We start from the raw sequence: 72,089 nt of genomic DNA on the forward strand, positions 1-72,089 counted from the left end.
GCCCGAATCCTGGTGAAGATGAAAGGTATTTATGTCTTTCCTAAAATACGTCCTTCAATAGGTTGTGTTGTTATTAAGTTACAAAATTGTAATATAGAAGACTGGGTAAATAATAAAAAATATCGATTTCATTTCTATTGGTAGGTATTGTTGTTGTTTTTTTAATTTTCTGCCACACCTGTATTTTGTTGTACTTCTACACGCACGGAACAGCCAAATGTCTTTAAAATACATTTCTTCGATGTTTTACTTTTTGTTTAACAACTGTTTTTATACCTGACTTTATATTAGAATTATTTCAATTTTTTTTACTTAAAAATAATAATTTTTTGCGCTATAATCCCCAGTAGATGGCTTTTTTGTAGTTCGTTTCATTGAAAATTAGGTTTTCATATCCTCTTCATACTAACTAATTGTTGCTCATTGCAGCAGCAATAGTTATTTTACCAACTGTTTGTTTGGAGTTAAGCACAAAACAATACAATGGTCTATCTGTGGTTTTCCCACCATGGGTATCGAAACCCGGATTCTAAAGTTGTACCACTTGGCAGGTTTAATTACGATTAAATTTTGCTTCGATGGTTTGTTTATTTTCGATATAATAACAATAGATGGTGTGGAAGCTCATTTCCATATTATGGTTGTTGTTCTTTTGTTGCTTACTTTTCGTCCATTCGGTAGTCAAATGTTAGGTCGTAATATTTTATTTTATTACTGGATAATGTTGGATAAAATGAATTTTTCAGACAAAAATAATTTTTTGCTAAATAATGTTGTAATATCGACTAGAAAGTATTTCGAAGAACGTTCTGTTGTACAGTACTATCTTGCTTTAAATATTTATTAGACACAAAAATACTAAAAACACAACTTTATATGCTAATTCCAACAAACACGCAAATATTTTTTAATTTCATTTATTATTTGCCAACTTAAAAATCCAACCTTATAATACAAGTATTAACCTATAAACCTTAATTCAACACCTTCCAATGCCCTGTTTTTATTACTAACACCTCCTTTTAACTTTGTAGTGAACACGCACAATGAGAAACCACATTTCCGGGTTGGGCGAGGCCTAGTGGTAAGCATGCCGGACTGTAAACGAAAAGTCCAGGGTTCGAAGCGTAATGCTGCTAAACACACTTTGTAATTTCATTTATGGGCACGTTACAAATATGGTACTCAATCTCGTTACTCGGTTCAAAGAGCTAATCTAAACCCTTGTGGTAGTGGATGCTGGCTGGATGTCTTTCATCTTGTTACGATGCTATTCAAGGTGCAAGTTCCAAAACACAGTCTTCATAAATCTCTGACTCCCACATTGGTAATATCTATCAAACTGACCAGCTAATCATTATAAGGCTTATAAATGTGTTTCAGACTAAGGAACAATGCACATAAACAAAATAATGTAATTTTCTAACAATTAAACATATACACTCTAATAAAAAAAATATTTGAAAAGCTTACAACATATTTTACCTTATAAAGCGACAGTAATAAACAATTAAATACAAATTAATATTAGAAATAAACTATCTTATAACACCAAAATGTTGTTTACATTTAATTAGACACTCAACGTTGAGCTCTAGTTAAATGAAGATAACAATTTGATATTATAAGGTCGTTTATTTCTCGTAATAATATGTTTGGTTTGAATTTCGCTGAAAGCTACACGAGGGCTATCTGCGCTAATTGTCCCTAATTTAGCAGTTAAGACTAGAGAGAAGGCAGCTAGTCATTACCACCCACCGCCAACTGTTGGGCTACTCTTTTCTTGTTTTTGTTTTTCGCACAAAGCTACTCGAGGACTATCTGTGCTAGCCGTCCCTAATTTAGCAGTGTAAGACTAGAGGGAAGGCAACCAGTCATCACCACCCACCGCCAACTCTTGGGCTACTCTTTTACCAACGAATAGTGGGATTAACCGTCACATTATAACGCCCCCACGGATGAAAGGGCGAGCATGTTTGGTGTGATGGGGATTCGAACCCGCGGATTACGAGTCGAATGACTTAACCATCTGGCCATGCCGGGCTATTAATGTGTTTTCTGTGCACCAATATGTACCACAGAAATTACGTTAACAGTTAAATACAAATATTGATAGACTCAGAACGTAGACGGCTTGGGAACATTTATTTACTTATTATAATAACTACTTCTTAATACTACAAACAATAAAGTTGTCTTTAGAGATTGTAATGCAAACCGTACTTTGAATAAATGACACTAAAGAAGTCAAATATTGATAGTTCAATTAATTTTTAAAACTTACGAACATACTATACTTTTAATTAACTTTTCTACACTGGTTTCGAAACAAAAGAGATTTATAAAACTTAAAAATGCTCGGTCTGTATTGAAACTTTAAATATTTTATATAATAAGTCTAAGTGTCTACATTAAAATAAAGACACTTCACATGTTCTATGACTCTTTACAGCTTCTATTCCAGAGTACATATGTCGCATATACTAGAACTGAAGAACTCGTGGTTGAAAGAGGTAAAAATCACCTTCTTAATAAAGCTGTCAGAGAGAAAGTTAAAAAACTTTGTTTTTCAAGCTGTAACTTCAATTAATCTCAAATCAACGTGAAACTGATATAGCCTACACTGCAAGAATAAATAATTTGTTTTATCTTTAAATAAAAGTGAAACAGAAGTTTGAAGTCGGTAGGTAGGTAGATAGATGGACTTCATGGTTTTCTGTCTAAAATTTTAATACGTTATTATGGATATGTTACAAGACAAGCCTTAAAAAAACAATAATTTTTAGCTGCAGTCTAGACAACATATTTCCACTGTATTTTTACATGTTAAACCTTTAAGCACAACATTATAAGATACAAAACAATATCACAGGCATGTTACTATTTATATTTCGGATTTCAGGTCTGCTTATATAAACAAATATAAAATAATGTAAATGTTAAGTGTTGACGTGATATAACAATATCATGCACGCGGGCTCTTAAAGAATTGACTCTCACATGTATATTTTCACAAAGTCACTTCTGAAACTTCTCTAAAGAAGATCACATTTGCAACACCAGATTTTTAGGCCACTCGAAAAGATGTAATTTTTTTTAACTCAAAGCTACAAATGAGTTATGCGAGAAGTTGAACCCCGGATTTTAACGTTGTAAGTTCGTAAGATCTACCACTGAAAGACGAAAAGATGTAGTCTGAGAGAGCAAAGGTTTTCGCCATGTACGTACTTTTTGATTTGGCCGGTATACCCTTTTAGAAAATTAATATTCAATCACCAAAACAGCACAACAACAACTGTTAAAAGTTAAAATAGGTTAATATGTTTAAAGAATAAATATGTCTTGCTTATTGCGTAAGTTCATATTTAACAAAAACCTAGTATAAAAGTTCTACATTTATAACCAACTACTATAAATCAAAAATATAAGATCATTTTCATACGACGCAAGCAAATAAAACCAGCAAAAACAAAAACAAAAAACAAAACCATAGAAACATTCAACGATAATGATAAGTTTCCAGTTTTTATTCATAATGGCAAGTATTCGAAAACCAGTTTAAACCCAAATTTGCGTTCAGTGGTACAATAACAGCTGTCATTAACAGCCACACTGGTCCACTGCCAACACTGTCTTTAGAGCGCCATCTTTTGTTGAGAACGAATGAGTAGAGAACTGTACAGGCACACATCGGGGGGCGCTTTTTCTCAGGGACATCAAACATCTCTTTGAGTCGCTAGGATCTCTGTGAATATAAAACAATTTAACTTCTGTTTATTTGCGTCCTTCCCTTTTAAAAAGTAAAGGAAAAATGTTTTGAAGCTTTAAGACTAAATATTTAATTTCCTTTGTCAACTTTGTTTGGGACAAAAAAACTAGACGTTAAGTTCTAATAATACAATAAACATATCTACATAGTGAGCTATCTATGCTGCATCCACCATAGGTATTAAAATCCGACTTTTGATGTTATAAGCCTGCAGAATAACCAATGAATCACTGAGGGACTGTCTTTTGAATAATTTAGAATAATAAATAATTAGCATTATCTGTTATTCAGCCACTATATAAATATAGTTTCACTGTGATAAACAAAATACAACTAAAAACGCCATACGTACTCTAATAGTGCAAATTAATCCAGTGAAGATATTGTTATAACTCAATTCGCATTCTCTCTCCTCGAACTTATATCATACTTATAACACAAGATACTAGAATATAAAACATTTATTTAAACGATAAAATGGCATTTAATTGCATTTATCTCTATTCAGAACATAAAAAATTCGTTAATAGTTTTAATATATTCGCGACCTTTTTTGTGTTGATGAGCTTCTGTTTAGAAAAACACTACACTAAGCAATTTCTACGCATTATTTCCATCTTCGAAAGAAGCGTAAACCATTTCCACTTTAGAAAAATGAATTTCCGTTTATTTTAAATCTCCATTGCCAACTCTAGCATGTTGAATACCATAAAATCGACTCTTACATGTCGACCTTTGTAATTAATTGTTGTTCTAATTGATACCATTATCTAAAGAAAGTGTTATGATAATTGTTTGATGTGTACATAAACGTACAATATAATACTCACGTACGCGCACAAAGATAAACGATTTTAATCCATGTAAATTCACAAAATGTTTTACGTGCGTTAGAACATGACAGTCTTTTATCATGGAAAAAAATTCGCGGTTCGTATTATTTCTATTTTGTCGATACAAAACTAATAACAAGCCGTTGATTAAGAGACCGACTCTTTTACTGTTGAAACAAGTGTAGTTACGATAACCATTAGTATAAATCGTGACAGCTTATGTGATTGGTTATTAAGTTTCTCTGTGTAAAACAGAACTGAACTTAAGATACGCGCCCGGCATGGCCAAGCGTGTTAAGGCGTGCGACTCGTAATCTGAGGGTTGCGAGTTCGCATCTCCGTCGCACCCAGGGCCTGGCATGGCCTAGCGCGTTAAGGCGTGCGCTTCGTAATCTGAGGGTCGCGGGTTCGCGCCCGAGTCGCGCCAAACATGCTCGCCCTCCCAGCCGTGGGGGCGTTATAAAGTGACGGTCAATCCCACTATTCGTTGGTAAAAGAGTAGCCCAAGAGTTGGCGGTGGGGGGTGATGACTAGCTGCCTTCCCTCTAGTCTTACACTGCTAAATTAGGGACGGCTAGCACAGATAGCCCTCGAGTAGCTTTGTGCGAAATTCAACAACAAAAAACAAACTTAAGATACGTATGTTCAACTTACAACAGAGACTTGAAGAGCCATTCATCGCTGCATTATTTATCTTTTTTGTGTGAGTGTGTGTGCCTAATTTTATTCTTTTAAAGAGTTTGTGCAGTTGCTTTGTTACCGCTATACGTAGAAATTATAAGGACTTTTACCTAGATTTGAATTTCAGAATTAAAAATAACTTTTCTTTAGTCTTTACTCGCTGTATTTGCTGCATTCACGATAATCATCGTTTAACTCCGTATAGTTTGAAAGTAATAATTCATAAAAGATTCTAAACACGTTAGGTGGGTTTTAAAGAACTTCTTGAAAATAATACAAATGACGCGACTGGTCCTCTGGTAGAACTATCGATTTCGGAGTTACCAAGTTGTGCTTGAACAAACACGATGCTATAAACTATTTCTGGCACTTTAAGTTGAGAGTGCGTTATAAGAATGACAGTAAATCCCTCATCCTAGATGGTGTGTGGTAAGGTGCTGTTGCCTGGCTTCCTTTCCACTTGGCTTTCAAAATCAGAGACGGGGAAAAAAACAACAATTTTCATGTCAGTGGAAAGTGTTTAATATTTTATTAAAATAACTTTTAATGAGATACAAATAAAGTACCATACAAACGAATTAGGTTTGTCTTCGGAAACTATTTATGTCTTTCTGTGGAATAAACTAAGCATTACTTGCATAAACTTCAACTGAACTTTTGCACATTCTCGGTGCTTGTGTTTTGCTTTTCGAATTGACGACTGCTAGTATTACTGTTCAAATAACACTCATTTTGATCAAGTTAGCTGTGTTGTAAGAACAGTAACTAATTAGTGCACATTCGGTATTTTATTCCATTAGAAAGATTCCTGTTCAAGTACTAGTTAAACCTTCTATCTTCTAGTACGAAACATTTCTCGTTCATAAAAAGACGTTTTATTTTACGATGGATATATACAAAACAGTTATATATATATATATATATATATAACAAAATTAAATAATATTCTGCTCTTTATTCTAAAAAAAGTTTTAGCTAGGAGTGTCGCAACACATAAAATTACAAATGATTTGTTTGTTTATTTGTTTGTAAAGCTGCACGAGAGCTGTCTCTGGTAGCAGTCTCTAATTTAGCAATGTAAAACTAGACAGAAGGCAACTATTTATTACCACCCACTGTTAACTCTTGGGTTATTTTTTTATCAAGGAATAATGAGATTGACTATCACATTATAATTCCCCATACAGCTGAACGGGCGAACATTACAAATGAAGAAAACAATAATATTAACACTAAGCAACTATCAATTACAAAGCAAATCGTAAATACCTTATTTCCATAAAATATTTTAATCACATTCAAATCGTAGCTTGTAAAGTATTAAATAATTATTTTTATGTACAAATAAGGTATGATTTCAAATTGATTCTAAAAGTTCACAATACTTTTTTTATTCCTAAATAACTAAATTAAGAATGATCTTCAAATGTAAAAACATAAAGCAAAATAATGAATTCAAAATTGCTTTTCTATTTTACGGAAGTTTCTTCTGAGACTACTTAGATTAACCAAAGTCAAAAAGTCATTTCTCACATAGATTAAAATACACAATTTGCTACTACTCCAGTATAGCCAGGCAGTTAGGACGCTCAACTCATAATATAAGTGTTGCGAGTTCGAATCCACATCGCATCAAACATTCTCGCCCTTTCAGCTGTTGGGGGGCATTATAATGTGATGGTCAATCGCATTATTTGTTGGTAAAAGAGTAACCCAGGGGTGGGCGGAGATAACTAGCTGCCTTCCCTCTAGTCTTACACTGCTAAATTAGGAACTGCTAGGGCAGATAGCTCCCATTAAGCTTTGCGCAAAATTTAAAAGACAACAACTACTGGCTACTTAAAGATGGGGTCCAACAGTTTCTGATGCTGAAGGCATCAATAGCATTTCTTTTCTTACGTAATTCCGGAAACTTGATATTTACATTCTACAGAACAGTAGAGAGTTAAAGAAGATATTTTGTCCTTAAAATTTATTCAAAGCGTATAAAAATTATAACTTTAAAAGTTATAATAGCAGGCCAAAATTAAAATCGGTATCTTTACCAAGGTAACGTGCCGATATCCTTGCTTCCATTATTCAATATTCTTCGATCTCGTTTGATGGATATTTGCTGAATATTATTCATTACTGTTAAATTTCTGCATATGTTGAGTGACTGATTATTTGGAATTAAGCACAAAGCTACTCAATGGGCTATCTTTGCTCTGCCCATCAATGGTATCGAAACCCGATTTTTAGCAGTGTGAGTCCGTAGACATACCGCTGTCCACTGTGAGGCTTACTGCATGTGTCTTTCGTCTTTAAGTGGTACAGCGATATGTCTGCAAACCTAAACCGCTATAAACCGGCTTTCGTGGTGGGCAGAGTGAAACTTCATACCGATTTTATTCTACGATATATTACGTCATTTCTACTGTTTTCAATGTTTTTTATACGATAATGAGTTGACCTGCGTGTGTTTTCTTTTAGCAAAGGCACAGCGGGCTATTTGATTAGCCCATCGAGGGGAATCGAACCCCTGCTTTAAGCGTTGTAAATCCGTATACTTACCGCTGTACTAGCGAAGGGCGAGTTGATCTTATTATTTTTTTTAGGATATGTGGGAGTTTTTCTATTACTTCATAATTGCATTATCGTGAGGGGGTCTTTTCATGACCTTCTTGATATCCGTTTCGGTCATGAAAATGTAAGTCCTCTGATCATTTTTCTATAAAGTTCACAAACATTTACTTGCATATTCTCAAAAGAAAAGGTTAATCACATATAATGAGGAAAATTAGACAATTCGAATATGTTGGAAAAGGATTTTTTTTATTTTATCTTTCATCAAATGCCAACGTAATTGTACGAGATACGTTTTTGAATTAACTTATAGACACGTGAGTGGATGAGTAAGAGAGATTTCCACCATAAATTAGATTAATATCCAGCCCCTCGAAGTTACGATTCTATGTGAGCTGATGATAAACTTAACCAGCCAATTAAAATAAAGTTTTATGTTAAAATTATTACCAGTATCACAAACAATCATATTGCAAATATATGTTTTAACAGAAAAGACAATACAATTAAATATAATAAATTAAGCGAAACTTTTTGAAGCGATTCTGTGTAAGAATGTTAAATATAAAAAATGTATGCCCTCTATAAACACTTTCAACAGACTTAAAGAGTTCATTGGTCTTCAAACTGTTAATTTTGTGTTTGGAAGCATAGAAAGAGAGAAGGAGAGAGAGAGAGTTTGTTTGTTTTTTAGGTCACTTGCATCCACTTTAAGCAGGGGAATTCCTTATCTGTAGATGCCACTATAAGTCTTATGGTGTGTCAGAAAAATATATTACATCTGATGTTACATTATCATAATCAAGTTGCTCATACAAAGCAGACATTGTAGAGATTCAAATGACACAACAGAGCGCATTAAAAGGTATTATTATCACACATTGTGACTGAATCTCAGTCAGTATTTCCTTACAATTGCTCCCAGCTACTACAGCTGTAAGTCTCCGGATTTACAACGCCAAATACAAGGGTTCGATTCCAGATGGGATCAGCAGATAGCCCGATGTGGCTTTGCTATAAGAAAACATACACACACTCCTAACAATTAAAAAACGAAACTCGTTAGTTATTGAACAGAGAGAGAGAGATGAATTTTCGTTTAAAAATAATTAAAAATTGATTTGTGATGGCTTCCAGATAATAGAAACGGGGTTACCTTAAAACGCACTGGAACTGATCTTCAAAATCTTCACAACCTCCTACACATCTACCAACATCAATATCCTGGACGAGAGATAAAATTAATCAGCTTAGATAAGTTACCAGTAAAATTAGTTTTAACAAAATTATCGAAGAAATGATTTACGAAAGCTAATTCTGAATTGGAAAAACGTACAAGAAAATAAATTACATAAAAAAAACAGATCTGATTCAAGAAGTTTCTGCGTTAAATTATACCTCAAATCTTCAGAAAACTGGCATACACACAAAAAAAGAGATTTGGGATTGTGAATATATTTTTAAACAATCAAAGTTAAATAAATTAAAGAAGCAACAATTAAAACTAAATGAATATAAGAAATACATATCACAATTCACTTTCATTAAATCGAACAAATAACATAAATGCAGTGCAGAAACCAAAAGATGTAACTAACTAGTGGTCTCATTTAACAAGACACACATCGTGTAGTGCCGACACTAGAAAGTTCACCAGTTTATTTTTCAAATTACTATTGGCATTTAATAACATGCCTCATAACTGCTAACACTAAAAGACATTTTTCGTATCTAATTCGCGTTGACATCCCGTGTGGTGTTAACATTATTAGGTGTATCTGAGCATTCGTCAAACAACTATTAACATTTCGTAACACACATGTTTAGTGTATCTGTTTATATGTCTAATAACTGTTGACATTTAATAACAGAAGTAATTTAGGGTTGAATCTATAAGGTGCTCTGATTACTGTTGAATTTTAATAGTATACATCATACAGTGAAGATATTAGAGAGGGTTGTATGTACCTAATTAACGTTGACATTTGATGACATCACGTATAACTATTATAAAGTTTATCTGTTTCCATATTCAAATTAACATTTTTTACTTTAAATTAATCATGAAACTAAAGACTATTCTCTGAAAACAAAATGTGAACTTAAAGTATTAAGCAATGTTACGAACATCCACTCTTCACTAGCTAATTTAAAATAAATATACAATGAAAGTGATAGTGTGTATTTTAGAATACGTAGGTTTTTACATGCTATAGTTTTCAAAAGCAAATGCAAAGCCTTATATAATTATTGCCGACATATAGAACATTTTCAAACCTTCCAGTACTGTTTTATTAACAATAAAATATTTTGATTAAAAAAAGATGTGTTTAGATTTTAACTTCATAATAGTGAACAGTTTTTGTAGTCTAATAATTAAATCGTTTATTTGTTGGCCAAATATTAGTTAGTAAATGGTTATTTAATAATCCTAAGGTGTATCATATTGGTTAGACGCCAAGTTAGTTTTCCAAGTATTTTTCCTTTATTTACCTATATATGATTTTGGGATGAAATGAATGAAAAATCTAGAAAAATATATTTTTAAGATAGATAAATCAGAACAATTCGAAAATGATGATCCCGGGGAATCGTAGTTCGACTGAATATCACCTACAATTATCGTTTGTGGTTTTATTTCTATATTACCTGTTTTGCGTTTTTCCATTTCTTTATTTAATTTTAAATTATTAGGCCAACAGTCGCGAATTCTTTTGCGTTTACTCTTTCATTTATCACTGATTTTGTTGAAAAATATCTTTACCTTCGAAACATCTTTAATCTGACAATCGTTTATAAAAACAGCTTGTTTCTGCCAACTAAGCATTATTACTATGATTTATTAGATTATTTTCTTTTAAATATATATAAAAGAAAAACATTCAAATTTTTATCAAAAACAAAACACCTGTCTGGAAGTAATCCAAACACTTTACTTGGAGTCAGCCATAAAACTTGGCTTCAAGGCAAACTCCAAATTTCTTGAATCGTTTCGAATTATTAATGACTTGTTGATATCAGGCTTTTAATCATTAAGCTGCCAAGGAAAATTTATGAATAGTAACCAAATTGTTCAAGTTACTTGAAGAAAACCTCTGAATTCATTAAAACGGATTAAGCGTCATTATTTAACATTTAAAGCACATTTCACGACACGTAATGTTCTCCTTCTTCCTAATAAAAATGTCTCACATTCTTGTACACTAAGCGTAATTTCACGCCCACATTATACTTGTCAACAAAAATGACTAATTAGCAAAATTCTTGTCACACAATGTTTTCAAACATTTCGTTAGTTCAAAAGTGTTTTATTAGGAGTCTACAATGAACAGTCGGGTGGTATTGTATCATTTTTCCAACAGCCAATTCATGGTTCGTCACTTTAGCTGATGACATCAAGTTAAGTAGTGCTAATAACCTGAACAATAAATGACTTACGACAAACCATCATCAAGTAGAACTCGTTTACGAAATATGTAAAAACAAATGGCTAGCTATCGAATCACTCGCTCCTCCCTCTAAAGAAGTAAAATTCCTTGACACAACCCAACTGATAACTGTACTAATACACGTCAATATATTCAGAGTAATAGGTCTCACCCTGATTCGCTCTTCAGTAACGTTTGAAGTTTTATTCCAGATCCATTCGTAAAAAGACTCCATGAAAGCCATCCTAAAACAGGATGTGGAACATTGACACTCCTCAATGACTTCCACACACTTCGCCCCTAAGATGAAAAGCATAAGTTTCTAAGACGAATTTGTAAAATTCAGGTTTTCCTAATAGTAACTTCATGTATCACACTTTGTAATTTATCTACGTATTTCCCTCTTATGAGTTCATTGACTGTTTTCCGTACTTACTAAACGATATAAATTTTTCATAATAGGTTGAAATACATAAAATTCTGTTAAACTATAGAATAAAGAAAAGGACACAAAACTTAGAGTGTTTAATCTACTACCTCAAGTAACAAGAGGTGCTATCTTTATTGAACTTAACTGTCACACTTTACTATCAGCTAGGAACATATTTTCTCATACCATTTGGTCCTTCTACGCTGACAGAACGGTTTCTCAGAGGGAAACAACGATGGTCTGAAATTGTGTAAAAAATAATATGATGATAATGTGTTTTAGATCATATTCAAAATCTCGAAGTTGTGTCAATTAACAACTAATTAATATCTAAACTTAACGCTCCCCTGTGGCTCAGTGGTATGTCTGCGAACTTACAACACCAAAAACCGGGTTTCGATACCCGTGGTGGGCAGAGCACAGATAGCCCATTGTGTAGCTTTGCGCTTACTTCAAAACAACAACAACAATCTAAACTTAACCTATCGGCAGTTTTTAACATCTCTGAAAAACATCAAAAACGTTTTATGATTGATTTAAAATTTTCTCTTTCGGTATCTGTTTTTATGATGGACTTTCACGCAAAGCTACTCGTGGGCTATCTGCTCTAGCCGTCTCTAATTTAGCAATGTAAGACTAGAGGAAAGGCAGCTAGTCATCCCCACCTACCGCCAACTTTTGGGCTACTCTTTTACCAGCGAATAGTGGGATTGACCGTCAATTTATAACGCCCCCACGGCTGAAAGAGCGAACATGTTTGGTGCAACTGGGATTCGAACCTGCGACCCTCGGATTACAAGTCGAACGTCTTGACAGGCTTGGCAATGCCGGGCCCTTTTGTTACCAGTTTATATTAACAAGAGTGCACAAAGAGACGAAGACTTTGCAATAATTCATTGAAAAAATAATTAATTAAAGTACACTGTTTAAATGTTTTTATGTTTATATATAGCACATTGCTGTAGTACGATTAATCTTTGCTCTTACAATACGAAATATTTGACTACTGTAATGGGAATAGAAAATTCCACGTATTCGAAGACACCATGCGACACTTTCGTGCACATCAACTCCTTTTCATCATGATGTACTAAAATTTAAAAGTGAACAATTAAGCGGCTTATGATACGTTTTAGTTCAACAGTAAATTCCATATTCTATCTGTTACCATATTCACAAAACCGAAAGGAACTTAATCACTGAGTTCAAACAAGGTTTTTGTAACCGAGGGTAATGAGTTCGAATCCCCGTCACACCAAACGTGCTCGCCCTTTCAGCCGTGGGTACGTTATAATGTGACGATCAATCCCACCATTTGTTGATAAAAGAGTAGCCAAAGAGTTGGCAATGGGAGGTGATGACAAGCTGCCTTCCCTTTAGTCTTACACTGCGCGAATTTGAAAAACAAACAAACAAACAATCAAAGAAGATTTAGTACAGAAAACTTTTCATAATATGCAATTGTTCGACATATAATAGAAATGTAAATGGAAAAATGTAGTCTTTTTGCTTTCGTGTTTTTAAGATTATTATATAATTTAATTAGACTCAGTACTTCCTTATCTACATTTTTATGATTATCTGTGAACTCCTCTGGACACCTAGTAGTGGCCGTGGAAAGGCATATTAATAAGTTCTATTCTCAAACATGAATCAGAATATTATTTTATATATATACAGATCCCTCTAGTGGCAAATGAGGACAACCAAAGCTCAGTCTCTTAAAATGTGCCATCTCTTAGCCTCATACACTGAACACAGTATTTTGTGTTTAACTCTTTCTTAGTGCTTAAGACTATTCAGGCACTAGAAATCAGTGAAGGGACCTTCTTCCTTAGAAATGCAGTAACACTTTAAATATTAATTAACTTAAGGGTGCTTCTATATAATTAGTCAATTTAAAAATGTTTTGTTCTATGTACCTCCATCAAAAGAGCTGTTTTATAATTATTTTATTCACTGTAGTTAATATCAAATGTGAATGTTTTGCCCAGATCGGGACTTCCCCCTTTTCATAAAGACAAATCTGTAAACGTGTTCCGTAGGACACCACTTTCAAATGTCGAGGCTGATTAACTTGAGGAAACTGCAAGCCGGTTGCGACGGGCGACAAGATTAATGACCATTAAGGGTATCGATGGCAGTTATTAATAAAGGCCAAGTAACTTCCGCTTGCTCCCTTGATGTCCTTTCATTAACCTCTGATGCTGTCGAGGTTCGTTTTGAAGATCCTACGATGCCTAGGTCAGACACTCAATAGCTTCATCACGTGTAGGCATGGGCAGGTGGTTAGGCCGCTCGACTTGCAATCAGAGACTGCAGGTTTGAATCTCCATCACAGCAAACATGTTCACCCTTTTAGCTATGGGGCGCTATAAAGTGACGATCAATCCCATTATTCGTTGGTAAAAAGAGAAGCCCATGAGTTGGCGGTAGGTGATGATTACTAGCTGCCTTACCTGTAGTCTTACGCTGCTAAATTAGGGACAGCTAACGCAACTAGCCCTCGCGTAGCTTTGCGCAAAATTCAAAAACAAGCAATCCTTTTATCAAGTACCCTCGTGGTACAGCGATATGTCCCCGGACTTACAACACTAAAACACTGGTTTTGATACCCGTGGTGAGCAGAGCACAGATTGTCGATTTAGTAGCTTTGTGCTAAATTACAAATTAACAAATCTTCTTATAAAAATTAGAAGCACAATTATTTATTAATGTTTCTTATCATTTAAATGAAAACTATAATTAATTATCAACGTTTACGCTTGTGTAAACTAAAAAAAAATTGAAATTATTTTTCAGTCTTTAGCTTAGTGTAAAATAATGGTTGTAACTATTCTTCAGTGTCGATTGAAAGTAAAATATGGACTATAAGATTCATCACTATTTGATCTCTCTTAAATCGAAAAGTAGAATTATTATTCACTGTTTTCTTTCACAAATTAAAAACAATTTTTCGCCACTATTCATACAAGTTTAAAATATAATTATTCATCGTTCATTGCTATCACATACGCCACCCCATTGGCATAGCGATATGTCTGCAGGCTTACAACGCTAGAATCCGAGTTTCAATACCCATGGCGAGCAAATCACAACAGATAGTCCATTGTGTTGCTTTGTGCTTAACTTCAAAGAAACCATATCAAAACTTATGTGTGAAAAATATAATTAATTTGTATGTGAAAAATATAATTAATTTGTATGTGAAAAATATAATTATTTTTCATGCTTAACCTATTATAAATGACGAACATGATAATTAATAAATAGTTGCTCTATCATAAATGGTGGTGAAGACTAGCTTCATTCACTCTAGTCTTACACTGCTAAATTACGGACGACTAGCGCAGATAGCCTTCATGTGGCTTCGCTCGAAACTCAAAACAAACAATTATGTGCAGCCTCACTTCACTGCATGCGCCCTCTTGTGGACTGTAAGAAATAAGACAATCACAGATGGGAGTGCGATGCAGCTTGTTTATTTGAAGTTGAGTACAAAGTTACATTATGGGCTATCTGTGCTCTGCCCACTACGGATATCGTAACCTCATTTCTAGTGTTCCAAGTCCGGAAACATATCATTGTGCCACTGGAGGAAAGCGATATAGCAGCAACAACATCAGCCAACATCATCAAAATATCGTTTCTTCTCTTGTTACACTGGTCCAGAAACGGAGTTCACCCAAAAACTCATTTTAATAACTTCTTTTAGTACTCATACAATAATGATTTGTATGTTTAAAAATGCTAACTTTAACATTTAAGTTATTACAAACAATTATGTAGTTTACTACATGTTTAAAAAATTAAAGCAATCGGTGGCTACGCATTCTACTAATAGTAATACTATATTAGTCTTACATCAGTGATAAAGAAATTTCTCTAAAGTAACTGATACGAATAAATTGTATCAGTTTAATCAGACAAATACAAAAGTAGCGTTTCTAACTTAATATGTACCTAACAGACCAATTAATCAAATAAATATTTTAATATACCTTCACTTGTGACACGTTTAGACAGATATCTTCAAAGAGAATTCACAGACTATACCACTAAGTCGATAGACACCCCAGAGGATGCAAACCTTATATCTCCATGAGACCACCTGCAAATAGCTCCAATGTATAATTCCAGGTATAAATCTGTTAAGGCCAGGAAAGGAGCCAAGAAATTAACCGTAATTTTTTAACACAGCATACTTGGACAATTGAGGATAATCAAAGTCAGAGAAAGAAATCACAAGCTCAGGGTCCTCTGCGATACCTGTGCCCACGGTGAATAGGGTGATAATGAAGTTTCAAGTATATAAAATAATAGTTTTTTAACGTGCTTTGAGGATAAGAGTGGAGAAAAACATACATCAAACAGCCGCATACAGGGGAAAGAATGCTCCAATACCACGAGAAGTTATCTTCAAAACCTGGGCTACAATGATAAAGTAACTAAAAAGAAACCAATTCTCACTCCAGACAGCATAATGTGTCGATATCAGTGAGTATAACAAATGTTATCACACCCTCCTATTTTATGAAACACTATAGATTTGGCCCGGCATGGTCAGGTGGTTAAGGCATTCGACTAGTAATCTGAGGATTGCGGGTTCAAATCCTCATCACACTAAACATGCTCGCTCTTTCAACCGTGGGGGCATTATAATGTGACGGTCAATCCCACTATTCGTTGGTAAAATAGTAGCCCAAGAGTTAGTGGTCTTACACTGCTAAATTAGGGACGGACGGCTAGCGTAGATAACCCTCGTGTAGCTTTGCGAGAAAATTCAAACCAAGCCACTACGTTTTTTTTACTTACGAGTCCAGATGCTCCAAATTTTCAGTTTGGCGATTATCCTCCTTGAATCTTTGTTTGTTTGTTTGTTTGTTTGAATTTCGCACAAAGCTACTCGAGGGCAATCTGTGCTAGCCGTCTCTAATTTAGCAGTGTAAGACTAGAGGGAAAGCAACTAGTCATCACCACCCAACGCCAACTCTTGGGCTACTTTTTTACCAACGAATAGTGGGATTGACCGTCACATTATAACGCCCCCACGGCTGAAAGGGCGAGCATGTTTGGCGCGACGGGGATGCAAACCCGCGACCCTCAGATTACGAGTCGCACGCCTTAACACGCTTGGCCAAGCCGGGCCTTTCTTGAATCTTTACTTAAACTATCTGCAACTGTGGCAAATACGACAAAATATAACAGGATCTCTGTTATGGTGTGGTGTGGACAAGTGAATGATCGCAACTAGAACGGCCACTCCTGTTCGATACATCATAATTCACAAACAGTGACCAGATTACCGACTAAAGTAGTGTTTAGTTTAAGATGGGGATCCTACTGGCTACAAAACAATGGTCAAGACATTAACATTCTCCTTAAGCTAGGCTACCATTCCATATGAACTCTATGGTACATGCGTTATTCATCCCTGATCACAAGATTTGAATTCTAGAGTACCTGTTATCCATCTTTGATCATCCGATATGAACTATGCAGTACCTGTTATCCATCTTTGATCATCCAATATGAGCTATACTGTACCTGTTATCCATCTTTGATTGATTACTACAAAAGTGTTCCAAACAATAAATTTCTAAGAACACCCTCATCCAAGTGGGATACAATCATAGAGTTCCAAATTATAGACCTTGTATATGTAATGTGTAATCTTAGGTGTTGTTGGATTATTTAACCTAACGGCATTATTTCTGCAGTAGCTATCGATTTGCTTGTAGGTAAGCTGTGTATGTATTTTTTCGTTCCACCCAGTGTGTCATAGATGGAAGGAGTACAGATTGTTCATTATGTAGCTCTTCCCTAATAAAGCACCATCAACCATTCTTTTATTTAAAAAATACGTTATAAAACAGTCGTAAAAAGGAAATAATTAGATAGTCGACGTTTCTTCTATAAAACGTTTATTTAACAAAATGTTGATGACTTAATGATCTTTTTCATTACAACGATTTTTCAACGAATAGATAAATACATAAAGTTAAAGCTAATACCAACGACTCGAACGACGCCCGGTTAGACAAGACTCGCACAGTGCCTTCAAGTACCGTGAGGTCTGTAAAAAAACTTTAGCGGATGTGTGTAGTGAGAACGGTATATTAAATTAGCTCAGTTGATTACGAGTTAATTTTTAGTTACAATCAACACATGTAACTTGCTTTAGAAAGAAGTTATTTGTATTATTTAAATTTTGTCATACTATAGCTACGTTTATTTGCTAATGTGTTGCTTATGTATAAGTAAAGATCTTAAAGGAGGGATATGACTGTTTTATGGACTTATAGCTAGTGAAAGGTTTACACATATTTCATAGGCCTAGATTAGTGGGAGATACATGTGTATTTTATAAACCTAAAGCTAGTTGAAGATTTACATGTAATCTATAGACTTAGAATTCAAATAAAAACCTAATACTGTCGTTTACTAAAATATTGTATGCATACTGTGATATGCATTCTATTGTCATGTGAGTGAAATTATGTGTTTAAGCCTAAATATATATATACATGTATATATATATATATTGAGCCAGAGTAAAACTTTTATCAAGGATTAAACACTTTAAAATATAGTATACTAATTTGAAACTACGCATATTTAATCATAAGTGTAACGAGATGATATATTCGAGCTTTATTTTTATCATGTGCTCAGGTTAGCCATGTAATGACTAGCATTTTCTTACCACAAAAATAAACTGTTCATCAGCTTCTTCTTATCCAAACCGATTGGACTAACACAAAAAATATACTTGTTACAGGGTAATAAGTAAAATATCTAAATAGACCGAACTGTTACACCAAAATAAACATTCTATTTGAAAAAACTAAAGGGGTATAGAACCAACCAGCTGAAGTTAGATCTAAGATCGTTGCATTTTTTGTTGTTTTACAGCTATTGAATAACAATAAACGAACTGGTTCTCTTTTAATAAGGGAACATGAACAAGGAACCAATTTATTTTTCAACTTCTAAAGAAAGGACAAAAGAAGTAATTTATTTTTCGTATGGCATTTCTTTGTAATTTCAGGCTACCGTAATCTCAAATATTGAATCCGCTTATGCGCAAATAAGTTTTGTGTTTAAGTACTGGAGACGCCCATTGGAATATGGCACGTTATAGTTTTATTTTTTTGAAAAGGTATAGTCAGTGTTTAATGTTAATTTGCTCAACGGCTGTTAAAAACACGTTTAATGCTATGAAGTACGTTTCTGATTAACTACAAGAGAAATGTCTCTAACTTTGGTAGACCACCCTATTGAAATAAAAGAACGCCCCACCAGAATCATGTTTTAACTTATCAAGGTACTTTAAAAGAAATATTGTGTATGTTTTTGTCAGTAACAGAATATGACTTTTAGAAAAAGAAGCAAATTGGTTCCTCTTTCATATTTGGTTTATGACTTTATTTTGTCATAAGTTTGGGTCCTGATATTTCATTATATCAAGCTGCTAATTTACCATTTCTAAATGATATCCAATCAGTCTACATAGATGTTATTGTTTAAATCATTAAAAATGTCAGAAAAAGTGCCTACAGATTTTGGAATAGAACGAAATTGAGAGTGAGATATGTCAAACAGAATCAATGATATAGATAATGATATGCAAGGAAATGGCTTGGATATTGAAAATGATGATACTGGAGATGCATCATCTGCATATTCATTTCAGAAAGAAATAAAACAGAGATTTCATATAAAGTTCCTTTTGAGTAGTGGGCAAGCTACTCAATAAAAGTTCCTAAAATAATGGACTGAAGAGAAGCATATAACTGGACTAGTATATGTGTATATCAAATTGTTGCAGAGAATCCAATGTTATCTTTATGATTCAAGAACAAAACACATTTAACAGGAAGATGCACGAAAAAGAAAACATTGCTCTTTCTTCACTGGAAAAGCACTCTGCATGCTTCTACAGGGTGTTCGAAAAAATCACTGTGCAGTTTTGTAATCATATGTTATTATATTTCAGATTTTGATCTCAATATGGTTTTAACAACTGAAGAACGTGTATGGCTCGTCGAACACGTATTCCGAGAAGGTGGTAGATACACAGATGTGGTGCAACAATGATTTGCTGAAAAATTCCCAGATACACCTGTTCCACATCGCAATGTACTTCGTAACCTTGTTGATAAGTTTCGGGAAACAGGATCAGTGGATGATGCCAAACGCTGTGGAAGGCCAGCAAAGCTATCGGAGGAAAACCTGTTGGATATTTCTGACAGTGTGATGCAGAGTCCATCAAAATCATTACAAAAGTTAGCTCAGCAGCATGATATTGGTCTTGGAACTGCTCATAAGGCCGTCAGAAACAAACTAAAGCTCTTCCCATACAAAATAATGGCGGTACAAGAACAGGAAACAACTGATAATGAAAAACGAATACGCTTTTGCAGATGGTTTAACCGATTTATCGAATAGAATACAGCTAATGTGTTGGATGTGACCTTTTTCACCGACGAAGCATGGTTCCATTTCTCGGGTTACGTTAATTCACAAAATGCAAGATTGTGGTCATCCGATAATCCTCACAATTTGCACGAAACACCCCTACATGATTTCAAGGTTGGTGTGTGGGTTGTGATTTCCAAACGTCGAATTGTTGGCCCTATTTTCTTTATGAACACAATAAACAGCGAGCGCTATTGTACGGAGATTCTTCACATCTTCATCGGTCAGATGACAAGTGATGAAATCAATTACTCATGGTTTCAACAGGATGGTGCTACTGCCCACACATCTCACAGATCTATGCAGTTATTGAAGGAATGTTTTGGAGATCACATTATTTCCAAAGACGCGTGGCCCCCACGCTCATCAAATCGTAATCCACCAGACTTTTATCTATGGGGAGCAGTAAAATCTGCAGTGTATCGAGATAGTCCACGCCGGATGACTTGAAAGCAGCGACAACAGCATTCATTCAGTCTATTTCAAGCCAGCAACTGATAGCGGTGTTTAGAAACAAAATAATAAGGATCCAAGCCTGTATTGATGCCAACTGGGGTCACTTTCAACATTGTTTATAATTGTCATTCATATTTACCTCCTGTATTCTATATTGAAACATGTCTGTTAATAAATATATAAGTGCACAGTGACTTTCCGAACACCCTGTAGAATATGTATATCATATTTTGAAAATAAAAAATGATCATAACTATGAAGGCCAGGATGTCAAGGGTGACATTTTATATTGTTAAGCATGAGATAGCGCTTACCAAAGGCAGACCATTTAGAAGGATAGATCGTAGATTGATAGCTGCTGAAATCAGTCAGATTTATCTATTAAATACTTATTAGTAGCCTCTAGCTGAAGTACCTGGGCTTTCGTAATAGGCAGGTTAAAACTTCAAGGTTTGGAACAAAGAATGCAGAAAATTTCCTCAGCAACATTTAGTAAAATTATACAAAGACATCATTCGGATGCTGATTCTTGTGAATAAGAGGTACATTCAGTACCTGTCTACGTGAATACCATCAGAAGATGGCCCCAGCAACAAAGAAACCACTACCATCCATACATACGATGCAAAACAACTCTGACAACTTACCAATGCAAGAAGACAAATTAGATTCAAGGGGCAGCAAATAAAACCCGTGTGGTAATAATAGCATCTGATTTGACTTACGTTTTGTGACAAGAAGGGCAACATTACTGTGACACTGTAGGAGAGCATTTGTCATTGGGAAGAATAGAGCACTTCTAAATGTTCAAAAGGTTTGTTTCTGTTTTGATGTGCAATAAACGACTGGTTTTGTTACCTTAATATTTTGAAGTATAGGCAATCAGAAATAATTTGTAATACTTGTATAATTGCAACAATATGGTTCTAAGACATTTCGTAGCCGCAATTTCACAGCCGTAATTTCGCACCCGACTCTTGCCAGCCAACAATTTAGCAGCCGAGCTCGTTGGCAGCGGACAATTTCGCACCCAGGAAAATTGGCAGCTGGTGATTACCCAGCCAAGCAATACATAGTTAAATTATAGTGTTGTTCATGATGTCACTAATGTTAACTTAACAACAAAATAACATCCAATTGAAAATCGACGTCACTATTAAACCTCTAAAAAAAACATATAAAATATCTGCGTTTACTGTTAGAACTTCAAAACATAGTCTTCTCGTTAAACTTTCATTGATTTATTTGAAAACAGTATCAAACAGCCGATTAGTAATATCATGAACAACACAGTAACTTACGTAACATCAAACAGAGGAAAGCCGAAGGCATGCAACAAAGGATACGTTTATTTATTCGATAAGGGTAGCGAGAAGGACAATCAGGTAATTTCTACATCTGTGAAAATTACAGAACTTTGTACTGCCCATTGCGGATTCATGTCCGAGACGATACAGTTACAGAAGGAAGAAGGCAAAGTACGAGACTGTAAATCAAAAAGTCCATCGTATAGTTAACGAATATCAAGAAAGGGATCTTATTCAATTCCATCGAGGAATTAGCTATTGCTTTAAACTGTGAATAGATGTGGCAGCATGGCTGTATGATTTTGACTGTGAATAAATGTGGCTACATGGCTGTTTGACATATGAGTCTTTTTTCTTAAACTGTAATGTTGATGAAAATACTTGGCTTGGTAATCATTCGCTGCCAAATTTCCTGGGTGCGAAATTGTCCACTGCACTTATCCTTATTGTTTCATTTGTTAGCCGAGAGAGAGAACAAGAACCCACAAATTTCTCTGATTCCGTACGTACAAAAGTAGCTTTATTTCTGTTATTCATTATATTTGTATAGATTTGTGGATATATTTGCTGTGAAGGCGTTTTTAAAAACAAAGCAAATTCAGTCAGTAATTCTGCTTGTTTGACTGACTTGAAAAAGATTATAATTTATTTTCCCTAGTGTCTTTAATTGATGTATTCCAGACAATAAAAACTTTCTACACTACAATAACTTTAGCTGTATTTCCATTTAAATGTATTTGTTCATGTCGAGCAGCATATCAAATTGTTATTTTAAAGATATGTCATACCAGTACAGTCTTTATACAATATAACTAATTTTTTTGGCTACTTTTTCAATGAAGGCTACATCATGTGATGCAGTATGGTGGATTGACAACTATAGAAATTAAAGCTGCAAAACAAAAGAACAATGATGGAAAACTTGAACGTGCTGTTTTAGTATTTCATGCAGAGAAATGAATAACAATAACATTAATATTAATTAATAAATATTAATTATATTTAATATTACTTTGTTATTTTGTTTAATGCTATCTTCAAGCGTAATTTGTAAAGTTACGTAATTTCTTTGATATAATATACTATTGACTAGCAACAACTTTATCCTATTTCTAAATTTGTAAGATTTTAGTTGTTAATGTTATTATTTCAATATTTTATGATTCTATAATGTCAACTCGAAGAAAATTTCAATTAGTAAGTTGACATACGTTTATATTTGGCTTTAGAAAAAAATACAGTGGAGTAAAGGTTTTGAGAAACCGATACAATATGTGCAACAAAATGTTGAATATCAGTTCTTTATTTTTTATCAGTTGTATGTATCTATATATTTCAACTTTTGATAATGAGTAAAGCCAAGGCTGCAGATTAATGACACTGAAACAAACCGAAAGATCATATTTGGTAGTTCCAAATGACTTCGAGTTTAGCCAAGATTAGTGAACAATAACATGTGCGATGTTAAATAAATGATCTATTTTATTTTTCCTTCAGTCTTTTTAAAGTCTCAGTTGCTGGTGTTTAATGCTCTAAGTTAAAATAGCTTTAATCCTCTGGATGATATGCATTGAGAATAATAATGCACATAAAACTGTCAATATTTTACCTCGCCATACCAAACATGCTCGCCCTTTCAGCTGTGGAGGCATTAACGCGACGGTCAATCCAAATATTCGTTGATAAAATAGTAGCCCAACAGTTGGCGGTGGGTGGTGATGACTAGCTACCTTCCCTCTAGTCTTAACTGCTAAATTAGGGACAATTAGCGCAGATAGCTCTCGTGTAGCTTTGCGCGAAATTCAAAACAAACCAAACCAATATTTTACAGAATATTCTGAAAATAATTAGCACAGAAAATGCAATGTTTTCAAATGTTTATCAATAGTATCAAAAACGTAACAGATTTTGCACATGCAATAGCTGATATCTGAGAATTGAAAATAGAAAAATTAAAAATTAGCGATAGTATTTTTACATCACTCAGAAGCTAAAAAATAAAAGTGAACCATTTCGTTTTTCATTTTTCAGAAGCTGATAAACAAAGTGATTCCTGATTCATGTCCCTTTATTCAAAAATTTAAAAACTAAAAATGAACAAGTTACATTTTTCGGTATTCAAAGTAAAGCCGAAAATAAACTGGTTCGTTTTTCGTTGTCCGTCCGAGATACAGACGTTTTTCACATATGTGCTATACCTGTGAAACTATACCAATGGGGTAACTATCCAATATCAAGAAAACTTTTCTGTCTGTTTGCGAACGTATCTCCTCCTAAACTGTTACAGAACAAGCTTAGCATGGTGACTTAGTTGCGTAAAAGCAAAACAAATTTATATTTAACTTGAATAATGACAAGTATTTTATAAAACATCCCTTATAACGTTAATACAGTGGCTATTATAAATAGATGAGTTTGAACAAAACTCACACCATAACAAAATTCTACAAGTCAAAGATTGTAAACAAAGTTTTCAGCATTTTGGTTTGCTTACCATGATAACCAAAATACGTAGTAATAAAATATTCAGTTACAATGCGGGGTATAAAGATTTTGCTGTTTAAGTTTCTTACTGTTTCCCGATTCACCATTCAACTGCCGGCTAAGATAATGGCTGGAATAACCGTTCAAGCCTGAATTGTAGAAGTATTTCATAATCTAAATACTTTTTTATAATAGTTCTTATTCCTTGACAAAAAATATGGTTTTATGTAGAAACAAAAATTCAAGATTATTATTAAATTTAATGCATTAAACGTACCATATTCAGACAATAGAAATCTTAACCACGTCTACCGTGAAAAGGGGTGCTTTGAACAGAAAGTGACGCAACTGCAGATTTTGCTCGCTTTTAATCTATACAATTTTAGCACCATGTAGAACAAGTAACTTGGAATTTTAGTCGCATAACATTTAAGAGTGCATATTGCTCAGGTTTTGAATCTAGAAATAGATAAGGATCATCTTATAAATCTATAATTCAACATAGTGCATCTGATTCACTTTCTGAGACATAGGTGTTTCAGGTTTTGAGTTCCGCAATACCTCATATATCACATGACACAGAGTCTAACTATGTAATACAAGACGATGCATATCATTCAAGCTTTAAGACCTGCAAGGCCACACAAAGTTTAAAACTCAGATTATATGTTCAAGGAACAGCACATGATTTAAATTCTAAGCCCTAAAATATTGTCGCAAAATATAATGGAGGTTCCAAGACCCTGAAGCACCACACATAAAGAATACCACTGGGGTTCAAAGGCAAGGCAGTGCCACACATAAAGCCATACCATTGAGGTTGCAAGTGTTGAAATACTTCACGTAATATGTGACTTAGTTTCTAAGTCTAGCAATAGCAAGTAACACTAAACATAACGTACGACATAGATTCCAAGTCTAACAACAGCCAGTAGTACTACACACAAAATATTACTTAAAGTCTAGCAATAACCAGTAACACTACACATAAAATATGACTTAGATTCTAATTTAAGCGTCTTGTTCTTAAACAGTGTTTATAGACCGTGCCCTCATGACTTAGAACAGTACAAGTATTCGTGAAACATTGACACAAATTAAAGGAAAACATGATTTCTTATAGAGATAACGATATTTTACATATACCTCTCGACTAGATAAAAAGGAGTTTGTATGTTATTACATCTGAGATAAAAAATACAAGATTAAGATATAACAATGTGAGTATCGTTTCTCAGAAAAATAAAGATTAACGTAAGTGACTATACAGAGATGAACACAGTTTTTACTTCGACATACAGGTTCCAAATATTCTGACATTGGAATAGTTATCAAACTCAATGTTTATGTCAATATCATGTTTTACTGTGAATTATAGCTACAACGTCAGAATGGGCTAAATCTAGTGTGCATTTGAACATGATATTTTTCTACGGGTTTCAGATATAGCGACATTCAAACAGAAAAGACGAAAACTCAAGGTTAATTTCAGTATTTTTTAAGATTACCACTATCGCGACATTTGGATGGAGTGAACGAATTTGAACTTTTATTGAAAATGAATTTTAGCTGGCTTTTTACTCTTGTACCAGTAGGAATATTTCACAAAAAAAGACATTAGCTAATATTCTTAAAATAAAGGAAAATCAACAAGAACGCCACCTTCAGAGTAATGGGGAAAGCTATAAAGATGCTGAAATCCACCACATAAGTATGATTTCCGAACGGGTAGGAGCAGGTTTGGCCGGTGGTAAACGTACACCAACTATAAATCGTAGAATTTATGGTTTGTGAGCCGATACCACAAAAATGCGCTAAGCACTTTGAGGCCACGGGTGCGCTGTAATTGTGAAGGTCAGATTACACCATTTAGTTAGATAAGAGCAGCCCAACAATTGGCGGTGATTGCTATTAAAGGGCCGTTTCTCTGAGCTTGTGTGTGTTTTTCCTATAACAAAGCCACATTGGGCTATCTGTTCAGCCCACCGAGGGGAATCGAACCCCTGAATTTAGCGTTGAAAATCCGGAGATATACCGCTGTACTAGCGGAGGGCTTCTCTGAGCTATCAGTTCAAAATGAGAATCAGTGATACGCAGATCGTCCCTGTGTAACTTTGTGCGAAAATCTCAAACAAAAAATCTATATAGTAAGGGTACTATGCTCTGTCTTTCAATAGCCTCCCATTTAACGTGTCTGAATTGCTTCAAACCACAGATTAAGAGGTGGTGGTGATAAGATAATATATTTTTGTTTTAATCGCACCTAGGCTTACGTTAGTGAAAATTGTAGTTACCTATAGATTGAAATCCACATTGTAAAACAACTAAACAGGCCCGGCATGGCCAAGCGTGTTAAGGCGTTCGACTCGTAACCCGAGGGTCGCGGGTTCGAATCCCGGTCGCACCAAACATGCTCGCCCTTTCAGCCGTGGAAGCGTTATAATGTGACGGTCATCCCACTATTCGTTGGTAAAAGAGTAGCTCAAGAGTTGGCAGTGGGTGGTGATGACTAGCTGCCTTCCCTCTAGTCTTACACTGCTAAATTAGGGACGGCTAGCACAGATAGCCATCGAGTAGCTTTGCGCGAAATTCAAAAACAAAACAACTAAACATAATAAGAGAGAAATTCTCGCATAATAAAGGAGGTGAATCTTTACGTGCGTTACACCTGAATATTGATGATTGAGCAATCACGTGAGAAACGTCCTGAACATTCACGTATATTGGCCCTGAAAATAAAGGAGCAGTAAACTGAAAGGGTAGGGTTTTCACGTATGTTGTTAGTCCTGAATGTTGATGCTTTTAGAAAAGGTGCAGTAAACCAGATCAGTCTTCATGTCTGTTAGGCACAGAGGTTAATGTCTATAGTTACATTATTACTTTTACTATTTAACTGATAATACCACCTCAACTGCTTTAATTAAGCTTCTTATATGCAAACTTTGTCTTTGTGATGGCAATAGAACAGTAATTACTTCTGTTATTCTTTATACTACTTTTGGCAGAGACTGTGAATATTTTGTAGCATGCAATGAAGTGATGATATCGAAGAACTAAATTCATTGAAATGCACAAACTTTCCCACCACAAAGGAAGAATATTCTAAAGTTTTGATATCATGAGAATCTAGAAACACCTGTTAGTGATAGTTACAAAGACTTAATCAACAAGAACCGAAACAATAAATGAAAACGAACAAATGCATAACTGGTTAATATTTGCAATGATACTTTTAATAACAATTAAATCATCATTGTTTTTTTAATCACGAGACTTTTTGAAACACCTATACTTTACGGTACTTATTACGTCTGTTTTTGTTATAGCGCAAAGCTACACGATGGTCTGTGTGTGCTGCGGAGATCGAATCCCGAATTTCGGTGTTATAATTCTTCTAGCTAAGCCACAGGAGGCAACATATGCCGATTAATGAGCTCTAGAAAGGTGTTGAGAAGACATTCATATGAGCGCCCTACAACCAGTGAGGTCAGTTTGCTGTGGTATGTCGGCAAACGTAACACTTACTTTAGTAAGAAGGACGTGACCTAAAATTAACTAATTAATTAACACACTACATATGTACTTAAAATTAAAGTATATAAAGGCTTAATTGGTGAAAATTGTATTTATCCATGGATTGAAATTCTCATGGGAAGATAACCAGAAGTTTGAGAAGAAACTTTCGTGTAATAAATGGGATGGATCTCTATGTATGTTGGACCCAAATATTGATGTTTAAAAAGAAAACTGTAGTAAAAGGGTCGTTGAATTCCTCACTCAATTTAGTGCATATTGATTCATGTAGTGTGCACTGTGATGCTGTTACTTAGTACTGTGCACCATGATGCTGTTACTTAGTGCTGTGCACTGTGATGCTGTTACTTAGTGCTGTGCACTGTAATGCTGTTACTTAGTGCTGTGCACTGTGATGCTGTTACTTACATAAAAAGTATTAATGGTATATTCTATTCATTCTAATCATTTCACACTCACATTTAACAATCTTAATATATTTATACTTATTTTTATTTTATGATATACATATATATATTTATAAAGAATAAATATAGTGTTTAACCTTTGAAACACACATAAACCATACTTGAAGTTTTACAATGGGCATAACCACCAAAAATACGCAAGAGTCGCCACTGACTTGTAACTGAATGAATGACTAACTCTTGCTTCGACTGATTTATTGAAGTTAAGAACAAGGCTACACAATGGGCTAACTACTATGGGTATTGAAACCTATTTTATAATGTTGTAAGTCCGCGGACATACCGCTGTGTTAGTACGTGGAGAGGGGGGGGGCTTGCTTCGAGGTTTAGTAAATATTAGTCATCATTTTTGTGCCCTATATTGGAGCGAATGCGACCCAGTTTGGTTACTAAACCAGATCACAACGTTACATCAATTTCAATGTCAGAAAACCAGTTGTTTGGCTCTACGATTTTTGAATAACGTTTTTTTCTGAAAAACAGTTAAACAAACAACAGCATAAGAAATCAATTACTAGTCCAAGATAAAACACTTTTGTATTCATTGTTGTCACATCAAAATATCTCTATTTTTTACAGCGAAAGTGAAGTGATGAAAAATAAAAATAATTTGGGATATTTAATCAGGAAAAAATAATAAAATAAAAATTGGCACAAATATGTGTTTGTAGGGCCTACCCTTGTTAACAAGAGAGTTCTGACACATAATTAACCGAAGGATGACGCTGAAATTGAATTCGTCGCCTACTGGCGTTACCTTTTGATGTAAAGCACTCTCTGTCTGCCAAGTGTCTTTATCAAAGTAAAGCGTATATTTCGTGCTCTTGTATTATTGGTGTCGCTGTGAGATATTCACTAATGAACTTGCCTTTCTAATTACCTTCGTTTCAAATAAGCGGATAAATGAAGTGGAGAATAAGTGACGTCATACGCATCGCTTTCATTCTTAAGAAATGACGTTTCGGGAAACTTTAATTTAAACCTAACATAGTTTTTCTCGAAAATTTTAATAATATTGAGTTTTAAACCATAGCGAATTAATTAATATTAAAGATATTAACACTGCGTAGCAGATAGTTTTGAGTGCTACACTGAACGAATTAAATCATATCAAGATGTTACAGAATGGCAAAAAACAAACAAACAGAAAAAAACGGAAACTCAGTTGAATTAGGTAAAGCAGAAGAGTCGAATGCGATGTTATTTAGCCAATGTTGCTTTAGACATAAAAAATATTTCCTCGTACCGTGAATAAATCCTGCTGTCTTCATTAGATACAGTCATCAGCTTTAAATACATCTGTCTTCAGTTCAACGGTGCTTTCATAAACATATATATTTTAAACACGAATTTTGTTGCATTACAATTATATTTATAGAAACATATGAAACTCTATTCGTATGCCTACGTTGGAAAAACAAGATAAACTTCCTATCACCGTTTATGCGGAATAAACATAATGTTTAACATGAGAAAGCACTCAACTTAAACTTTAAAGTTAACAAGTGTGAATTTAAAGCTAGAAGCGATGAAGAAGTTTAGTAATTTAAGAAAAAGTAAGCCTAAAAATAAAACTGAATATTTGCCTTTCGTAGGTAGAATTTCCACGAGACGTTCAAGGAATAAGCATTTATTTATTTACTGTTGTTTAGTAGTTTACAACAAAATAAAATATTGTGTAATTCTAAAAGTAAAAAAATAGTTGTTTGTTTTTCGAAGATTTAATTTTTTTCATTTAAAACTTTTGAAATAATCACATTTGTAAGTTCTTTTCCGTATGGTGAACCTATGTGGTCAGTGATACGTTTATAGGTATACAACAATAAATACGAGCTTCGATTCCCCGTCTACACAGTATAAACTAACAATACAATTATTATCTAAGTGTGTTCTCTTCACATTGTAATTCTCTCTCTGGTCCGGCATGGCCAGGTGGGTTAAGGCGTTCGACTCGTAATCTGAGGGTCGCCAGTTCGAATCCCGGTCGCACCAAACATGCTCGCCCTTTCAGCCATGGGTGCGTTGTATTGTTACGGTCAATCCCACTATTCGTTGGTAAAAGAGTAGCCCAAGAGTTGGTGGTGGGTGGTGATGAATAGTTGCCTTCCCTCTAGTCTTACACTGCTAAATTAGGGACGGCTAACGCAGATAACCCTTGAGTAGCTTTGCGAGAAATTTAAAAAACAAACAAACAATTCTCTCTCCTCCATCTTTGAGTACGAATTACGGACGATTGTGTGTGCTCATCATTTCATTTTCATTTCAAACAAACTCTTTTCCAAGACTAATTTTTTACAGATTCCTTCCTTTCTTAACCCTAGTGGATCAGTAGTATGTCTGCAGACTTATACTGTTAGGTTTCAGTACCCGTCTTGGGCAGAGCACAGATAGTCTTTTGTGCAGCTTTGTGCTTAATAACAAACAAACAAACCTTTTCTTAAGGTGAAACAGCACCAAATTCCCAAAATATGTAAAAAACAATCAGATAAAGAAACTTGTGTTCATGTTAATACAAAACATACTTTCTTAAAATGATCGAAACAATAGCGTCTCTGTGAGATTTTCTCTTTAATAACATTTTGACAGCTGTTCATAAAACCCATTGGGAGGGCCAATAATAAATCCGTTAGTCAATAAGAAACACAAATTCTAATTAGGGCATCAAGTCCAAATCCCTTTCCTAAAGTAAGTGGAAGTGGTTCACCTGATTAAAGGACGAAAATTTTCCATATAAACATTGGTTTAAACGACATCGTGGTGAAGGAATCATTATCAAAACATTATAAACAGCTGAAACAAAAAAAAACAGTTAAAATCTCAGATAAACACATAAAATTCCAGTTTAAAAAGAAAATCTGGATTCTGATAACCACGTGCAATGATTTTCAGAATATGAGTTAACACACCTTTGCAGAAGTTATTGTCTGTTTCTTGCCAAAATTAAAAAAAATCTAATAAATGGTGATGCAATTATAATATAATAAAAACCAACAACAGTTAGATTAGCGGTAATAAATACTTGGTTTTTGTCTATTTTAAGTTTCGCCCAAAACTTGTTTGTTTGAAATTTTGCTCGAAGCTACACAAGGGCTATCTGCCCTAGCCGTCCCTAATTTAGCACTGTAAGGCTAAAGGGAAAGCAGCTAGTCATCATCACCCACCGCCAACCCTTGGGCTGCTCTTTTACCAAAGAACAGTGGGATTTACCGTAACATTATAACGCCCCCACGGTTGAAAAAGCGAGCATGTTTGGTGTGATGGGAATTCGAACCTGCGACCCTCAGATTCTTGATTTATTGTAACTTAATTATGCTTTTCGTAGGTTATTTTTCAATAAAGAACTGAAGAGTCTTACAAAGAAAATACTCTAAGGAAACTTCCTCTCCATAATGTATCTCTCTATACCACATTTGTAAATTATTTTGACTTAATTAAAAAAAGGACACAAACAAACTGAAGTTAATACCAACAAAAAAATAAGATTAATATGGTAATTTCTTCTCATCAAAATACGTCTGTTTCTCGAATTCTTTGTTTCATAAATAAAGAAACTAGAAATCTAGATGCAATAGTTTCCGTTCTAAACATGTTCTGTGCTAAGAGATTTACATGTTAAGTAACGAGCATTTTCTGTACTAAAATATTTTCGTGTTATATAATGACCATCTCTATACAAATAGAGCATCTGTATCATCTTGTTCGTATTAAAGAAACAATTCTCTAAAAATTAAATAAGGATGTGGACAGAAGCATACATTTAACATCACGTAAACCCATATTGATTTTAATGTGCATTTATAATGAGCTCATCCGCCGATGTGCATGCATTGTGTAAGACAGATCAATATATAATATAGCTAGCCTCCAACATCATTGTTTGGTTTTCAAGAAGGTACCATACATTAATTAGGCCTCTTGAGAGGAGAACGTGACTGATACAAAACACGTTGAAATATCAAACTACGTGGAATTTTGATTTTTTTTCAGACAATATATGAACATTTCTACAACATAAAAATGAAAACAAAGCCCCCGAGATGATAATATAATTCAGATTTGCCGGAATGATTCATCGTAAGTTAGTGAATTGTAGAAAATACATGATAAATATAAGATCGGATATTGTTTTAGCAAAAAAAAATTATAATTAGTGATTTGTATCTCAATACGGCTGGTATGGGTATTAAAACATTTATTAAAATAAAGTAGAGAACAACGTTTTGACCTTCTTAGTTCATCTTTATTTTAATAAAAGTTTTAACACCAATACCAGCCGTATTGAGATACATCTTTACTTCAAGTGGGCTTCTCATCATCACTAATTAGTAATTCGTTAGGCTTGTTTAATGAATAATACTAAAAAAAATAGTAAGAATAAAAGTACATTTCGTGGTTGTGTAAGAATGTAGTTTAAAATATAGGCCTAACGAAAATACGTTTTATGAAAAAAATATTTTATATCAAAATTATATTATATAATCGAAGTTATGTTATATCGAAATCCATGTTCAAATGAAATTACAAAACGTACTATTTTGTTGAGTTATTGTTTCCATATCACAAATTAAATTAAATATATTTAGGGCTATCTGTAAGTTATGAAGTAAAATCTTGGATATAAAATATTATCAGAACGAAGTTGAGACTTACTTGATGTTTTAATAAAGCTGTAAGAATGTGTAAGATATAATAAAACTAGTTTGAAGTTATTTAATAAGCTATATTGTGACTATACCTATCAATAATTTTTGGCTGTTACACTGTTAAAGACAATAAAGCAGAGAAACTATTAATGAAAAATTCAGATGATAAGATCGTAAAAACGTATCAAAATGATAAAAGTTTAATGATATTTCTTTTATAAGAAGAATATCTATATGCTAGTTCACTTGTAGTAAAGGCCACGAATGATATACCTAGCACTTACATAATTGTTTCAAAGCGAATACCAGATCATTCGACATTGCAATGACCCAGGCATTATCTTAATGTTAGAGGACTGCGTTACAACCATTTACGAGGAAATAATTTCATAGTAGAGCCTCTAATATTCCTTGAAAATGAGAAAATCATACAACAGACTCCTGGAAACTACGACTCTGGCCAATCTGGAGTAACATCCTCATCTGCAAATAAAGGTTATAATTGACAAATAAAGTCTTTGGACCTAAATCCATTTTGATGAAACTGGTCAAACCTCATGGTACAATTGACAATATAATAGAAAACCACGAGGCTGACCAAGGCTCACAAACCAAGTTTAAAAACTTCCATCCATACTTCAGAATCAATAACTGTTTCCTTGAACAAGACTGCCAAAGAAAATAGAAACAAAGTAATTTCATTAGACCACATACTAGCAGTTCTTGTATATGTTTTATCCATTTAAACATGGTCTTGGAATCCGACGCTCACGTACAATAAAGGGTCTATAGAAATTTTGTCAAAATGTGTGGTTAAAGACTGACCTTGCTATTCTTTGTTACAGATGAAAATTACGGCGTCAGGCAGCAGTGTGAAAATTTAAACAACAGAAAATCGGTGATGGAGGAAGCAGATACAGGAACAATAAGGAAAAACTATGTTTTTTATACATTGGGAATAACCCCCTCAGGATTTAAAAATTAGTCGTTGATAAACCAAATATTATTCTTGTAAAATGTAGATATTGAAGGATATTTTATTGTTCGTTTGTTTTTTGATTTCACGCAAAGCTACACAAGGACTAGTTGTCCCTAATTTAGCAGTGTAAGACTAGAGGGAAAGCAGCTAGTCATCACCATTAATCGCTAATTCTGTGGCTACTCTTTTACCAACTAATAGTGGGATTGACTGTCACATTATAAAATGAAAGGACGAGGATGTTTGGTGTGAAGGGGATTAGAACCCGCGCCCCTCAGATTACGAATCGAACGCCTTAACCACCAGCCATGCCGGGCCTAGAAATGTTATTACACTTTATATTTTTAATATTATCTTATATTCTTCATATATATATATTTTATTTCACTTTCCAAATTTAAGCGTAAAATATCTAGCAAAAGAAGCGCCTTTTCTATTAAGTATAGCTTCAAAATGTTTTGTAGATTTTCTTTATTATCAAAACGTTCGAAGATGCATTGAGAATTACAGTTTAACACCTTGGGATATTCTGTTTATACTTGTTTCTGATTATGCATTTAAATAAGTTTCCGTTTATAAAACCTTTCCTAGGTTAGCGTTAAAGTATTATATGCTAACATTTTACCTATATTATATTTATTATTTATGGTCCTCTAAACACTTAAATATGTGTTATATCTCGTTAAAACCAAGATCTTAGAAGAAATCAATTAATATTGTCAAATATGTTTAATAATGTAGTTTACCATGTTAAAGCCAAACATATGTGGTTAGTGACAGACAATTCTTAGCTCAAGAAGTTATATCATTGGTTTACTCACTTTACAGACTAGCTTCATGTGGGTCTGAGCCTAAATTTATCTTTTAGTTTTTTGAAAGACGGAATACCTAAGAGGCAAAAATTATATCACAGAAGAATAATCAAACAATGTCGAACTTAATTTTACTTTTTACTAAATAATTCAAAGAAAATTTTAATTCTAATTTCAAAATATATATATAATATATGACATTTTAACCTGTTATTTGGAAATAATGTATAAATTTAAAACACATGTTTTAGCATAACAGCCGAAGGTGAGTTTTCTGACATTAATATAAACTGCCCTCTGGTGTTATTCGATTTACTTCTATTTTTACCTCTGTTAATTTTATTTACCGACACATTTCGCATGGAGTATTTCAATGGACAATCTGCTGCCTGACACCACAATTTTCGTCTGTAACAAGCTAAATGATCTGACACTACACAAGACAAAACAAGCGCAGCTAGGATAACTATTGTAAAGAACCATGTATAATAAATAATGAATATATAAACTTGCTCCTGTAAATATTTCCGTGTATCTTAACTAGGAAGAGGTATTATCATGAGCTGGTAATGACATGCGACAACGTGAAAGATAAACTGAACAAAGTTGATATTTTTTTTTAGCCAACTGACTAATCCAAGGAAAATTATCTTTATTGGGGGGGAAGACAAATAGGTAAATAACAAAACCTATACAAATATAGACAGATTTACAAAAGTTGAACGAACTAAATGTACCTCCCTACGTTTATAAAATTTATATTGCAAGACAATCTCATTCATTAACTTCTGAAAGAAACCGACGACAATATAAATACGCTTATGCGCTTGAGGTCATATATTTTCCTACCACAAAAGATGACACTTCACCTTTTAAGTTATATGTACGAATACAAAGATTCCTTATGTTATTGTTGTATTGCGAAAAAATCAAGTTATGCCTGGAAGCTTATAAAAATAACGGAGCTTAAAGTTTCCATCATTCGATAAATTTTTGAACAATTACTTTTATTGCTATCTGTTTTCTATAGGGGAAGCCCCGTTTACAAATTAACGAAGCTCGACAGGGGTGGGTCTCCTTTTGTTTTGATTAATCACTAGACGATTTCAAACCCTTTCATATAAACAAATGAAAGCACGTTTAACATGAAAACAAAAAACAGAGGGAATGTAATTTCAAGTAAGTGAGAACCTTCTGAATGCCAGAATGACAATACCCTACCAAGCAGCTTTCACCGTTCAACCACCGTACTGTTAAACTTTAACATTTAAGTGTTAACCTTCAGACCTGCACCTTAAAACATTATTTGCTATTTATCACGTATTTTATCTCTCCGTGTCTTGAATTTATGCAACTGGTTTTGCTTTACTGTTGTGTTTTGGTACTGCTGTTGCTGTCGTTCTGGTACAAAGCTATACAATAGGCTATTGTGGTCTGTTCACTACGGGAAATCGAACTCTGAAACTTAGTATTGTGACTTTGGAATTGCAACTTAGCGTCACGTTGTTCACTGTATATTATAAGACAAATGACAAGTGAAGTATTTTCTACTTAATAAATTCATCGCAACATCTACAATATAGACATATTTGCTTTATTTGGGTAATTCTATCTTCTAGATTAGCGTTTCTCAATCTTTTCAACATCAGGCTTGCTGCTTCCTTTAACTGTCGCAGATCAGTAAAATGCAAGTGCAATGAAAACCTTTACAATTTAGAAAGGAATATTCTGTCGTTTTTTGTTTATTTGTTTGTTTTCGTGAAATCCCATGGATTTGTGCCAGTCCGCGAACTAACGTTTAAATTTCTGTCATAGAATTACCTCGTGTGACCTATTTGTGAAAATAAAAAAATACACAAACAGAATAACCACCAATGGAAAAGTGCTTGAGAGCTTTGAACTGGTAAACATTGTAATTTTTTCTTTGCATGCGTCACACAGAAAGCAAAAACATAAAAAGTTTTGGTAGTTACAAAATGTTTCTCATTCACTAAATTAAATTTTATTCAATACTCTTCATTGTTTATGTTTTTTATTCCTTTTGATATTCTGCAATTTTGTGGGGACAGTTCCGTTACTCCACTAGACATAAGGATACGAAATTACACTGTGGCCATATAAGCAAGCTTAGACAAGAGTGATCTAGAGGTTAGCATGCCACGCTGCAAATTGAAATGTCCAAGGCTCGAGCCGTTCTATATTTTTAGTTATAGGGTGGAGTTATCTCGGATAAGAAGAGTTTCTTATTGTAGAAATAATTAACCAAATTATATGAAACTAAATACAAATGTACTAAATGGTGTCTACTTATAGCTTTAAAATGTCGTAATTTAATTTAGTATGGTTATAAATTACTGTTACAGAAATACAATTTCTTTGATCTTAGAATTTAATATTTTTATTGTTTATCAGGATATTTCATTTCATAAATCCACTCATTTCTTTATTTTGTTAATGGCACGAGTCAGCACTTCCATCTGCATGTATAAATCACAAAAAAAGACAAAACTGTCAAATGTTTATTGGTTAGCTAGGGCCTCGCCTTTCAAAGTTGCATCACCATTAACATTGTTAAGCTACATATCGTGGTGTTTCTTAGCTAAAGATATTTTTGAGATCAATTTATATGTAATGAATAAATATATATAAATATATATATATTTTTTTTTTAAATATATTTTATTTGTATACGCTCTTTGATTACGTTAAACTTATAATTCTGTAAAGGTTTTTATATATTTTATTTTGTGAACTTCATTGATGCGATAAACTTGTTTTTATAATATTCAGTACTCTCTAAACCTAACTCGATTTATTCTATATCTTTTCATAAGAGAAAATATCTCTCCCTTTCAAACAGATATAATTGAACACAAAAACGTTTTAACGAAAGAAGGTAAAGAATCTGTGATTTGTTCTGAACTTCTCCGTTCACTAGTGCAGAACCTCAGGATAATCAGTACCTCAAGAAGACAAAAATTACTTTTCAAACATTTTATTTAGGCTGCGCTGACGAACATAGTTTATAATTTGCTCTAACCAATGTTATTTAGCCGTTGGCACAAATTATTTTCAAAGCTGGACTTCTTTAGTAATTGTTCAGTTCGCACGCTATGGCATCACAGATGGATGGTAACAAAGTATTATAGTGATAAAACCACTATAATAGAAGAAACATTCTATGTAAAACAAAGCATCAGATATTATATTTTTAATTAATAATAGTTTCTTAGCAAATTTAAACTAACTCTTTGAAGAAAAATTCTAAGAAAATCGATAAATGTGTTGTTTACAGGCAGAAATTAAAAGTAAAACATTGTTTTCTTCTACGATTTACACAAATATAACACGTATCGGGAAACGTCAATTAGAAAATAGTTTTAATCCCAAAATTGGTAAAATATAGTGCAGATAGAGTTATGATTGTGAAAATCAACCTTGTTATTCTTTTAGGCAGGTGCTACCGGCTGATTGTTTCCTGTCATATCAGATGTTACAAACTTGGTACGGCTATGTCTGCCCTTTTTAAGGAGTCTCTAACATGGGCGTTTAGAACACGTCGCAAAAGATTCCATTCATTTTGCAAATACTAACACCAGTCTAGTGAATTATAAATGGCACACAACAATGTAAACATTGAATCTCTTTGTGCATATATGTACGTATATTTCAGCACGAGCACGTCCGAACCAGTTGTTTTCTCTTTATTACGTTTATTTCGCTGGGATATTTCCCTTAGATATCTCTTTAAATCCTGAGCTTATCTTAGAAAACCCACAGTTTAACATCATTTATTGTTTAAATGTTTTACTATGGTCACAACTGCGTCTTTTCAGTATCTTAAAATTTAGCACAGCTGGTATAACAGTTTTTCTATCATAGAAAACATCCGTCTACTTACTGTCACGACAACCACCTTCACATGCTCCAACGTCGACTTCGACTTCAAAAGTTGAGTTTTCGAATAACAGGACACGGTGAGAAACTCTGGAGCACTTTTCACGTTTTGAAACACAATGGCAGCTGTCCACAAGCTCGACGTCTACTGGCCCTGTCTGAAAATGCTGGGTCTGGATTTTGGTAAGCAGCGGTCGACAAACGTCTATTCTGTTCTGTTTGTGATACAACTTCGTCAACAACGTTTTAGTAAGAGCTAGCATTGTAATATTATAAAATGCTTACAGTAATATAACTGAGTCTTATGACAAAATGTACAAAAACACACAAATAATGTTTTTATTCATAAAGTTACGTATTCAGAATGTAAAACAACAACCTTTTGCGTAATCAGTTCAAATACCTATTAGATAACCATTTAGGTCAAATAGAAAATACAAAAGCTAGCGAATGATCAATTGTTTTTCTCATTGTAAGTCAGTTAATAAGAAATGATTGTAAACAAACAGTTCTAAAACTTCTTTATTATCTTAATTTACTGTACGCGCCAATTTCATTAACAAACGGTCAGTAACTACATTTTAAGTTCAACATTTTTGTAATTTGTTTTTATTTTTTCTTTGCGACAACGAAAAAAAATTGAAAGGAAATTCAAATCATAAAGATCAACATATAGTAACTAACACCCAATTCTCAGGCTGCAGTTTTCAGTCAGTTTTGGACACGTTACTAAAATAAAGTTCCGAGCTATTTATTAATGAAACTATATATTTATTAATTATGTTCTAAATTCACTCTAATTTATTGTTTCTTGTACAGTAGTATAAAACGAAATGAGGCAGACAAACATTTCAGTTTGTCTAAGTTTGTGCTTATATAAGTTAATTATTCTTAACTTGATAGCAAAAAAACCACTTGGAGACTAACAAAGATCTGATACCGCTCGTGGAGGTAAACGAAAAACGTTATAGAAACAAATCTACAATTTTTCAACAAGGTTTTGTCTGCTATCTTGTTATATCTACAGGGAGTTTCGCTTTCGCTTTAAAAGTTATCTTGTTACATTTTCATGGGTTTTCAAGGTTATCTTGTTACATTTCTATAGGCTTTCAAGATTATGTTGTTGAACCTACAGGGAATTTTAGTACGACCTTTCAAATAAAGTTTGTCTGTCATACTGTTACATATTCGGAGGCTTTCAAGATTATTTTGTTACATTTTTGTAGATTTTCAAGATTATTTTGTTAGATTTCTGTGGATTTTCAAGATTATTTTGTTACATTTCTGTAGAATTTTAAAATTATCTGATTACATTTCTGTAGTTTTCTAAAATTATCTTATTACATTTCTGTGAATCCTCATAATTATCTTGTTACATTTGCACAAGTTTTCAAAATTATTTTTAACATGATTTTGTCATCATTAGGAACATTTTTACATATGTTACTAATTTAAACGTGAAGTAAAGTTTACTTCGATTTGAGCATAGTAGACAAGAGACAACCTGTGCATGAAACAATGTAAGAAATATATTCTTTCTTTTCATATTCTTTCTTTATCAACGCACCTATGTTTCATCGTTTCGCTGAAAATAAACATTATTTTTAGTTATAATTTTACGGACGAAGATGAAAATACAAAATTCACTGCTCTTTTCGACACTGAAACTTTGACGCTGGGAAGAATGAAAACACAGTTTTGGACTTAATAAAGCTGTATTTTTGAGTTTTAACTTATTTTAACTATGATACTAATTCTTATCTACATGAATTACTTTGAAGCAAGGACAAGTTTCTTTAAAAATGTATTGGAACTCAAAGAATATTTACTTTTAATTCATTTGAACAAAATGAAGTTAAAACGACAAAAGCTACAAGATAAACTATGAATGTGTAAGTAGGTATAGAATAATTTTAAATGTGGACCAGGACTATAAGGTGCTAAGAAAAAAGTATGTAAGTATCCTATCATTACTTACTTCCATTAACGTACTATTTCCATCTGTTTTCTTTCTGAATATACGCAATTATGTACGTATCTGAGATAGTTTACTGTCCGTAACTAGAACAATTTTAGACCTCCTGAATGCTTTTCAGAATTATCACTTTGTTGTCTTTCAGAAAGAAAAAAAAATTTACCTGCGAAACGTCGAATCCCCTAAGAGTGGGGAACAATTGTTTTACTGTTGTGCTGTTGTCATGTCGACGATGATGATGATGCTTGCAAGTGTGTTGACAACGTCCAATATCAGCATACCGTTCATTGCCCGTGATATCTGAAAACAACAACAACCATGAAACAGTTATAATTCCAGTACCATGTCGATCAGATGAAGTCCATTTATAATCCCAATTTTTTTTTTTCATTTTAATCTATGGAAAATTTCCAAATGTTGTGCACCTGGTTATTGTCTTTGAGTTTCAAATTTTTTGTATGTTTCAAGGTTCTAACTTAAATATCTTAAGCGACTTCTAGCGTGTATGTTACCTTATTCTATTGACAAGAGTTTTCAAAGTTATCTTATTAAATCTACAGATGTTTTCAAGAAGATCCTACTACATCTACATGAGTGTTCATGGTTATCTCTTTACATTTACGGGTATTTCACAGTCACCTTATAACACTTGCAAAGTTTTAAAGATCACATTATTTTCAAATGTACAGTTTTCAGTATTGTATTTCTACAGCTATAGTTTGTTTGTTGTGTTCTTAAAAACTGTGTTGTTAAGTCTACGGAATTTCAGAATCATCGTGTTTTATTTATAAGGAGTTTAAGACTGTCTGCGGGGATTTTCAATTAGATATTTTCTATATTTTCTTTTCGTGACGATCATTTCCAAACAGTGTTACTTAGATGTTAACTTTGGAAAATAACTTATCAACGTTCTTAGGAAATTCTACGAAATCTACAAAAAAAAAAAAAACAACTTAGAAATTTACTTTGGTTAAAAAGCATTTCCGGCACAGACATGAGTTGGAAACTGCGATTTTAACTTACATCAGCCGTATTAATCAACAGCCAAATCTGAGGATAAAGACATATCAAACTCTATAATTTTTATATCGAGCAGTACTTGGCGTACACGGATGAGCTTAAAAATGAGGGTTTAGTTTTAATCGGTCCAGCTATATAGAAGCGAAGAACTTTGAGAACACAAAGAGAGTTATATTCTACTAATGAATATTTTTCTACACTTTCTCTATCTATTTAGCTAGTTAGTTAATATACAATTAAACGATAACGAATGCGATTCTACACTCTCTATATATCTGTCTATCTAGTTAGTTCGTAAACATACAGTTAAGTAAATAATAAATACGATACTATGCTCTGTCTATCTATTGACTTAATATACAATTACACGAATAATAAATGCGATTATACACTCTATTTAGCTAGGTAGGTAGCTAATTAGTTAATATAAAATTAAACGGATAATAAATGCGATTCTACACTCTATGTAGCTAGATAGGTAGCTAATTAGTTAATATACAATTAAACGGATAATAAATGCGATTCTACACTATATTTAAATAGGTAGCTAATTAGTTAATATACAATTACACGGATAATAAATGCGATTCTACACTCTTTTTCTTTATCTTGTAGTTCATTTAGTTTTCTTCAAAAGATATGTTTTTACTTGTGCAGAGAACTGAATGAAACGCAAGCGCCAAAGGGTCTTTCAACTCCAGAAGAAAGTTTTCTGTTCTTTCACAAATGTTACTTATTCTACATGTTTGACAAGTTTCTTTTACATCCATGAGTCCTTAAAGAACCTCAAATATTTTTAATGTTATTATTATCTAAACCCGAATTTTCCGGACATTAAGCAGAAAAGTTCTCCTCATAATTATTCGCTGAGGTAATTGAGCTGAAAGTGTGGACTTCACAGGCCTTATAATGAGGATTTACTGTAGTGTCTTGAAACTTCAATGACTGAAAGTTTTTGTTGTTAAATGTGCTTCCCTGCTGGATTAGTTAAATTTATAACCATAATTTCTTCATTCTCTTCATTTTAAGCGAAAACACGCTCTACAATAGAACTAGAAGCATTTCAAAGAGAGATCGTTTCCTTTCTAGTTGTTTGTCTTAAAAACAAGAAGAAAAAGGAATTTAATGTATAGTAACTGAAGCTTTTCTCTCTCATGTATATCTATTGAAAATAAACATTAAAACCTACCAAACCCAATGGCAGCAATATTTTCTTTGCGCTTGCAGCAACCACATGTTTTTCCTTCAGATAATTGTGATTGTTGAGAAGCAGTTTCAGTGAAAACATCTTCGTCTAAGAGCTCTGCTTTAGAATTGCTATGGAGAAAACTTGACAAAAGCAGAGCTGACAACTCCTCTCGCTCTGCTGCATTATCCTTTGGAATGTCAATTTCTTTCGGTGTTTTCCCTTCGTTCGTGAACGAAGAACCTGAAAGTTGAAATAAATGTGAGCGTTTTTCCCCCCATATAGTTGTTTTTTATGTTTTAAAGATGATAATTTATGCAGTTTCAAACAAATGACATTCTTTTCAGAGTCGAAATCGTTGTTGCAACACCACTGAAGTGGTTCGGATTTTCAAAAAACTTGGGATATCATAATTTTAGGGCTCTTTTTTATAAAATAAAATTTTTTCACTTTTGTTACGTCGTTAAAAATATGTTTTTATTGTTGTTTTCGGGGAAAAAAAACACTTTAAATTGTAAAAGAAAGTATTTTATCATTATATTTTAATCCACTGAGAGAAATAATAATGAAACATATTTAACTTTATTACAGACAAAAGTATTACTAAAATATATTTTCTTGCATGTTACAATCTAAAACAAGCTAAGCTGGAATCAGTCAGAAATTGTGTCATAAAGACGAAAACACACGAGAAGAAATACTTACATGGTGTGATGAAATACAAGTAAGAAAAAATAGTAACAATACAATTGGTTTTTCGAATCATTTTGGGATTCTTGGTTTACAAAGTCTATCAACTAAGTATAGAGTTCCGAGCCTGAAGCAAGTTTATATGAGGTCTTTCAGGAGCGAACAGAATCCTTTGGTTGGTGGAGAAGGACAGTTCGAAATTAAGAAATGGATTTTTTTTGCAGAGTTGCTTTTTTTGGACCTGGGGGCTATAAGAAACAGTAATGCTTTCACATTCACTTATATTCAGAAAACGTACGATCGATAATTTGATGTGATAAACATTAAGCATATGACTGCTTTCTAATAAGCCTTTTGGGCGGTACTCTTGTGAGTCCAGCCCACAAAGAACTTAATTCTCACAATTTTAACAAATCGTCTCTCTGCTGGATAACCCTCTGAGTCTGATGAAAGCTGTGAGTCCATGAACAGGGGTTTTACGAAGCACGTATATTATTTTATTGGATCATTTTTATAAATAGAAGGAGTGAATACGCTCATGTTCGTGATATTTGTCTTGTAGTTGAAATTGAATTTTTTGAGGAAAAGTTCTTCGTTCTGTCAGAAAACTTGGATAGGCCCAGTAGCATCCTTTTCCTGAGAATCATTTTGAAAAAAACACTTATACTTACTGCAGTCGATCCTCTATGGAGTGTTACCAGTATAGATAATTCTGCACTTTGAAACAACATAACATTGTAACAGACATACATTTTCCTTTTGTAATTGCTTAGATTGTTTAGGTTACGGACAAAATATCACGTAAATTACTTCAGTTTTAACTTAACTTCCCTATGTATATTTCACCAATCATGGTTAATTATTAAACAAATTGCGTGTACATTCACTGCATCATGAGTGACATCACAATTTTTAAAGTTTTCTATTCTTCGAAAGATTTTTTTCTCTCTAGCTTCTCAAAGGGAACTTTACTGTGTTTTATAATTACTGTAGTTTTAATCTTTGATGAGTTCTTTTTAACTGATTCTTTTTGCTTTCTCTTCTATGATCCATGTAATATATATTTGTTATTATATATCTTTACTCCCCAAAAAAAGAAAGAGTTTTGTATTTTGTATTTATTCTTGTTTATTTTTCACATAATAGATTATTTAATGTCATAACCTCTAGTGTGTCAGATTTTTAAAATAGAATTATGTATTTGTTGGCTCCAAGAGTTTAGCTTTAAGACCTGTCTGTGGTAACTGGACCAAAGCAAAAGTACTTCTTTCATAAGGATTATAAAAAAACAGATTTTTATTTCATCATTCGACAGGTCGTGGCAAACTAGTTAGCATTTTAAATTGTCGATCCAAAAGTCCATGGTTCGCAATTTATTGCTGCAAAATCTTCCAATGCAGTTTCCCATTGTAATATAAGAGTAACGATCAAATCCCACCATTCAATTAGATTGGCTCAAGAGGTGGTGGAGGGCAAAGTTGTCTGGCTACTTTTTCTCTAGTCTATCTGTTTGAAAATTAGGGGGCGGCTATCGCAAATAGATTCTGCATCGTTTTGTGCAGTTATCAGAAACAAATAATAAACAAAATATTTTTGTTATTGAGTGTAAACATTTTTAATCAATTACAAAAATTTACCATCAGAAAGAAGAAAATTAATTGACATTATCGAACCATTTTCTCACTGTCATTCCAATCCATTAGTAACATAAGAACCATTTTCTCACTGTCATTCCAATCCATTAGTAACGTAAGGACCATTTTCTTACTGTCATTCCAATCCATTAGTAACGTAAGGACCATTTTCTTACTGTCATTCCAATCGATTAGTAACGTAAGGATTTTAATACCTCCCAGTGGCATATCGGAATGTCTACGGACTTACATCCCTAGAAACCGGGTTTGATACCCGTGATAAGCAGAAAACAAATAGCCCATGGTGTAGCTTTGTGCTTATGTTCGAACAAAAGCTTTGTCAGTAAATAAATCCGTTTATATTTTTATCTGTGTAAAAATTGACGGGAAAAGTAAATAGCTACAACCGCTTTGTTCCATTAAGTATATTCAGTTTATTAACTCTAATTGGTTTTCTGTTCACAAGTTTTATATAGTAAGTATATTTTTGTAGCAGTTAGCGAGCACGATTTAGTTATATCAGGTTTCAATTGGATTACATTAATTCGATCTGTTTGTTATTAAATATTACTCATATCATTACCAAGTAAAATTATACAAATGTTCACTTAGTACTGAATGCGTTAATATAAATAAGTGTTTTGGTTTCCCGCAAACAGATAAGATATCCTAAAAACAAATCTTTCATTTAAAAGATATTCTTGTTTTCTTTTAAATAACCTCTAAGAGATGGTGGAGTGATATAAGTGCTAGAAAACAAAATACTGAGCACTTTCTTTCTGGACAAAAAAATATTTTCACACAAGTAACAAATCTTATTATTGTGCATAAAAAGTTCTAATGTTTTAAAGTTTGTGAACTTCCTAAAAATAGTTCGTAAGAATATGTTTCTGTTTTAAATGAGGTTCGTTTTTGTTTTGGTAACTAGTAAAACAAAAACATAGAACTCTACTAAACCGCTCGATATTTTTAATTCTTGAGATTAATGATTGCACGATTCTGGATTTGAATGAAAATTTTAAAAAAATATTTATTTATTTTTAAGCACACAAAGCTGTATAATGAGATATCTGTGGCGGCACCACCGAAATATCAAATTCCGAAACTTAACGGGATTTATCACTGAGCCACTGGCAGCGTAAATAAAACTAAAAAAGAATTGTTTGTTTTGCATTTAGCACAAAGCTACACAATGGGCTATCTGTGCTCTGCTCACCACGGGTATCGAAACCCGGATTTTAGCGTGTAAGTCCGCAGACATACCGCTGAGCCACTGAAAAAGAAAAGCCTCAAGCAGCAAAATAATACATCAAATGTTATTACTGTACATTAGTCAAAAAATGTTAATAAACAAAGGGACAAGATAAATCACAACCTGTACCTCTTGTAGTCACCGGCACAATTTTAGAAGACAGAGGTAATTTTGTTAATTTATATTTTGGTTAGGGAGTAGCTTAGTGGTTAGCATTCTCACACTGTGAATCTTATTAGGGTTAACTTTTATTCACATCCTGTTGCTGCAAAAATGCTCACCACACTTTAGGGCCATGAGTAGAATGAAATAATAACAGTCAAACCCACTATTCAGTCTGGTAAGAATGACCCAACTTGAATGTAGGTGGTGTTGACTAACTGTCCTCCATGTAGTCTGTCGTTTCAAAATTATGGAAAGACAGCGCAGGTAAGCTTCTTGTAGCTTTGCGCGAAATTCAAATAATCCCTCTGGTTCACCAATGCTATCCGTGTAGCTTTTCGCGAAAATTCTAAAACAAACACTTTTTTTTATTCGTCGTTCACTCAAACTGTTAGAATAATTACGCATCTAGCATTACTGTCCAATGTTTCTCTTGATTTGATAACATTTACTCAGAGTCTCAACTTGTCGAGCAGAAAAAAAAGGAATATACAGATAAAACTTTCCGTATCTTATATAGAAACACGTATACTTTCTTAGATACTGCTTAATTACCGTTTGAAACTCGTAATGTGAGAGGAAAAAATTTAATGAGGTAAACTCTGGGACTTTTCCCTTCACAAATAAATATTTTTTGCTGCCTCGGGCTTTCTCGTTTGCTTTGCAGCTGGAGTCGAAAATTCACAATACTAAAAATGATTTATTGACGCTGTAAAATATCGCTGAGTTTCATCTTATTGTAATTACGTTTAATCGTGAAAGCTTTAAGCACGGTACAGTGAAACAGTTTTTATGTTATCGCCAATCGTTTTGTTCAAACTATTAGTAATAAACTCACTCACACAAACCAGAAATATAAAAATATGTGCGTATGGTATGAGTGAAAAGCAAATAGAACAAAACATTTTACTGTTTTAAAGTTATTGCAGCGTACATAATTTCTTTTGTAAGTTCTTAATGGGGAAGTAGACAAGCTAAACACCATATAGCTAAAAAAAACCTCTCAAAGTTGCTACTTCTAAGAATTTCTGTTCTCCAAGATATCGTTTTTGAATATCCTTGTTATCTAGGATATTACTTCTGACGAACTCGTCTCTCCTCAGATATAACTTTCAACTAACTCCCAGTAGCACTCTTACCAAATTATTTTCTGAGATCTAATTTCCTACAATATCTACTCTCTGATATTTCACTTCCAATAATGCCTCACCTGATGATAGCTCTTCTGCAAGTCATTATTTAAGATACTCATTGTCAGTTGTAAGCTGTCTTAATCAACTGCCCAGATATGTTTTAGGGTTTAAGCTTTAAAAATTTACATAACTAGTTACTTGAACAAAGCTGTTACTCGAAAAATCTGAAGAAATATTTTCAAACATTACATCCAATAATCCATCATTTCTAATATATCACTTTCAACAATCATTCTTCTTCTTCGAAGTACCATATCCTTTCGATGATCCTGGTCCTCTGATGGATCAAGCCAATCCTATAAACCTTTTTGTCACTGTTTTCCGTGATAAGTAAATTTTTTTGTTCAGACTTGAAAAGTTTTAAAATAGTTACTTCTTTCAACACCCTTTAGAATTCCTTTTAAGCGTTTTGGTCGAGTACCATTTTCTTATGGTTTTTCTCTCGTTTGGGGTCCTTCTTTTACATAATACTGTGTACAGAGATATAACACTGAAGAACTTCTGAGAAGCCCCCTTATTCAGTCCTTGTTTAACATGTACCAAGTGGTAGTTTCGAACTTTATTTCAGTAACTCGTTATGTAAGCTTTCATAGCTTAAGCTCTATAATATGTCTGGACAGCTAGCTAAGACAATCCTCAATTGACAAAGAGTGGAAAAAAAGAAAAATCGACCCACGTCAAGCTTCTGACTACATATTAATTGTTTAACATTTAACACACACAAGCGCGCGTAGCATAAACATATAATCTGGTATTCCGAATTCCCCATGAAATATACTTTATCTTTCTTTTGATTCACAATAAAGTTTTAACATTCAAGTTCTATTCTTTATCGTTTTCTTTACGATAAATATTTCAATAGTTTAATTATATTTTCCGTCTTTTGTTTCATAAAAAAACTTAATATCAAAGTGTTACTTGTTCTTAATTGACAAAAAAAACTTTCATTTACCAAACCCTATTTTCTGCCTTCAACAGTCCACGCTAGGACAGCGGTAAGTCTACGGATTTACAAAGCTAAAATCAGGAGTTCGATTCCCCCTCGGTGGATTCGGCAAATAGCTTTATGTGGCTTTTCTATAATAAAACAAACAAACACGCTGCCTTCAAAAAAAATTAACTGCTCACTTTCAGAGGAGTAATTGTATTCTCTGTCTATTTATTAAAACGTCCAATAAAATGTTAATCCCACCAAAACATTGATTTAAAACCAGAATTTTAAAGGTACAACTAGAAGTATAATAAAATGTGTGAAGAAACTGTTATCTGGCAATATTTTAAGTTAATAACTCATAGAATTGTAGCACTTACAACAGTGGTTATATTTATTCTTTTACAATGAACAGTCATTACTGAAACGATTGAAAGTATTCAGACGAGCATATTAGACGAAAAGCACAAATCAATTTTGTTTTGTTTTTTAGATTAAAAATCCAAGACTTGAAATTCCTAAGCCTTTTGGATTTTTTTAAGTTGTATCACCGAATTTTAATCTGAATAATTTAAGTCTTCATCTAATAATAGTTTCGGCTTCCTTTCATTAAACATAATAATTTAGGCTTGACACTGCACAGACTTATAATTTAATTGTGGCTCATTTTTCGACTCGTTTAATTCGTATTTGATTTCTTAAATGTCGGAAAAGGGTTATAGTGGCAAAAACAACGTTCAACTTCATCTCAAAGATTCTTAATCGAGCACAGCAGGTTGTTGTATTATCATTTTGGAAAATGTTTTTATTCTACTTCCAGCTAGATACAACCATAAAGAAATGTTTAGGTACCCTCTGAATGTCACACCTTTCTAAAACAACCAAACGATTCAACCACTGCCACAAAATCTCTCCCCACAACATCACACTTTCTTCAGTGGTTTGTTCTAGTAGTAAAAGAAGCGCAGTAATAAATGGCTCTTGTGGTTTTACTTCTTTCTACAATATCGTTTGCATAGAAAAGGACAAACTTCGACTCGTTGCACTACATAACATGCTTTTAGTTGTTATTTATTAACTATTTGTCACCTAAGCATTCCTCTTTTGTACGTGCATTTAAGACAAGCAGTTTTTTGGATTGGTTTTCAGCATGGTAAGGTTAGAAATGATCAATTTAAACCTCACCATTGTTAAAGAAAACAACTAATTATGACATAGTCTGACATATTTATTTCTTACAACCCCATCTAACAGACTATGCTCTTGGTCATAAATCACCAGTTAGATGCCACAATTTCTCATAGTAGCAGCCATATTACCTTTCTATTTCCATTGTTTATAGACTGAAAACGACAGACGAAGCCAAAATATTTAGAAAATATACGTTCAGGTCGAAAAATTTCAATTGTAGGTTTAGCTTTTCTTTCTGATGCAAAACACATCTTTCTTAGTAGTTTACTGTAAGTAATAAACAAACTGCATATATATTCATTCAGACATGCGTGAGGATGATTGTGTAACATGGTCAGTCTTCAGTTTGTAATGTTCTTTCAATTTGGTATTATTTGCTCTGATGTTATTTCCCCAACATTGAGTTTGATATTAATACCCAGTGTCTCAACTATTTCTCCTGAAATAATTAGCGTTAATTTGTCAAAGAATTACTTCCATGTACCATAATTTTATCAATTTCTTACTCTTCACTGGCTCGGTTGTAAGCTAGAGCTTATAGCGCTAAACTTCGGGGCTCAAATTAGCTTTGGGCGCATCGCAGATGGCCTATTGTGCAGCTTTACGCTTAAGCAAACAAACAAACTCGATTCATTATAGAGATCTTTGTATCTTTTTTTGTAGTTTAATTTCTAAATACATCATGACTGTCAAATTAAATTATAACTTTAAAAAGTTCTTTATTAAAGAGCAGGTATGTAGTGTTCCTCACTAGTACAGCGGTAAGTCTTCCGATTTATAACACTAAAATGAGGTATTCGATCCACATCGGTGGACACGGTAAATAGTCCAATGTGGCTTTGCTATAAGAAAAACACACACACACACACGCAATTTGTAGGAGTCTAATTGTATGTAATTGTTTGTACAGCCTTATGTCATTAAATTGTATACAGTGTTTGTGCTCTGCCGATCGCGGATATCAAATCCCGATTTTTAGTGTTATAAAGCCCTAACACTTGCTCTTAAGCCACGGGGAGTTGTGAAAAGTCAATTATTTTTAACAATGAGAAAAAAAGTGAACATGCGAAAAGACACAGATAGCAATAGAAATAAATACCATTTTCCTTTTTTAAAATCATCTTTCCGTTTAACGTCATTTGTAAAACATATAATTTAATAATAAATTACATTCCTTTCAGTAGATACAGATGTCATAATTTGGGCTTGGTGTTTCTTCACATAAACCACATTATCCTAAGACTAAATTCACGAGCAAGGGTAATATATTTTGTCGGCATTATGGGAATGATGGGGCGTCATCCATTGGAAGAAACACGGGAGAAAATGGACTGATTGTCAAACTTTTAAAAATAGGAGGAAGTAAAATAAGGAGTTTTAGAATCCCTCTAAAGGTTTCATAGTCATCAGATGAATTGAAAACTCTTCTTTTCGGATATATAAACAGACATAAGTCGCTGTCTAATCTAGTATAGCTGAGGAACACCTGATTCAGGAATAGAGATGTTGATACTTGTTCTTAGCTGCATTATTTAGTTTGAGAAAAATATTAAAATAAACTCAATAACCATGATGACGACATACAGTAATATCTTAAATAAACAATTATTCCAATACATCAGTTACCAAGCTATCTTGTTAATCACATGTGGAAATATATATTAAAAAAAAAACGTTAAATATATAAAATAAATATATATATAACAAAAGTATACTTTCTTTTATTGTTTTTATATGTGAAATAATGTTTTATTATTCGAGATTGCTCTTCATGACATCGATACAGCAGTTGTTTATACTCCAACTTACTATAGATATCTAGTGTTGTCAATGTCTACAGTAAACGGTTAATGTCGACATTAACCAAATGAACAAGTTAATGTCCAATATAATGGGTTAATTTAAAGTACCTTTTATCATTAAATAGCTACAGCTATAATGTTAACATTTTCTCCACGCCCTTGGTTAGTATTTAAATAAACTGTTTTATACTCGAGATTTTCTTAACATAAGAACTTTCGACAATAAATAGAGCGTTTGTTCATACGCTATGCATATTAAAATGTGAGAAATTAGCATTTATCAAGGCCTGGTAGTCAATGTCAATAAGTAAACATTACAAATGTTTTAGTTTTAACATTATGTCACACTAACGACAGCGAACGGCTAATGTTCACACTAACTGAACTCCAGAACATTTCCACGACTCATACTCTAAAATAATAAGTTCTGATGGACTTAGGACTAGATGGGCAAACAGTTAGGTTGTATAATGGAAGCGTGTAGAATGTATACAAGCAGTCGGGAGGCTAAAGCTCCTTGGATGGCAGATTTGTCCACGTTGATACGTGTTTTGGAGCTTGTATAATAGTAACAACAACTGACAGCAGGGGAATTCCCTCGAGCGTGGCTACATGTGTGTGTAAATGTGATAGCTATCGAGAGTCGTATGATCGTGCACATAAATCGTGTAAAATAGCTTCTGAAGTATTAGTTAAATAAATAATATCATTAGACAGTACTATACGAGATAAACACTTATACACGTAGAAGTTGACTATTTTACTAAACAGTACAGCAAAAAGTTTAATATTGTCGTTCGTATAGTCGTTAAACAGGAGTAATATACACTAGTATTTCACTACCTATTGTATCACTAGGAATAACGTCGTAAGGTGGCGATTTTGTATGAATCTAATTATTTTTTATTCTTCTACTAAACAACAATATATCTGATTTAAAAATGAATTAAAGAATAACTATATTCCACTTTTTCATTACTCAATAAAACAACATTATTAATGAGTTTAACAATCAATTAATCAGTAAGTACACCTTGCAAACAGTTCACTTAGTTTCACTGAACTTATTTTACTAATGTTCAAATAAACTAGAGTTGTGTTTTGTTTGTTTATTTGTTTTTGAATTTTGTTCAAAGCTACACGAGGGTTGCCTACACTAGCCATCTCTAATTTAAGCAGTGTAAGACTAGAGGAAAGGCAGCTAGTCATCATCACCTACCGCCAACTCCTAGGTTACTATTTTACCAATGAATTGACCGTCACATTATAACCCCCTCACAGCTGAAAGGGCGAGCATGTTTGGTGTGACGAGAATTCGAATCCGCGACCCTCAGGTTGTCGGGCCTTCCCCTGCTGAACAGAGCTCAGATAACCTATTGTGGGGCCAGAAAAAAATAAACAAAACTTTTTAAGCAAAGAGAATTGAGGAAAGGATCATTTTACTCAGTTTTCTCTTAATGCTATTAGTTATCAGATTCAAGTCTTACCTTAGCTGAGAGCAACACCACACTTTTTAAAAACATCGTCAGTTTTAAAATGTAATGTCAATGATTCTATAATAATCATACTTTTATCTTTTTATAAGTGTGAAGAAAATTAAAAAAATTGCATTAACGATCATGTGATGGCATCTTAAAAATGCTCCCAAGGGGTAGAGCGGTATTTTTGTGGATCTACAACGATAGCAGCCAGGTTTTGTCACCCCCTTGGTGGGCAGAGCATAGATAGCCTATTGTTTAGGTTTGTGCTTCACTTCAAACAAATGATCTTAATAAACACTCGATGTTTTTAATTATAAACAACACATAAATGATGGCTAATAAAATACAGCATATTACGATTTACACTGAGTCAGTCGTAAGTTTACTGACTTCCAACAGTAAAATCAAAGGCTCGAATACCTGAGGTGTTGCTTCGAGAAAAAAATGAGCATAACTAGGGTAGTATACTTGTATGATATTTATCATGTTAGTATTGGTTAGCTCTCGAAACACAACATACGAGATGCCTTCAAACTTCAAACACAACATACGAAATGCCTTCAAAACTTCAAAATAATATAAGTAGTTACAAAACTATAACTTCCTGAATTCCAAGGTTTTCAATATTTAATCTGAAACAAACTTTCATTCTTCCATCTAGAAAATTAGATTACTACTGAAGATGGTGATGTTTTCACCACCTGGTAACAACTACTGGTATAATCTTAACAAATAAATTCCAATATTATAGTACTTTATAAAAATAAATAAAACTGTTTTTCCTACCTAATTTTGAAAACAATCCATTGCTCGGGGAACTAAACTAACATTACGTTTTGTGGACCTTTATTACGGTTAAAACAAACATTTCAAACATGTCTTAACAGTCATGTTCTTTTAATCTTTGTAACCCGATATTTAATAGTATAGAAACACGCAAAGATGTATCGGATTGTTTTACCATTTAATCGGAAAATTTAGGGAAATGTATACGATTAGTTGTTTTCATTTTGAAAGAGTCCGTTCAGGTGCACTACGAACCAATGCTAAAAGTAGCCTTTCGACTCCATATTATGTGCATCTTTAGATGGATCACTGCAGTATCGCGCTCTTTAGAGACATCATCGCGAAATTTTATTGTTATTATTTTTTAATTTTGATACATCTTGTTTGGTTGTTGTTAAATACAAAGCCACATAATGGGCTATCTGTGTTCATCCCACCACAGATACATAACCTGATTTAGAGTTATAACCTACCAGACTTGCTACAGAGCCACTGAAAGTTAGTGCTTGCAATATTTCTCTATTATCTACTAAGTCTTAGAAAGGATTGACTGAATAAAACATTGCTCTTTCTGGGGTAGAGAAGTCAACTACTTGAAGTTTTTTGTTCGGTTTTCCAGTAAGGGAGAATAATATTCAGCCTGTAATACAATATGGGTTGTTTGTTATCAAGCACAAAGCTAAGCTATCCACCAGCGATATTGAAATCCCGTTTCTAGTAGTGTAAGTCCGTAAACATTCCACTGTGCCACTGGGGGGACAAAATGGGAAAAAAAGAGATTTTTTGTTCCTGTACCATTCCTAGTAAAATAAGGTAATGCTGAAATAATAAAAATTACTTATTAACTAATTTATCTTTAGTTTGACGTGTGTAACTGATAAATGAGTAAACCAGGTCGGGATAGTTCGAATACTAGGTTACCAATAATCAAGAGTAAAGACTTGTATTAGGTTACCAATAATCAAGAGTAAAGACTTGTATTAGGTTACCAATAATCAAGAGTAAAGACTTGTATTAGGTTACCAATAATCAAGAGTAAAAACTTGTATTAGGTTACCAATAATCAAGAGTAAAGACTTGTATTAGATTACCAATAATCAAGAGTAAAGACTTGTATTAGGTTACCAATAATCAAGAGTAAAGACTTGTATTAGGTTACCAATAATCAAGAGTAAAGACTTGTATTAGGTTACCAATAATCAAGAGTAAAGACTTGTATTAGGTTACCAGTATTCAAAAGTAAAGACTTGTATTAGGTTACCAGTAATCAAAAGTAAAGACTTGTATTAGGTTACTAGTGATTAAGAGTAAAGACTTGTATTAGGTTACCAGTAATCAAGTGTAAGGACTTGTATTAGGTTACCAGTAATCAAGAGTAAAGACTTGTATTAGGTTACTAGTGATTAAGAGTAAAGACTTGTATTAGGTTACTAGTGATTAAGAGTAAAGACTTGTATTAGGTTACCAGTAATCAAGTGTAAGGACTTGTATTAGGTTACCAGTAATCAAGAGTAAAGACTTGTATTAGGTTACCGGTAATCAAGAGTAAAGACTTGTATTAAGTTACTAGTAATTAAGAGTAAAGACTTGTATTAGATTACCAGTAATTAAGAGTAAAGACTTGTATTAGATTACCAGTAATCAAGTGTAAAGACTTGTATTAGGTTACCGGTAATCAAGTGTAAAGACTTGTATTAGGTTACTAGTGATTAAGAGTAAAAACTTGTATTAGGTTACCAGTAATCAAGTGTAAAGTCTTGTATTAGGTTACTAGTAATTAAGAGTAAAGACTTGTATTAGATTACCAGTAATCAAGTGTAAAGACTTGTATTAGGTTACTAGTGATTAAGAGCAAAGACTTGTATTAGATTACCAGTAATCAAGTGTAAAGACTTGTATTAGGTTACTAGTGATTAAGAGCAAAGACTTGTATTAGGTTACCAGTAATCAAGTGTAAAGACTTGTATTAGGTTACTAGTAATTAAGAGTAAAGACTTGTATTAGATTACCAGTAATCAAGTGTAATGACTTGTATTAGGTTACTAGTGATTAAGAGCAAAGACTTGTATTAGGTTACCAATAATCAAGAGTAAAGACTTGTATTAGGTTACCAATAATCAAGAGTAAAGTCTTGTATTAGGTTACTAGTAATTAAGAGTAAAGACTTGTATTAGATTACCAGTAATCAAGTGTAAAGACTTGTATTAGATTACCAGTAATCAAGTGTAAAGACTTGTATTAGGTTACTAGTAATCAAGTGTAATGACTTGCATTAGGTTACCGGTAATCAAAAGTAAAGACTTGTATTAGGTTACTAGTAATTAAGAGTAAAGACTTGTATTAGGTTACCAGTAATCAAGTGTAAAGACTTGTATTAGGTTACCGGTAATCAAAAGTAAAAACTTGTATTAGGTTACTAGTGATTAAGAGCAAAGACTTGTATTAGGTTACTAGTGATTAAGAGCAAAGACTTGATATCATCTTCAGATCATGTTACTGGAGGTTAATAACACAGATCAACAACATAGTCTCATATCGATTATAATAACCTTCCGATTAGTTCTTAATCTTTAAATCAAACTGAACTTTCATAGGATTTCCATAATGCGATTTTAGAGCAACAAGTTAAACACTAATAATATGTGAAGCCTTGAACAAAGCAATAACTTGACTTTTCAAATCTATATCCGCGTTATTACTATGAACGTGTTCTCTAATGCTGAAAGAAACGTGAATAAAACAATTGTTTGGACCAATTTGGAAAGGATTGTAAAACAACGAAAAAAGAGATTAATAGCGGATAAAATCTGTTTTTTTTTCTCCCTATTCTGGTTCCACTGCTTTGATGTGTTTTGGACGTCTTTACGAATAATCTTCTTCTGGTAACTAATAAAAATTACAATAACATAAACAGCTCACGAAAAAAAAATTCGACTCACTGGAAATCCCCTGATTAACTTTATCAAAAAGAAGAGCTCAACTTTCTTCTTCCATCGGTTTTCATCCTCTACTATTCTTTCTCGGTGTGTTATCTGTCATGTTTTGTTTTGTTTTCGTCGAGGGGTGAAGAAACAAGTAATTGTAGAAACCACACGTGCGAATTCTTTGAGACAAAAATCGTTAGATTAATGGAACTGTCACAGTTGAAGCACAGCCAATGAGGATGGAAAGTTTCTTTGGAGATCGTCGAACTCTTACATCTGCCGCCGTATTGGAGAAACCTGAATAATGTGCAATAATATGAGAAAAACGCCAGTGTATAATTCATCTTACCAAACATGTGTTCGTTAATCCCATAATGTTTAATTTAAAGCAAAACTGGTTCTCAGGTTCTTGCTCCTGGTGAATGGCTCTTAATAGCATCGCCAAGAAGTGAAAAATTAAAATAACCCTATTTAAAACTCTGAAATGTAGCTTTTTATATGCGCGCGCACACACACACCGAATATTTCTATATCTCTAGCTCATCTATATGTTTGAATATACACTGTACTTGTTTGATAATTCGTTCAATGTTTGACAGTTAGTTAATTTTAAAGCAACTGGTGTGAAGTGTACACTTAACTTTGGAGTTTCTTAATCGAAAGGCGGAAGTACTATGATTACTGTTAAGACTGTATCAATTAATTGTTAATTATTTATTTGTGGACGTAGTCACGTAGCTCCTTCTACTTACTTCAGTTCTTCTCCATATAGCAGCCAGAGTAACACATAAATAAGTATCTTCCAAAATCCAAACTGTCCCCCACAACCTCTTTCCATCAACAGAGGTTCAGTACTACCTTTTTCTAAATATTAAGCACTGGACACATTCAGTTGAATCGATATGTTAAGTAAACACATTCGTACTAATCCATAGTGATAGACATCAATCTGGCATTAGTTGAGAGTACAGTCCTAATGGTTTCATCTCATTACCAAATGTCTTTAGTCGTGTATTACAATAAGTTTCAAGAAGAAAGATGCATTTCCGTGCAAATGAAGCACTTCGTTTTTAAAAGATTGGTCTGAACTTTCCCAACAAAATCATTTCCTGTTATTCTAACGAAATCAGCAGTGATGTCTAAAGCCACGTCAGTACTGGATCTCATCACATCGAGGTGTTTCCGAGTAGTAGAAACGAAAATCTTGATTGTTTTTATATTAAAAGGGACGACAGTGTTGGATATTTCCATATCTAAATGTATCCATGTAGTATAGATGAGTTTGTTGAGAACATCTGTGCTATCAGGCGGAATAGTTTTAGGTTTTATAATTTTGAAGTGTTTCTGTGTGGTGGAGATGAGGTTGCTAACCGGTTTTTTGCCAGTATTTGAGATCACCACACTGAATTATATCCGTGTGGTAAAGATTAGTTGACTAATTGGTTTTGTGCTACAAAGAGTGTCTATTAGATCTTCTTAGTTTGAAATATAGCCTTATTGTAAAGATCAGCTTACTAAATTAGTTTTATATTACAAAGAACGTCAATATTTGAAATCACCACATTGAAGTTATCCGTGTGGTAAAGATAACCTTGTTTGTCAATTGTTTGTTTGTATTTATTGTTAAACACAAAGTTATACATTGGATTATCTTTGCTCTGCTCACCATGGGTTTCAAAACCGGGTTTTGTAGTGTAGTGATCCCGCTGACTTACCGCTGAGCCATTGGGCTAACTTATTAAATTTTTTGTGTTCTATGAGGCGCCCTCATTGGAAATCACCACATGTAATTTAAATTTATCTGTGTTGTAAAGATGAACATATTGAGTGGCTTTGAAACACTCACTGTGCATTTCTGAGGTATTAATATATATAATCAATTAGTGAAGGATACCATAAGTGTTTCAAAGCGAAATACGTATATATATGGATAAACTTTCACTTCTCTTTCATTAGAAGTTACAATCATTATCATAGCAACTTGAAATAATACAAAGTTGTTATATAAAAAAGTCAAAATATTGAGTACTTCCCATACATCGCAAGTTAAACTTCGCATGGTTCATATACTTTAAATATTTTGGAATGGGCTGAACAATAAAAAAGATTATTATAAAAGAAGAAATATAGCTAAAAAGCCAGACACAACCTTTGATCAAAAACTATCCTCTTCAATTACACTCAAACCAAAACAAGAACTGAATAACATGTTTTCATATACGGAAACCAAACATTACATTCTATTTATGGAATGTTAAAACCAAAGCATTATATAACGTAGACTGTTTAAACAATACCTGAATCAAAGCCCAATTAATGTAGCGTGTGTGTGTACTTGGTACTTAACTTGAAACAGCAGTCATCGTATTTGTATATTTGGCTATTATTTTGTTTTTTATCAGTTTTTCAGTACTTATCTGCCTAAAAGAACATATACGTCGCGAAGCATATGCGGTGAAATCCCAAAAGAATATTGTGTCGTAATCTATTCTTACCAACGAAACTCACTGCTGTAATGAAATAGGAGATCAAACAGCAGAAGCATTTCTAATATTTTTTCAGTTTTTAACTTAGACTAAATACTGTCAACTTTATCTTTAACTTAGACTAAATACTGTCAACTTATCTTTAACTTAGACTACATACTGTCAACTTTATCTTGATATTATATGAAAATTTTCTCTTTTGTCAAAAGAAAAAAATCACAGCAATTTTAAATTTGAATAGTTATTGTAATCAACTAAATGACTGATGAAACTAAGAATAAACTATTGTAATCAACTAAATGACTGATGAAACTAAGAACAAACTATTGTAATCAACTAAATGACTGATGAAACTAAGAACAAACTATTGTAATCAACTAAGTGACTGATCATACTAAGAATAAACTATTGTAATCAACTAAGTGACTGATCATACTAAGAATAAACTATTGTAATCAACTAAGTCACTGATAAAACTATTGTAATCAACTAAGTCACTGATGAAACTAAGAATAAGCTATTGTAATCAACTAAGTCACTGATAAAACTATTGTAATCAGCTAAATCACTGATGAAACTAAGAATAAACAAATATTTGAAACAAACGTTCCAAAACATATTTGTTAGAAATCTTTAGAAACGTCATTATTTTTGTAATTAACTACAGTTAAAATAACTTCATCTTATCGAACATACGACAAAACTAAAGCTCTAGAATTACGAGGTTCCATAGTCACGTCAAATAAAAAGGATGGTAGATTGTGATAATTTGTAAATATGCCATCATCATCATTGAAAGAGTAAATAAGCTAACAAATTCATCAAGATCTCTCCTGATGATAGCGAAATAGAATACCGCCGTAGAAAGTAGAGCAGTCCACTGAATCTGATGTTTTAATTAATGTGTAATTTTAACTTTGAGATCGGACTATCTGCTGAGTACACCAAGGTGAATCGAACCCCTGATTTTAGTGTTGTAAATCCATAGACTTACCGTTGTACCAGCGGGGGGTTCACAAGAGGCAAAAGATAGATCCGAAATGCAATTTTTTTATACTTGTGGCTTAAAATCAGTAATAAACTAACTCAGAGAACTGTGAAATTGACACAAATAATAATAATGCGATGTTTTTTGTTTGTTGGTCGGTAAAAAAAAAGTACACTACTGGTTAATTGTGCTCCGCCAGTCGCGGACATCGAAACCCGATTTTTAGTGCTGTAAGTTTTCACACTCACTGCTGGGCCACCAGGGCTCTTAGCGAATATTTCATATTGTTTATCAAACTTCTATGGCTTAGGTAGTAACACTTACGATCACTAGAAGAGTGTTAAAGGTTGTCAGAATCTATCTGAATTAGGCCTGGCACGGCTTTGTGATTAGGGCGTTAAACTCGCACGCCGAGGATCGCTGGTTCGAATCCTCGTCATTAAACATTCTCCCTGCCTTTCACTGTCCGGAAAATAGTCAACAAGTGGAGGGCTTTCTAAACAACTGCCAATATGCCCAGGTCTGGTCGTCCAAGCAAGTTCACCCCGAAAACAGACCGCAAGATGCTAAAAGAGGTCTCCAAACACCCTAACAAGTTATTACGAGACTTACAGCAGGCTCTGGCTACTGTTGATGTGAAAGTGCATGCCTCTACAATCAGAAAGAGACTGCACAAGTTTAACTTGCATGGGAGGTGTGCAAGGAGGAAACCTTTGCTTTCTAAGAGAAACATCAAGGCTAGACTGAAGTTTGCCAGAGAGAATGTAGACAAAGACCAGGACTTCTGGAATAATGTTCTTTGGACAGATGAATCCAAAATTGAATTATTTGGACGCCAGAACAGAGGATATGTTTGGCGTAAACCAAATACAGTATTCCAGGAAAAGAACCTCATACCAACTGTGAAGCATGGAGGTGGAAGTGTCATGGTTTGGGGCTGCTTTGCTGCAGCAGGACCTGGACAGCTCACAATCATAGAATCCACCATGAATTCTACTGTGTATCAGAGGGTGCTTGAGGATCATGTGAGATCATCTGTACGAAAATTAAAGCTGAAGCGGAACTTGACCCTGCAACAGGACAATGACCCACAACATACCAGTAAATCCACCAAGAAGTGGCTGAAAACTAAGAAATGGAGAATCCTGGAATGGCCGAGTCAAAACTCAGATCTTAATTCCATCAAGATGCTGTGGGATGGGTTGAAACGGGCTGTACATGTAAGAAACTCCTCAAACATCTCAAAGCTGAAAGAATCCTGCATTGAGGAGTGGGGCAAACTTTCTTCAGACTGATGTCAGAGACTGGTAGATGGCTACAAGAAGCGTTTCACTGCAGTTATTTCAGCCAAAGGGGGTAACACTAGCTATTAGGGGGTAGGGTGTCTTAACTTTTTCCTCAGTTAGAATATGCATTTTTGTAGAATTACACTTACAGAAGATCTTGAAAAGTCTTTTCTTCAGTTTTAATTGTTTCGTTATATTCCTATAATCTCTCAGTATTGTTGCAATTGAGATTAAATATCTATATACCCAAAAATGTTACAAAAATACACAGCTTTCATTGGGTGTCCTAACTTTTTCACATAACTGTAGCTCTCGTGTAACTTTATAAGAAATTCAAAATAAACTAAACCGCTTCAATTGTATAACAGCCTCCACTCTCGTGGAAAAGCCTTTTACTAGAGTTTGAAACATGGCTGCGGGTATTCGCTGCTATTTAGCCACAAGAGCATTAGTGAGGTCTGGCACTGATGTCGGACTAGAAGACCTGTCTCACGTTCGGCGTTCCAATTCATCCCAAAGGTGTTCGATGGGGTTAAGATCAGAGCTCTGTGCAGGCTAGACAAGTTCTTCTACCCCAATCTCGGCAAACCAAGTATTTATGGACCTCGTTTTGTGCCTTTCTTAAACTGTTTTCACAAAGTTGGAAGTACACAATTCTCTAGAATGTCATTGAATGCTGTAACAGTAAGATTTCCCTTCACTGGAACAAAAGAACCTTGCCCAAACCATGAAAAACAGCCCCAGACCACTATTTCTCCTCCACAAAACTTTACAGTTGGCACTATGCATTCAGGCAGGTAGCATTCTCCTGGCATCCACCAAACCCAGATTCATCCGTCAGACTACAAGATAGTGAATCGTGATTCTTCACTCCAGAGAATGCGTTTCCACTGCTCCAGAGTCCAATGACAGTGTGCTTTACACCCCTCCAGCAAACACTTGGCGTTGCGTGTTGTGATTTTAGGCTTTTGTGCGGCAGCTCGGCCAAGGAAACCCATTTTATGAAGTTTCCAACCAACAGTTCTTGTGCTGCCTCCACGGCTGAAAGGGCGAACACATTTGATGTGACAGATATTCGAGCCCTCGACCTCAACTAACGAACTGAGAGCTCTAACCACCTAGCCATGACGGGCCATGAAGCCGTAGCCCTCAAACAATCATGGAATTTATTTTTCTATTCAATATAGACAACTGCTTCCAGACACAGTTTGGAACTCGTAACTGAGTGTTGTAACTATGGACAGACGATTTTTACGCGCTACGCGCTTCAGCGCTCAGCAATCTCGTTCAGTGAGCTTGTGTGACCTACTACTTCGTGGCTGAGTTATTGTTGCTCAAAGACGTTTTCACTTACAATAACAGCACTAATAGCTTACTAGGCAGCCTTAGCAGGGCAGAAATTTGACAAACTGTCTTGTTTGAAAGGTGGCATCTTATGACAGTACCACGTTGAAAGTCACCGAGCTCTTCAGTACGACTCATTCTATTGCCAATGTTTGTCTATGGAGAGCGCATGGCTGTATTCTTGATTTTATGCACCTGTTAGCAATGGGTGTGGCTGAAATAGCGGAAACCACTAATTAAAAGAGGTGTCCACATACTTTTGGCTCTGTACTGTATCAGCTATTAAGGCTGCAGGTTTGGTCTGAATTTCACGCACAATTATTCGAGGACTATCTGAGTTAGTCGTCTTTAGTTTAGCAGTGTACAAGGTCTGTTCAAAAAATACGCGGACTGTTTGAATTGCGCGGCTCCAGTTGGTTCCAGGGGAATCCGCTTGGTGTCGCTAGGTTCGCATAGATCAGCTGATTACGACGCCATTTCCCGATTGCAGATATCTTCATTTGTGTATTAGCTACGCGGTTTTAAGTGAAGTGCGATTTTTTCGTTTGGCGGATTTCAGAATGAATGACCTGAAGAAGCACCGACTTGCTGTGAAATTTTGTGTTAAACTTGGAAAATCTGCGACTGAAACTTTTGCTATGCTTAACACGGCTTACGGTGATGTTGCTATGAATCATACGGCATGTTTCAAGTGGCATGAACGTTTTAAGGATGGTCGACAGTTCATTGAAGATGATGAGCGTCCTGGACGTCCTTCCACGTCAACTGACGACCCACACGTCGACAAAATCAACACCCTGGTGCGGGCAAATCGACGTCTGACTGTCAGGGAGCTTGTTGAAGAGTGTGGGATATCAGTTGGATCTTGTTACGAGATTTTGACCGAAAAATTGAAGATGCATCGCGTTGCTGCGAAATTTGTGCCTCAGAACTCGTGAGTTTTTGGCTAAACACTCGATCTCTGTTCTTCCCCACCCACCCCCTACTCACCTGACCTTGCTTTTTGCAATTTTTTCTTGTTCCCCAAACTCAAAAGACCCTTGAAAGGAAGAAGATTTAAGACGATTCCCGAGATTAAGGCAAATGCGACGAAGGAGCTGGAGGACATTACAAAAGAAGCGTACCAGGACTGTTTCAACAAGTGGAAACACCGTTGGGATAAGTGTGTGCGTTGGGGAGGAGAGTACTTTGAAGGGGTCCCAGACCTGTAACTTCTAAATAAAGTACATTTTGTTTTATGACGTCAGTCCGCGTATTTTTTGAACAGCCCTCGTAAGACTAGAGGGAAGGCATTTAGACATCACAACCCACCGTTAACTCTTGGGCTACTTTTCTATCAATGAATAGGCTTGATGGTAACAGTGTAACGCCTCCACGACTGAAAGGGCGAACATGTTTGATGTGACAAATATTCGATCCCTCGACCCTCAGCTAACGAACTGAGGACTCTAACTGCCTAGCCATGACGGGCCATGAAGCCGTAGCCCTCAAACAATCATGGAATTTATTTTTCTATTCAATATAGACAACTGATAATTTCCTATCGATTTTCACATTACCACAAATTGTTTGTTTGTTGTTTAACACAAAGCTTCGCGATGAGCTATCTGTACTGTGCTCACCACGAGTATCAAAATCCGTTTTTTTTCTTGTATTGTGTTGTTATTTTTTTGCGGCGTGAGCTCACAGATTTACCGATGAGCCACTGAGATCGCCGCAAAGTGATCTAACATAAGTGCTCACTCTAACCGAAAGTCCAAATCCTCAAAGCAGTTGAACTGTGAATAGTAGAAAGATATGTTCAAACAGTAATCTACATCTTAAATTACAAACCGTCTAACTTACAAAGATCATCAACTATTTGAACTATCTAACCCTATGTTAATTAATTTCAGAGTGTTTGAAATCTGTAAACGTTCCATGAGATAAACTGATGTTGGTTTCTCCGACGGATCCCTACAGTATTAGATACCATTCATATTCTAAATATGAAGCACCCTTTTCGACAGTTGTTTGCAGAGTTACCGGAACTTGTGCTAGTAATAACTAAACTTCGACCGATTAGATGAAATGGTGTTAACGGTGGTTAGGCCCTGTTATGGATAATAATTAGAACCTCAATATATTTTGAAATTTCTGTGTCTGTGTGCTTCAGTTAATTTTAGAACTGGTGATGACATAGAGGGTAAACCTTGCTTAACATAGCAGTTTTTTATCTTATTAAATTGGTGAATATTTCTGCTTGTTCTGTTCGCTTTAACCCGTAATGACATGAGCATATGTTTGAAGATTCCAATGTTTGGAATTTCTCTGCACGCCTACGTTTGGATTTCTTTTTATAAATGTTTAAGCTTCGTGTTTGGCGTGCTGGTGTATGAATTCAAGTCGTAAATAAGAAGGTAATCAGATCTATATTTATATACAGATATCCAACAAATCCATCCTTGCTGGCTCGGATAGGATCCATTTGACTCATTGCATTTGATTTGAATAACGTATAATAAAATTAAATTGCATTTATATTATCGAGTTAAACATTATAAGTTTGATAAATTTAGTTGTTATTATACATAAGACAAAGATATTCATCCCTTGTCCCTAATAACTGTTAAAAAAATATGGGCCGCCTTTTAAAATCACAGGAAGTGAATTTTTTTACAGATACGTGTACTAGGATTGAAAGCCTAACCAACTGTAAGAATGTTGAACAAAAATAATGTGTCGTAATTTGATGATCAACAATTTATAATCAAGAAGTTTTCATATCCAAATCTTGTGTAGCATAATCAAAACAACGACATGTGATTTTTAAATAAACATGTCAGGTAAAAAAATAAACAAGCGTTGTTATGTTACTTTTCAGATTCCTTTGTGTTTATTGTGTTCAATACTGGTTTCCCAAACAAAAATCGTCAGCATGATTGATTTGATTTTAAATGCAAAAAGGTTAAAAAACAGCTAACCAGGTTGTATTACTCAATATATTATACAGGGATTTTCTATTAAATTCTGGACTTTTAGAATAAAATAAGAAGTTTTTTCTTAAGTGAAGCGGCCCGGCATGGCCAGATGGTTAAGGCACTCGACTCGTAATCTGAGGGTCGGGGGTTAAATTCCCCGTAACACCAGCCATGCGCGCCCTTTCAGCCATGGGAGCGTTATAATGTGACGGTAAATGAGTAATCAAAGAGTTGGCGGTGGGTGGTGATGACTAGCTCCTTTCCTCTAGTCTTACACTCCTAAATTAGGGACGGCTAGTGCAGATAGCCCTCGAGTAGCTTTGCACGAAATTCAAAACAAACAAACAAACTTAGGTGAAGAAGCCAAGATTGAGTGAAGCTGCTTAGCTGAGGGATAACTGAGAAAGTTTTCAGATGTTTCTTTGTAGTTGAGTTGGAAACAATTACCATTACATAAATCTGAGTGTGGAAGAGTTGAGGGTAAAACAAAAAAGTCTTAATTTATCAATTACTTTAGTAGGCTTGCGCCTGTAGTTTTAAATTAGTACACAATAATTAATGAAACGACATCATTGTGTTTACTCGATATCTTACGTGACGTAACTGCTTGAAACACAGCCGGTTTATATTTCACTATTATATCATACTGCAAACCTTGAATGTGTGCTCTCACGCTAAGTCATGTGCAAAACTAGTCTAGAAGATAGGTAGGCAAAGTGCTATAGCATTAAATGAACAACATTTAATCAGTTTGAAATGATTTTTATTCAGCCACTTCAATTACTGTTGCTTGTAGACTGTGCAGAAACCATACATATTATCATTTTCTCTGTAAATGTACATTTCGTGAGAGACAGATAAGGGGAGAGAGTTCGGTGATTGGTTGTTTGTAGCTCACAACAAAGCTACACAAAGGTATATCTGCGCTCTTCTCACCACGGGTATCGAAACATGGTTTCTCACGTAGGACGTCCTCAGACATACCGCTGTGCCACTAAGCGCGAGAATATTAGTGTTTTCTCGCAAAGTTACACAAAGGTCTCTCTGTGCATAGCCATTGCCAACTCTTGAGTTACTTTATCTGACCGAACAATGAGTTTTCATTGTAACACAGTTCTCCAACGGACCTAAAGTACATAGGACATTTTTGTGGCAACGGAATGTGTGTCGTGTTCAAGGTTGGAGTTCGTTAACAGTTGCCCAGTCCAAATACATGTATGTGACAGTTAAAGATATATACAAGTTTTCAAAGGATTATAAAAATACCACGAGAGTGTTAAATTAAAGTGGACATAATATAAAAACAAAAATCAGTTACAACATGTCGAAATAGAGAAAATTAGGCAAAACAAATAAAGAACTATATTGTCTATCATGTTTATTATAAATGTTTAAAAATAATCTGAAAATAATTTTAAACATTTCTTTCTTATCATTCAAATATGATAGTAACACATACATAGATATATATGTACATATCAGCAAGGAAACGGGCATACTGTAGAGAAGCTGTCTTGCTAATATCGTTTTTATTATTCGTTACGCTTTGTGCTAGCAAAATAATTAAAAGTCATTCAAAATGAAGTCCCTTCACACCAAACATGCTAGCCCTTTCAGCCGTGGGGCGTTATAATGTAATGGTCAATCCCACTATTATTTGGTAAAAGAGCAGCCCAAGAATTGGCGGTGAGTGGTGATGACTAACTGCTTTCTCTCTAGTCTTACACTGCTAAATTACGGAAGGCTAGCCCTCATATAGCTTTGTGCGAAATTTAAAGCAACCCAAACCAAACCTCACATACGAAAACGAAGACTTCCGAGTAGGGCTACACTTAGTAGAGTTTCTTTCGTTAACCGTTTTTTTATTTCCAACATCCTTTGTTGTTGTATTCTCAAGACGACTGGTATGGGCGTTAAAACTTTAATCTTTGCTAATCTGAAGATGATCTAAAAAGGTCGAAACGTTGTTCTGTACTTTATTTTAACAAAAGTTCTAATACCCATACCAGTCGTCTTGAGAATACATTTTTACTTCAAGTGTGTTTCTCATCATCACGAAAATCTTTGTTGTTGTTTGTCATTTTATGACAACTAAGAGTTGTAACACTACCTATCTAGCGGTACTATTCATATCATAGATACCAAGGTAATTCATGGTCCCTTTATCTTAATTTTGGTCTTTCATTTATAAAGTTAATAATCATTGCGCATCTTGTGCTCTATATAAAAAAAATGAAAGTTTTCAACGTTAAGATTAAGCGCTCTAACAGACCTTAATTAGTCTTAACAGTTATCCTTGTAAGGATTAAACCTACATCATGTTTAACCTCTTTAGAATGAGTATGGCACCAAATTCTAGCTCCTGTCCATACCTTTTCCTTCTTGGCACCATTAGCTACCAGCGTTTATTTTCAGTTCAAAATTATATTACTGTTCTTCCTAGTTTTGAATAGAATAGAACGAAAATAAAGTAAACTGACGTCTCTACTGGTCCATGTTCCGTATAAATGAAAGAAATGGCTTTCGGGTTTAAAAAAGTAATACTTAAAATATATATCTTTATATATATGTGGATAGGCTAATACTTCATTAGAAATGGTTTAAAACTATGTTATTATATTAAAATACTGATTGTTTTATCGCATTGACGTCACAGACGCGGTCATTACGCTCAGAAGTAAAAATTTTGGAAATGATAGGATTTTGGAGCACAAGAACCTCAATTAGCTCTAATATCTGTTTTTATTATGTGCTGACAGTTAGAATATTTATCTTGTTGTTGACTTTATTCTAAAACCGTTAACCAGAAGTTCTCTGGTGGGTTAAAGGTAAATTTACAGATTTACAACTTTAATGTTAGGGGTACGATCCACGTGGTGGACAGAACGTGGATAGCCAATTTTGCAGTTTTGCCCTTAGAAACTCAACAACATTGACAATAACATTTAATGAATGGATAACTAGATACTTATTTAACAGCACCCTCAACCATTTCTTGGTCTACTCTTCTGACCGAATTGTGAGATTTGACTGTCATTCTTACAATGAAGCCACGATTCCTAGCTTCTGAGCACATTTTATAAAAACGTGTCAATCGGAAGCTCTCGGATACGTTGTCCGAGCAGGTAACAATTAGACTATGCTTGGCCCCGGTTCGTCAAATTCTGACAGTATTGTAAAACATGTTTAAATATCATTACAATATTTAAACATTGTTATTCTGAGACTTAAGTAGTGTTTATTAAACACAAACTTCGGTCAGATGTAACGATATCTAATCATGTTTATTATCAACATTTATGTTTGTTTTTGTAAAACGTATTAACGAAGAGTTTCACTTTCATTTTAGATCGTAGAGAAAAAGTACAATAAATACAGGATAATAATGATTGTTCATTTTGATCTTTAATTATTAGTTAGTCATTTTGAGGATTTACTATAGTCTATCGTACGCAGGACATTTCTAAATTGTATTAATGCTGAAGCAGGTTTAAAAAGTAATGTCTAAACTTACTAACAATTGTAATAAATCATTGTTTAATTGCTCTGAATTTTGCGATAAATTAACAAAACACAATAAGCAATTCTTTGTGGTTGATTTACTTACCATTAATTACAACAAAAATAACAATCACTCTCTTCTCAATATTCAAAATAATAATAATAATTTATCTAAATACCTGTAAAAAATCATGTTATTAAAACATATTTAATGCTTTCAAGTCAAAATTAGTACTATCTTTTTACTTCAAATGTTATGTCAACATGTCAGTTCATACTTACATTCTTGCTTCAATGTGAAATGATGGCATTTAGACAAAGTGGGAATCCCAGCTTTCCCATCAGATAAAGCAGGATTACGACAAGATGATGACAGATGTGGAAGTCTTGTAGAACTCGAACTCCAACAGACACTACAAGTATCTACGTCACTTAAAATCAACGTTTTCCTTATCATTTGTCAAATGTCTAAAACATATTAAAACTAAATGAAAAACACCGGACGTCTAGAGGGCACGATGGTGGATAAACTCCTATCTTGAATATTATCTGTTGTCATTTAAACCTAGTATATTTAGGGTCCCTTTTGTTAAGTCATTTCTATTCGGTATTACATGTTTCACTGGTACTCCCTCTTTATTTATACGCTTAGTACTGTAGTTGTAGTACTTAAAAAGGGCAATAAGAGATGCTCAAATTAGCTGTGATATACAAAATGTTAGTTTGTGTTCGATATTTCGTATATATGAGATATGTAATTATTATATGAACTTTGTAAAATAAAACTTATATCGTATATATTACCTTTTCTATGTCTTTTTTCTTTGTTCGTGTAGCCTTGCGCGAAATTCAAAACAAACCATTTTCTGTTCCGGATGTGTATTTTGCTACAAGTGTAAAATAAATACCTTTTTATTTTAGTTTGGAACGTCACTCATGCTATTTAATAGACACTTAAACCTATGAAAGTATCTATATGATACAATTTGTTTTGCTATTTATACCAATACAGTATATAAACATGACAGGTCATCACTTTCGGTATTCTGAATATTTCTTTGCTGCATTTTCCTTTTCATTATTAAAATTTTAAATAAATTTTAACTATCTCTCGAAAATTTGTGTTTGTTGGATAGTCGATGGTGACCTAGTGTTGGTTATTACAAAATTAATAACTAAATTAATTAACACATTATTAATTAAGTAAAATAACTACATCTATCAATAAGATGCATAAAAGATATTAAAAAGTTACTAGAATAACTTGCGTTAAAATGAGAGTTTGCCTTTCATAAGAAAGGCGTAACTCGTAGATATTTATATTCTTATATTGTCAGTATCTAATCATATTTAAAAGATAAAAAATAACGCTAAAATGCGATCAAAAGTAGACGTTCAACTTATTTAAATATATGTAGAAGATTGAAAAAAGAAGGAAAAGAAAAAACATGTTTGAGTTTGCTTTAAAAAACGATTTACCATTCAAATGTTAAAAATGTATCTCAGAACGGCTGTTATGAGTATTAACACTGTTATTGATAAGGAGAGAACAACGTTTCGACCTTCCTAGGCCATCTGCAGGCTCTTTCTTAACCTGAAGACGACCTAGGAAGGTCGAAACGTTGTTCTCTCCTTATCAATAACAGTGTTAATACACATAACAGCCGTTCTGAGATACATTTTTATTTCAAGTGGGTTTTTCGTCATCAAGAATTATTCAAAGGTTATATTTAACAACTCACGCTACCGATCTTACCGCGTGATTAATTAATTTAACAGAAAAGTTTATGAAAGAATATTGCAGACTGCAACCGCATTTTATTTAACATAATTGGCTGTGTTCACCATACTTCTAAAATATAAATACAATGAAATAAAAAACATTTTTGCTGTACATTGAAACTAATATCTAATTAAATCTTAAGAAAGAAACTGTTTTTGCGATAAGTATGAGGACTTATCAAAATCGCTTTTCCATACTTGCAGAGGGCAGAGCATAGATAGACAACTGTGTAGCTTTGTGCTTAACAAAAAACAGTGTAATTTGTATGTGTGTGTGTGTGTGTATGTTTTCTTAAAGCAAAGTCGCATTGGGCTATCTGCTAAGTCCACCGAGGGGAATTGAACCCCTGATCGTATATTAAAGCAAAATATAAAAACTATACAACATGTACATCAATGCTATACACTAGATGAGATGTTTCATTGTATTTATATGTTAAAGATTTATTATTTTCACCAAAAGTCACAACTAATCACGGAATGCATTAGGCCTCTACGTTTATATATGGCCCCGACATGGCCAGGTGGTTAAGGCACTCGACTCGTCATCTGAGGGTCGCGGTTTCAAATTCCCGTTACACCAAACATGCTCGCCCTTTCAGCCGTGGGAGCGTTATAATGTGACGGTCAATCCAACTATTCGTTGGTAAAAGAGCAGCCGAAGAGTTGGCGGTGGGTGGTGATGACTAGTTACCTTCCCTCTAGTCTTACACTGCTAAATTAGGGACGGCTAGCGCAGATAAGCTAGT

At 33.9% G+C, this 72,089-nt stretch overlaps 1 protein-coding gene across 1 annotated transcript; it reads right to left on the bottom strand.

Moving 5' to 3' along the window:
• Positions 1 to 2,313: 2,313 nt before the first annotated feature.
• LOC143229515 (uncharacterized) lies at positions 2,314 to 43,821 on the bottom strand. The gene is made up of 8 exons (XM_076461971.1): positions 43,653 to 43,821; positions 42,951 to 43,190; positions 40,905 to 41,041; positions 38,771 to 38,981; positions 11,893 to 11,946; positions 11,449 to 11,576; positions 9,005 to 9,072; positions 2,314 to 3,745 (listed from the first exon to the last, which is right to left on the bottom strand). Exons 1-8 carry the CDS (start codon positions 43,711 to 43,713, stop codon positions 3,601 to 3,603), a joined length of 1,044 nt encoding a protein of 347 aa, XP_076318086.1. The 5' UTR covers positions 43,714 to 43,821; the 3' UTR covers positions 2,314 to 3,600.
• Positions 43,822 to 72,089: the final 28,268 nt, after the last annotated feature.

This window comes from Tachypleus tridentatus, chromosome 10, assembly GCF_004210375.1.
Source record: "Tachypleus tridentatus isolate NWPU-2018 chromosome 10, ASM421037v1, whole genome shotgun sequence".
NCBI lineage: Eukaryota > Metazoa > Arthropoda > Merostomata > Xiphosura > Limulidae > Tachypleus > Tachypleus tridentatus.

Coding starts and splice junctions, on each gene's coding strand:
- LOC143229515 (XM_076461971.1), bottom strand. CDS start 43,713: ATGATTCGAAAAACCAATTGTATTGTTACTATTTTTTCTTACTTGTAT. Junction 43,191..43,652: donor CTTGTATTTCATCACACCAT/GTAAGTATTTCT, acceptor TTCAACTTTCAG/GTTCTTCGTTCACGAACGAA. Junction 38,982..40,904: donor GGGGATTCGACGTTTCGCAG/GTAAATTTTTTT, acceptor TATCACAAACAG/AACAGAATAGACGTTTGTCG.